The 72,089-nt window shown below is 39.4% G+C and overlaps 2 pseudogenes across 2 annotated transcripts; one reads left to right on the forward strand and one right to left on the reverse strand.

Annotated features, from left to right (window-relative positions):
• Positions 1 to 29,722: 29,722 nt before the first annotated feature.
• LOC112607179 lies at positions 29,723 to 30,393 on the reverse strand (annotated as a pseudogene). The gene has a single exon (XR_003115747.1). The product of XR_003115747.1 is annotated as a succinyl-CoA:3-ketoacid coenzyme A transferase 1, mitochondrial pseudogene (transcript).
• A 23-nt stretch (positions 30,394 to 30,416) lies between these two features.
• LOC112607180 lies at positions 30,417 to 33,096 on the forward strand (annotated as a pseudogene). Its single transcript, XR_003115748.1, has one exon. The product of XR_003115748.1 is annotated as a succinyl-CoA:3-ketoacid coenzyme A transferase 1, mitochondrial pseudogene (transcript).
• The last annotated feature ends 38,993 nt before the right edge of the window (positions 33,097 to 72,089 follow it).

A 72,089-nucleotide genomic window follows, 5' to 3' on the forward strand; every position in this document is an offset into this window, starting at 1 on the left:
TAGATTACCAGGCAACTAAATATTTAAGGAACTGATATTGCCAAATAATCCTGTGCCTAAACTGAAAAGGCTTTAACTATTCAAGCCTTTAAAGAATTCTTAGGCAGGCCCTGTTATTGGCACAGCAGAAAGCAAGATGAGAGTACCGTGCAACCCCTGAGGAGGGTACATTCCTGGTTCTCAATTCACGCAGGGTCATGGAGGATAATGGACAAGGAAGATGCACCTACAGCAGGGAACCAGGGTCATTCAGTAGACACGGGATTTCCTCCAGGATGGCAGAATCAGGATTTATTTCAGGAACTTTCCCTACCATCAGGAAAGGGGGACTTCACAAAGCTCAACCAGCTGGTTCTATCATTGCCATGAACCAGTGACTCTTCTCATTCCTGAATGGGAGTTTTTACTGTGGTTTTCTTGCTGCAGGTCCACCACTATTTTGTGTGTGTGTGTGTGTGTGTGTGTGTGTTGCCAGTGGAGGGATGAAAGGGGAGAGAGAATGCATCTTTTTAATATGCAGGTCACCAAACCACTAGAGACCACATCTGGATATGATTAAGAAGACTGTGCATTACCCAGGGACCCTTGCCTTTGAATTTTCTATGGAATTTAGATGAAACTTTTTGTTATCTTCCTTAAGAAAGATGGCAAGTGTGCTCTCTATGTAGATAGAAGGGAGCACTACAAAACCTGACTCTGGTAGAAACTTTTAGCTGTTCACCAAAACCTTTGTTGTCCTCTTCTTCCTGGGAATACAGCTAGATGCCATTTCCCAGCCTCTCTTACAATTAGATGTGGTCACATAACTGAGTTCTAGCAAATTGAATATGAGCAGAAGTGCCATTTTCAAGCCTGCCCTTTAGACACACACATACGGACACACACCCCCACACACAGAGACACACTTTCACCATGTACCACATACACCGTACCACATACCTCCAGTGAATAATCTTCTATGCTCATTTTTCTTCTGCCACCTTGGTGTCAACGCCCAGGGACTGAATGTGACATCAGTATCCAGGGCAGCTTGTAAGCTGCATGTTGAAGATTGATCTCTGAATGACTGTGTGTGAGGTAGAGCTTCTTTGTACCCTTCCTCAGTGTCTAGGAACTGCTTTGGGTTTGTTACACAAAGAAAAACTAAACCTCTATGTTCTTTGAGCCATCAGCCCTATTTGGGTATACTTGTTACAGCAGATAGCCTACCCTACTAATATAATTAAAATGCACATAAATTATGAAAATGAAAGCCCATGTCTTTACCTAATTATAGACCTTGGAATGACTGACTTCTAACACCATTGTGTACTCCTCTAAGATTTTTCTTCACTTGTATGTATGCATACATAATTACAATTGAGATCACACTATGGACATTATTCTGAGATACTTTTAAAGAGTTTGAGTATCAATTTTATATGATATACATTAATGTGGCTAGCTAGCACTCTATGCCTTGACTAAATAATAATTATACATTTGGGGCCAACAAAAGCCTTGCGATAAACCTATAAAGCTCTTCAGTCTTTTAAAAAAGCATTTTGCTTGAAACTCAGCAAATGAGATATACAGAAAAAAGAGTATTAAACACTACCCAGAAATATATAGAAATAACAACTTCTTTCCCAGTGACTGAAAGGAAAAGCAACAGCAAAACTTTACATGTGATTATTAAAAAGCAGACACCATCCATCTGGCCCTCTATCATTAATCTTGTGAGTATATTTTTTACCAATAAGCCTAGGATCTCACTATAGACAAAAGCCACCAGACTCGGCATTTAATGCTGTCTTAGAAGTACAGGTGCTGGTGAGCAATTGACATGTTACCAGGTGTTTTCCTTGGTTCTATATCCTTCTTATTTATAGATATTTTCAGACATTCCTCACAAAAAAAAAAAAAAAAAAAAAACCACACTGAACACAGAGCTAGTACATGGTAAACTATTTCAGTCAATTATTGTCTCAGAAGGTAGTACTTGCCTTGAAATTCATAGAATAATGCCACTTTCCTGATGACACGTCTAACGAAGCTTAAGAACACTTGTGCCATCTTCCAATTTTTTAAAGGTCAACTGGTTTTGCTCAATCACTATTCACATTTTCCTATAAGAGCACACAGCTCTGACTGCTCTGAGCCATCCTTCACATGCCACTTCACTGACTGGTCCCTCCCAACCTCCCTGCACATAGGTCTGAGCAGAATGACCCTCTTCCGTGTTCCCATAGCATTCTGCCCATGCCTCTATCCAATGAATCAGACTTATTTTTGTCATTATCATTACATGTATGGAGAACCTACGTGTCAAACACTATGCTAAGCATCTTATTTGCATTTTCTCATTCAAATCTAATAGCCTATGTTGTAATGTTCAGTAAATACCTAGTATCAGAACTAAGATTCAAAGTCAGGCAATCTAATCTAAGAGATCATATTCTTAAAACTCCGTGATACAAGGTCAGGAGATCGAGACCATCCTGGCTAACACGGTGAAACCCCGTCTCTACTAAAAATACAAAAAAAACTAGCCGGGTGAGGTGGCGGGCGCCTGTAGTCCCAGGTACTCGGGAGGCTGAGGCAGGAGAATGGCGTAACCCGGGAGGCGGAGCTTGCAGTGAGCTGAGATCCGGCCACTGCACTCCAGCCTGGGCCACAGAGCAAGACTCCGTCTCAAAAAAAAAAAACAAAAAAAAAACCTCCGTGATAATAGTTGGTTTTCTTGCCTCTCTTTCTTTCATCCACAAACATCTATTGATCAACTATTATGGATCAAGCTCACATTCACAATACATTATAAGCACCTTGAAATAAAAGACATTTTCTAAATCTTAGCATTTCTAGTGTTCAGTACCATACCTAAAAAATAATTGCTGCTCAATAAATTTGTGATACATCACTAAATGTAAAGGCACCTAGCCTGTTCTCTACCCCACCTCTACAGTCAAACAGGAAGACAAGAAAAACCTTGCTGAAACACAAAGGAATGGGCTGGCATCTTCTTGCCACTAGAAATACATTAAAAAGAGGCTGAACCTCTGCAGGTTAATGTTCTTGATCTTTTAAACATCGAAGTAGACATACAATTATAAAGACTGTAACTCATTTTGTTCTGGAGTCTTCAATATTACAATATGTTGGTCCTCTAAAACTCTATGCTCTATGTTTTTCAGTCTTTTAATGGTCCAGAGAATACAGAGATCATTCAGGGTTCAAGTTGAGACAGGAAAATCTATGAAACAGGAGGGACTTAAGATAGATTTTGAAGAATGGGTAGGCTTTGGATCAAAGCCAAAGATGTGGCACTTTCCAAGCCAGGGAAACAATTAAGTCTATGGGAATAGACATAGTTATGGTTAGTGTGGAACTAATCTAACTAAAATGAAGACTAGAAATCTATAATGATGGGAACCTAAGGAGATAATGAGGTGGAGGAAGATAGATGATGATTGATAGATAGATAGATAGATAGATAGATAGATAGATAGATAGATAGATAGATAGATAGATAGATAGATACATAGATACATAGATACATAGATACATAGATACATAGACAGACAAAGTGGGTTCTGACCTTAAAAGAGACTTACAATGCACAAGTTGGAATTAATGATCTATTTTTAGTTTATAAACAAAAAGTGACATAATAAAAGGAGTATTTTAAAAACATATTGGCTTGACAACCATTTGCAAGATGGATTTCCAAGAAGGGCTCCCTTTTTATCCTGTGTCTTTTTTCTCACTTGGGCTAAGGATAGGCAATCTCAAAATGATTGCAATTCAGGGGAAACAGCCAGTGAAGAAACTGGCCACAGAAGTTAGGTTTCAACTACAAAAACTGGAGCCTCCTTACTTTGAGCCTGCATATCCTGTTCCTTGGCAAAGAAACAATGTCATCTAGGGAGGAATGCCTTTACATTAGGCAGTCCCTCCATAGTGGGTAACCACTTTACTGGCTCTCTTTTGCCAGACAGTAGCATCCTCACTCCAAGGCCTGAAGGAGCATTTCCTAGGAATTTTTTCCAGAATTGTTCTCTACAATGAAGCATTCCACCCCTTGTTCCTAGTGAAGAACTGGAACAGCACTGCCCACAAACACCCATAATCAGACAGGTTCCAAAACCACAGTCACTATCTGGATAGCTATTGGTATTCTCCAGTAGTTCACACCTGCCTCCAGAAGGAAGCCAAATCCCTCCATATGGCTTTCAAGACCTTGGTAAAGCTGTCACCCACTCTCCAGCTCAGTATTAACTCACAATCAGGACTCTGCCTCACAGACTCTCTTCACCAGCCAAGCTCATTAGTTCATGGAGCAGTAGCCCCATGTCTGCTGCCTATCTTTTGTGATGTGGCCCTGCTCTGAAGTTAATCCTCATCTCCTGACCCCTCCTCCCTTACCCATCCTTAGCAATCGGTGTTCTTTCACTGCCCAGGCCCACAGGAATCTCCACTTCCTTTAAACTCCTAATGAAAGTATTGTGTCTACGAATTTCTTAGGCACTTTAAACTTATAATTCCTTAACTCTTCTTGTGAGTATCCTTTCCTATCAATTACATAGCATTTGGCAAAAACCTTGTTGAAAGCTTTCATATCCTTCACAGACCCAAGCACCAAATAGGTGCTCAATAAATACTCTGAAGTGAATTTATGATGACTAATTATTCATATATGTATTTGATGAAATGGCAATGGGATAGCAGATTTAAAATGGGTAATTCATCATTTCTTCTACTATGTTACATTACAGAATTCTAACTATAGTGACTCTTGGTATTATATATAGTTGTTCAGAAAATCAGAATGCAGTTTTAGCTCAAGGATTTAGTTTGCCTGAGACTGAATGTAAGTGATGATATTATTCTAAAGCAACCATACATTGTACCTCAAAATAACTATTTTTGCACCCTGCTCGTTAATGCTCAGCACAGCTAGCTGGGAAGACACATCAAATCAGTACAAATCTGACAGTCCATTTTTCACTACCATTCTCTTCATCTATTGCAAAACAAACAAGGATTTGCTAAGCTGAGTTTGCTTCTCAGTGAAAAAAGCCTGGTAATAGTAAAATTTCTCTAAAAACACCTATGCTTCTTCAAACCCTGAAGGATGTATCACATCCACACTCATTGCACCCAGGAAAGAGAAAAAAGAAAACAGATGCCATTTAAAAAAAAAAAAAAAACTGAAATGCAGTAAACTACCTAAGCCACAAAAAAATTAAAAGTTGGGGATTGTCTATTAAAATTACGGAAGGATCACTTGCCTTACAAAAGAATGTGCTGCAGGATTTTATAAATACATCAAATTCTTGGCATTCTGGATATAATAATCATTGTCTCAATCACTGCATTAACAATCAAACACAAATAATGTGCAGTACTTTGTCATGTTGTTGAGATACACATCTGAGTCATACATGCTGAAGTGCTTCTTACTTACCGCCTGATTTCATTCAATGTCAGAAACAACTCTGTCGGGGAGGCATTATCACATCCCCACTTTACAGACTTTCAAGAAAAACATGCAAAGTTTATGCTTTATTGGCTTTCATAAATTTGAGCATTCCTGAGGCTGCCTGCTCTGTTTCAGTGCCAGTCTGATTCCCCAAGAGTAAAGCATCTCAGACACAAGTTTTGTTTAATAATGTCGTCTTTTGTCGGCCTTTGGATCTGTAATAATTTACCAGGCTTTTTTCTCCTCTACCCACACTGAGATTGATTGCCTCATAGGAGGTGCTTCATTTTATTTTGTGCATTAACAAAATTCCCTCTATTTCTGTACAGCTGCCATCTGATTCTCTAAAATTCACAAACAAAATTGGCATGTGGTGATGGCAAGAGACTGGCAGAGAGGTATATGGAAGAATGCCAAGGGAACAAGTCCCACAGTTCCAGGTCAGGCCCCTGACAAAGATGGATGCTTTTCATCCCCTGCTTACTTTAGCTTCCGTAAAGTAACTTCAGTAACTTTGGCCAATTACTGAAAGTTACTGTGAAGAAATGCAACAGAGGTGGTACAGTCTTTTAATTGGCCAAAGTTTGGGCAAATAGTCTAAATGGGATCTTAACCAAAACTGAAAAACAGAAAAAAGAAGGGAAGAAAGTATTAAAATGAAAGAATTAATCTTTCTGGCTCCCCAAAAGTCTTTCCAAGAATGTAAAAGTCCAGTTTCTTATGTTGTTATGTTCTTAAAGACACTCGTATGTTAGGAGTATCTGGGGGCACCTAGATACATTAATAATATATAAACCCTTCACCAATCAAGGATCTAGAATTTTAGAAATACAAGAGTAAAGATGAAAGTCAAAATATCATTCATTAGTGGTGTATATGGATCAAAGGAGGCAGTTTGTGTGAGAGCCAAATGTGCCAAGTCATTCCCCATCCAAACCCATGGCCACACTTGAGACAGAACATCCAAGAGGAGTGTCAGTCCTTAAGGCTGACCAGCCATTGCGTCTCACTGAGAAGAATAGGAACCACACTCAGGACCTTGGATAGATTCTCCGCAAACAATCAAGAAACCTGTTGCCTTCTAACCAGGTACACACTCCCCCACTCTCAGGGGGAGACTGAGGAGTAAGGCAAGAGGCCACAGGAGTATGATTTGGAAAAAATCACTCTTCGTTAAAATCAAGGGGAGAGAAGGGCCATCTCTACCAGATGCGACCTGTCACACCTCAGCACATTTGCAACCCAGAGAGCAACTCTATTAGTCCCTCCACAGCTATCATCCTATGAAGGGGCAGATATAGCTGGATCCCAGGGCTTCACAACTATTACCTCCCCTTGGGGGCCATATAAATCACACTCACTATATACCCAGTAGCCTCTGGGAAAAGATGAAAATGGAGGAGATATGAAACTTACAAATATGAGAACCTCAGAATCTACTTTTACCTTAAGGAAGTATTCTATTTTCTGTATTGGGCTAAATAAATTTGCTTTAGCCCACCCAAAATGTAGGACTCCTATGGGATATTATTAGTCAATAAAGATAGAAAAAAATACATTTTCTCTGTATATCCAAGTGTGGAACAAGGAAATTTGCAACTACTAGATATAGCTTACAAAACCAAACACATTATAAAACAGAGCAATAAAAGTTAAAATAGACCAATGAAATTAAAATGAATAAAAAGTACATATAACTAGACTCCTGAGATAGTTAATTACCAAAATTGATCACAAAACTTTGCTTCAAGCTTGCTAGAAACTGAATCAAAATGAATTCTTAGCATCTGAAAAAAAAGTATGCAGTTCAGTCAGTCAAGTCATGGATGATTCCTCCTCCATCTATTAATTTGCAGTTTCATTTTGAAAGCTGTGATTTCTTAATCTAGAGGTTTAAAGGAAATAAAATTTGTAGACCAAGATTTAATAGTGTAGAACAAACTCCTCGACTTTAAGCTAGAAATCTCAGGAAGCTGAATTAACATTTAGGCCACTAGGGTGCAATTTAGAAAATTATTGCTTCATAGGCTCAAATATAGTAGTACCCCAATGGAATTAAAGATTACAACTAAGTCTCTGCTTTATTAAATTGCACCTTGGAGTCCTGTAGTATAGGAGTCCTGTACTATTGGGTAGTACCCTTCAGGTACTGAAATTTACCTGTTTGTTGTTACTCACCATGGAACTAAAGGTAATTATCTACTAGCATGAGCTTAGAAAACAAACAATTTTTAACCAATCCTGAAGGAGAAAAGAAAGAGACATGAATTCTATTAGAATGAACAAACATTTCTTCCCTAGTTTGGTCCTTACTGTATAATATTTTGTGAATCCAAGCATAGTAGATTATTTTCTAGAAGTGAGTTAACATTTTATGTACATTAAAATATTAATTGGTAAACTCAAATGGATTTTGTTTTTGTGTTTTGGGGTGCCATAGGATAATGAGATCAATTTATTTCCTGAATCTAGGATTCCTTAAAATAACCCTTGAACCCACGCATGAACTCTGAAAACTTCCCTAAGTACAAAATACCTTCACTGTCCAATATGGCAAGAATAAGCCAATATGCTTATTCAAATTTAAATCTAAATGAACTAAAATTTTAAAAGATTAAAAATCCAGTTCCTCAGTCACTCTAATCACATTTCAAATAGTCAATAGCCACATGTGACTAATGACATGGGTGTAATGGCCTGAATTGTAAGTAACCTTCTAAGTCCCTAACTAGAAGTACAATAATACAAGACAATGTTTTGCAGATTCGTCTTTGCTCATATTTCCTTCCCCCCCATCTCACCAAAAGGGCAAAATTGCTCCTCAAGTAACTGTCATAACTGTTCTCATTACCTTACCTTCAGATACAGGCTGCAAAAGAAAAAATTCACATAGACGACCTCTAAAGAGGACATCAGAGGTAACTAAGGCACCAGCGGAGGGGATATTCCAGGAACAAATAATTAAAATCCAATGAAATAGGAATTATAATAAAGTTACAGAAATAAGAACCCCTGGGGGATGGGAGTTCATGAGAAGGAGTGACAGTTTAACTAGGTCGCAAGTAGAATTAGTGCTTCCCAAAACCAGAAAGGACAGGATAGAGGTGTTCCAGATGAAAAAGACAGCTCATGTGAATGCATAGAGATATCAAAGAGTGAGATGTGTCTGGGGACTAAACGAAACTAAATCGTGGCATGAAATTACTGGGGGAAGGATAGATGGAAGGAGCTGAAATTAGAATCATGAGTGGGAGCCAAACTGAAAGCATGCCATCCTATGGGGGTGGGGCTTACTCTGCAGGGGCCAGGGAATTGGTGAAGGTTTTGGCATATTGCACATTTATGCTTTGAAAAAAAGGAAATGTTTGTTGACAAAATAAAAATGATCAAATACATATAGGATAATTTTTTTAAATGTTGGACATTTATACCACATGGCAACTTACTACCAGATGCCAAATAGAAGTAATGTTCCTATATACATATTCACACTTCTGTAAATATACATATAAACATATGTATAGATTATCAAAAATAAATATAACTATAAAATGCCAGTGAAGCTGTATGGGTGTATGGGTATGTAACCCAGACTTCCACACACACATGAACGTACATACAAACACACACACATACACAGACACACTGATTAAGTGCTTACTCTATGTCAAGGGCTGTGTTAACTGCTATTGCCATTTTATCTCATTTTAACACTTAGCAAGTACCTCAGCGTACAGGAGCTACTTTCCCTATTTTAAAATTAGAAAATTATGGCCCACATAGGTTGTTTATCTTACCCAAAAACAGACAACCAGGAGAAGGTAGAATCAGACATTGAAGTCAGATATTTATGATTTTTTAAATTGTACTTTAAGTTCTGGGATCCATTTGCAGAACACGCAGGTTTGTTACATAGGTATACATGTGCCATGGTGGTTTGCTCCACCAATCAACTGGTCATCTACATTAGGTATTTCTCCTAATGCTATCCCTCCCGTAGCCCCTCACCCCCGAACAGGCCCCAGTCTGTGATGTTCCCCTCCCTGTGTCCATGTGTTCTCATTGTTCAACTTCCACTTATGAGTGAGAAGATGCAGTGTTTGGTTTTCTGTTCCTGTGTTAGTTTGCTGAGAACGATGGTTTCCAGCTTCATCCATGTCTCTGCAAAGGACATGAACTCATCCTTTTTATGGCTGCATAATATTCCATGGTGTATATGTGCCACATTTTTAAGCCTGTGCTTTTATCTTGTAGTCAATATTACCTTCCTGTCTAATATAACATATTTGATTCACAAGGGCCCAGGCCCGGCATTCTTGAAATATGCTTAGTAGAATTACATAAAATACAAAAAAAAATAAAAATAAAGAAAAACTTTGATAAAGCTTGAGTTCTAATACACTCATCATATCTCAATAATGGCTAGGGATAATGAGATCAATTTACTTCCTGAATCTAGGATTCCTTAAAATAACCCTTAAACCCACACATGAACTCTGAGAACATTCCTATATACTACATATCTTCACTGTCCAATATGGCAAGAATAAGCCAATATGCTTATTCAAATTTAAATCTAAATGATGTAAAGTTTTAAAAGATTAAAAATCCAGTTCCTCAGTCACTCTAATCACATTTCAAATAATCAATAGTCACATGTCACTAACCACATGGGCACAATGACTTGAATTGTAAGTTCCCTTCTAAGTCCCCAACTAGAAGTACAGTAATATAAGGAAATATTTTGCAGATTCGTCTTTGCTCACAGTTTCTTCCCTCTCATCTCACCAAAAGGGCAAAATTGCCCCTCAAGTAACTGTCATAACTGTTCCCACTACCTTACCTTCAGATACAGGCTGCGAGAGAAAAAATTCACATAGACCTCTAAAGGGGTATCAGAGGTAACTAAGGAACAAGCTTTGTAGCCAGCTTATGAAGGGGAACACAAGAGGAAAGTAGTCAGCTGCTCCAGAGAATTATTAACATTAAATGGGCATGAGGGAATTGGAAGGGGAGGCACTGGTCAAAAAGGAAGCTTAGTAGGAGCACAAGATTGAAATAATCCCTGACATTTTGTTTCTCAGTTTGAGGAACCAAGGCAATCAACATTTTGTTTTCTTCTGTGAAACAACTTCTTCTGTGAAAAAACTACACTGATAAATATCTCCAAACCTTCACTCAGTTATTGGCAGCATGTTGATATTTATCTTAAATGGCAGCTCGCTTTCTTTGTTAGTTCAATGTTGAGGAAGAAGCTATTCCTTTTGAGATTTCCCACTGGTTAGAGTTAATTATACTTACCAGAGCCTGAATTCCTAGAAGACATCAAGGTCATCCCTGAAGTGAGTGGATTTCATAACCTCCAACAAGTCATGAAAACTTGCCTGCTTCTGTGTCAAGGTAACAACAGTGACATCAGATAGACTCAGAGCACAGCCATTTCAACTTATTGCATTTTAACTCCATGGTGCTACAAAGGGTGAACAAGGAGGAACAGGGGTCCATTCACAAGTGCAGCTTAAGGAAAACAGAAATTGCACAGATTCTGTTATAGATTTTTCTGTCTTAGTCACATAAGCATGGCCCTTCCTTCCTCAGGTTGTAATAATTTCAGATCTTCATGAAGCTCAAGGCAATTCATCAACATTAATCAATTTCAACACAAACTTTGGGTAGAAGGACAGGATACATAATAGAATTGCCATAGCTGAACCAAATGTAACCCTGAGAAGACAAACATCTTTGCCAGAGAAACTTAGTAGGGAGCAGCAAGAAAATAGGCTCTGGTTTAGACTAAATAATCTTCATTATTACTACTAACTATCACAGATACTCCTGCACCCACACACACACTAGAAGAAATAACAACTTCTATTTCAAAAATGACTTGGAATTGGAATTCGACCTCTTAGACCTAAAATGGACCTCAAAATATCATCTGTAAAAGCAGAAAAAAAATAAACCAAGAACAGTTTTCTGGCTTCCTCCTGTGGCACACTCTCCACTGCATCATATATCCTGGATCAATTAGAAAGCAATTATTTGCAAGAAACAGAAAATCCTACAACTGTAGCTACTAACAGAAGTTTAACCAGTTATCTCATTTAACAAAAATTCTAGAAGTAGGTGTTCATTCACCGACTCAACAATGTCAAAACTGATGTTGTAAGATTTCCTTTCCCTTCTCTTCATGATTGTTGCCTTGTGGTCACAATATGGTCACTGCTTCTCCAGTAAAGGAAAAGCAAAGGGCATTTATGCCTGTACGTCATTAGTCAGAACTATACTACATGGCCACCCAACCTGCAAATGAAGCTGGGAAATTGAGTGTTTTAAACTGCTCACACTGCTGCCTCAAACAAAATGAGGAATCTGTCAGACGGAAATAAGAAGAGAATTAGTACTGCGTGGCCTTTTAACAATCTTTCACACATACTGATTGTCCAAGGAACTGTTTCATCCTTACTAGAGCAGACACACAATTTAATCAAAAAGTCAGGTGTTTATTTTTGATGACCTGGGATGGTAGGGAAATGAGGAAGAAAACCTCACTCTTCTAGTTAGGCTGCACTGCCTCCCACTTACCCACTCAAACCCACCCATTCCTATCGCTCTGAGGCTATGGGTTCAAGGTTACAGTCTGAGATTCCTTGATGTCCACACATCACTCATATCCCAAAGGGAGAACAGACAAGTGGATGACAGTTTAAGAAGTTGTCCTCCAAAACAAATGGTGTATAGCTTTTGTTTCAAGTGAAAAGTATCAATAGAAGAGCTAATAAATGATAAAAGTTGAAAGAAAAGAAAATCCTACTACATAGTATTTGTTCTCCCTGCCCCCTTCCTTCCTTCCTTCCTTTCTTTCTTTCTTTCTTTCTCTCTCTCTCTCTCTGTCACACACACACACACACACACACACACATACATATTTAAAATAGTCCTTTTACCAACAAAAGCAAAAAAAGTCTTGGTACAAGATTAGGACATTTAAACGCCAAATAACTGTATATAATTGGAAGGGGAGTGAATTATTTGTCAAATAGACCTTTAAAAGCAACGATCAACTGTTAAGAATTCATAAATTCAACCACCTTTGTTTTAAAGTTAAGATAAAATAGGAATCTGCACAAGTACATGCTGGTTTATATGACTATAATTAGGTATTTAGCTTCTTGAGATGAGGATTTATTTGTCTGGAGAATAAGAGAATTGCAGCCAGTCAACCTCTAAAATTCATTAGAGATTGAACCACTTCATGCAGGGAAATGGCCATTCAACTTCTATGTGCTATCCTTTGTAGTAGGAAGTCATTACCTAATAAGAGAGCCACCCTGTGCCTAGGGCAACCAGTTGTCCAAGTTTTCCCAGAACACAGAGGTTTTCTGGGATACAAGATAAGAAGTGCTAAAACTGGGAAAGTCCTAGACAAACTGGGATGAGTTGATCACCCCACCTTTCCACATAGAGCATGTTGCCCCTAACCTGACCCCATTTCTACCTCTCTTGTTCTGCTTGGAAGGAGATGAATTAGGGAAGAGCCCTATAGTTATCATCAAACTCGATGACTAAAATAAATTTCTAATTTTTCAAAATGTCCTTCTACATGTTCAAAGTTTTTATTACGGTTTATTATGTGACATCTGTTTCTTAAGGGAAAATTTAGGAACATAGCTCATAAGATGTACTTTGCTTTAAATTTTCTTTAGATTTTACCACCTGCTTTATAGCAGCATGCCACATTTAGACAGGCTGAATCCCCCTTTTCACGGTTATATTCAATAGCTGGAAGACAGATGCATCCAGTGGGCTTGATTTGTTTTGGCATTTTGGGCACAAACTTAATCATGATAAACCAGTCCAGTCCTTTTTTCCTTACCCTCCTCCTCAGATTGGATCATACTGATAAAGTGTGATTTAAGTGTATTTTTCAGTAATTCTAATAATTGACCCAGGGAAATTAAAATAATATTTTCCTGTTCTACTTGTCATAACCTGTTGAGATATCTTTCAAAATGTGCTACTGTGGGGAAAAAAGAAATTCTATACACACATTATTGCTGAAATTGCCTGGCTCTTTGCCTCCCAGAAGAGCAATGCATGAAATATTTACTCAAAAATGGAAATATTAAGAAGTAAATGAGTTTAAACCAACCTAATTACTTTATGGGCATTTCTTCACTGCTTAAGGAAACTCCAAATTATCTTCAGCTCTGCATAGACTGTGTCAACTAGAACATATTGAAAAAAATGAAAAAGTCCTCTCAAACAGCCAACTTGACTGATTTAATTCTATTTAAATAATTGCTCTCAGGATGAAGAGACTGGTTTAGTGTTGAAGGAACAAGGTCAGAGGAGTTAACGAACTTTAAGTTACATGAAATCTAAGATCATTCACTCTTTCACTTAACAAATATTTATTGAGCACCTACCATGTGCTAACCACTTTTCTAAGTGCTGTGAACAAAAGAGCCAGAGTTTGCATCCTCATGAAGCTTACCTCCTGGCAGGAGAGACAGACACTACCCCCTCGATAGTGATGATAAATAATATGAAGAAACGTAGCAGGGTAAATTAATGTGACAAGGTTTTCTTCTGTCTTAAAGGAGGAGTGCTGTCTGAGAAAGTGACCTCTAAATTGTGACCTAAATTAAATCAAGAAAGGAAAGAGCTACCTCCCCTCCCACCATCATCTTTATGTGTATAGAACAGTGTTCCTCCAAGTGTGGTCTCCAGACCAGCAGCATCTTCATCACCCCTGAACTTACTTAAAATGCACATTCTTAGGCCCTACTTTAGACCTGTTAAATCTGAAACTCTGGAGGTAAGGCCTAGCAATCTGTGTTGTTAGAAGTTTCATAGGTGATGTTATACATGCTCAAATTTGAAATGGATTGCTCTGGACAATCATATCCTCTCTTCTCCATGAAAATTTCCCAGATCTTCACAGTTGACAGTGATCTCTTTTCTCCTCTAAAATCCTTCACCACATCACAAATAACCATCCAGAGGCACTTTGACTCAGCTCTTGGTATTACTGCTAGGCTCCTCATGTACCTGAAGAATCTCTGTTTGTTACCAGTCAGCTCCTTGAAGGAAGAGACTGTAACTATTTCATCTCCATATTCCCAACAGCTTGGTAAAGTCCCCGGCATAAAGCAAGCTTCCAAAAATACATGAAGAGGTGATGTAGCAATCTGAATAATGGTCCCCAAAAATATTAGGTTTTCATCCTTGGAAATTGGAAATGTTACCTGATATGGAAAATGTCTTTTCTAACATGATTACATTAAAGGTCTTGAGATGCAAGATTATTTGGATAGGTCCTAAATGTAATCACAAGTATCCTTATAAGAAAAAGGAAGAGGGAGATTTGACATACATAGTGAAGGAGAAAGCAATGTGACCAGAGAGGCAGAGATTGAAACAATGTAGCCACAAGCCAAGGAATGCTGGCTGTCACCAAAATCTGGAAGAGGCAAGAAACTGGTTCTCCCTTAGAGCTTCCAGAGGAGATGCCACTCTCCTGACACACTGATTTCAGCCCAGTGATTCTAGTTTCAGACTTCTGGCATCAAGAACTGTGAAAGAATACATTTCTGTTAAGCTACCGAGGTTGTAGTAATTTGTCACAGCAGACACAGGAAACTAAAATAAATGATCACAGCTAAAAGCTGGGTACGGCTTTTGGGGGCATCACCTTGGCTAGTTACAGGGTCTGGTTATTCAGCAAAACACACTAATCTAGGTACTTGGGTAAAGGGATTTGGCAGATGTAATTAAAGTCCCTAATCAGTTGACTTTAAGTAAGAGAGATGATCCTGGGCAATTCTAACTTTATCAGTTGGAAGACTTTAAAAGCAGGAATGAGGCTTTCCCAAACATCATGAACATAACCATGTAGTTCCAGCCTCCTTATGTCCTTCCCTTCCAGAAAACTCATGGACAATAGCTTCAGCTCATGCCTATGAGTTCAAGCTTCTTCATGACCCTGCCTGCCCCTGTTAAATCCAGGTGAAAACACAGGTATTGAGCATTTACTCTGCAGCAGCTAATATATGTACAGTTTATTATTTAATCCTGACATCAATCTTATGAGTTAGGTATGATTATAATCCCATTTTATATATAAAAACATTCACACTTAGAGGGATGAACTGAACTACACAAAGTCACATAGCAAACTCATTGGCATTCAAACTCAGGCAGTCTGATTCCAGAACCTTAATCACTATACCAAAGTGCTTCCCAACAAACTAGTGCCAAAAGTGTGTACAAGTCAGAGTGGGAGAATCATTGCAAGGAGACTTCCAATCCACTTAAATGTTTCAAGCTTATTAAGGGGAAACACAGAGGAATTTGCTTTAGGATGAGCATGAGTCCCATAAATTTGGAACATTCAAGGCAAACCTGGAAGGTATAGAAAAGAGTTGTTTCCCATGTAAGTTTGAGGACTTCAGCCAAGCTGAGCTCAAAGCCTCCTCTGCCCCTTCTCCACTAGTAGGGTCACTTGGATGACCTTCCTTGCTGCCCTTTCTCTCTGAGGCAGCAACTGGAACTGCACAGATGTGCAAGACAGCAGGGGATGGACAGCCCTGGTGATAAAATTGAGAAATTTAGGAGCCCTCCACTGGGTTTCCACATACTCTCCCATAATCATGAGAAATAGGACTTTAGCAGCATTTTCCCCAGGGTGCTAATTAAATATGCTAAGAGTAAGATTCTCATATCTGGCATCTTGTAGCTAAAAAGAAATCTGGTCACTGCAAAAGAGAGTACTCCGCTTAGTTGAGAAGCTATTACACAAAGAAAACTCATTCAAACATTCTTATTATAGAGAATTCAGCATAGGTTGGTTCTAAGGCAGTCAGAGGTGAGGATGGAAACTTCCCAAAGAATCAGAAAGACCTTAAAATGAGGGAATTTCTTCTTTAAGCCTGTCCTGCTGCTATGGTGGTTGGCAATTCATCAATGCAGGATTCCAGATTCAACTCATTAAATACATGATGTTGGTAAATTACTTACCTTCCCACAAGGAAAATAGGTACATTGGTTTTTTTTTTTATATTATGGCATAATACATGTTCACTTAATAAATTTAAACACTGTATAGAACATGGAAAAACAGTAAAGTTCACTTGGACTCTCACTACCCAAAGAGAACGGACATTAACATTTTGTTAGGCAAGTGAACTAACATGTTTTTGCCTGCCTATCTTCATCCATAAAATGGGAACAAGTAACAGTCTTCCTCAGAAGTGATAGAGGAAATGCTTGAGATAAATCAGGTAAAGCACTAAGCACAGGGCATACCTAATAAGGCTCTCCTATGCTAGCGTTACTACTGTCCCAGTTTGCCAGGGGCTCTCTTGGTTTTAGTACTGAGAGCCCTACATCCTGAGATACTGGGATGGTTGGCATAACCCCACAGGAAGGATAACAGTGAAGTATCATGTTCACCGGAGCACAGACAGTGCTGGGTAGTACATGAATGCTCTTTTAACAACAGGGAGTCATCATATGATTTGCCTCAGATTCATTGTCCTTGTCTGACACAGGCCTGCTTGGTCCAGCTTGCACTGAATGGGGAAGTCTCAGAGCCAGTGCTCCAGCCTCAGAAAGGCATTATCCTGTACAGAAGCATCATTCATCCAGAACAGTGTTCTGTTTCTAGCAAACTGCACTTCAGTTCTGCCCACCGATGTCTCCAAGTTGAAGGAAGGAGCAGGAGCACTGGACTCCTCTGAACTACTAGTCTCTCTTAAAAAACAGAAAAGAAATCAAGCACTTAGATGGAGCCCCCTGTGAACTGCAGGCTCCCAACTGCTTGCCCAGCCAAATAATATCGATCTTCTGGCTCCATTTCATTTTAGTCCTTTAACTGCTCACATCTCTGGATGGCATTGGCACAGCAAGGCACAAGTTCCATCATCATTGTGTCAATTCTGCCTTCAAAACTCAGCTTTGTTCCAACTCTGTCAGGGTTAGAAGCAGCACAGGCTGTAATGGTATTTTCTTAGCCACCCTCTCAGTCTGCTGATCTTTGTTCAGGTAGGGGAATGCTCATTTTTAGTGAGTCAGATGACTCCCTTTCTGCGCCCTTCGTTCAATGGATCCCTCGTTTTGGACATGCTGATAAATGTTCAAATGAAATTTCCTTTGGCTACAACTTGTCCCAACCTTTCTTGTTATCATCTCAGCCCTTCTATCATCTAAACAAGGACCTGCCAACTTATTGTGTGTTAATGCCCTTCATCTCCCTTTCTCCCCACATTATTTTTCACATGGCTTCTCTCAATTACTCTTCTCTGTGCTCTCCTGGAGATCCTTAATTATCTTGACTCTAGTGCATTTAAACCTTTGGACTAACAAGTGCTCTGAGCTGTTTTCTTTCTCCTGGGAAACCAACTGGAAAGTCATCCAGACATGTGACCCAGCCACATTTCAAATTAGCGCCAGAGAAGCTGTGAAGGAGCCTCCAATCTCTAAGGATCCCTAGAGATTCAACTGAGTATCCCTGAATTTGAGAAACACACACACACATCCACATCCACATGCACATACACACACACTTCCACAGCCTAAAGGTCCAGGTGACATAACATTAACAACAACCAAAAAAATATCTCTATCCTTGACACCATCTGATCACGTAAAACTTCAGCCTCTGACGAAGACCTCAACCCCCATAAGCATTTATGGGAGTTTATTTATATGTACACATGCAAATGTAGTCAAGAACTACATGTCTTTTCTGGGCACACTGCTACCACACTGCCTCTGCTGTCTTCTCTCAGGCTACTATAGTTTCCTACCTGATGCCATTACTCATTCTCTGGAACAGCCAAAACTGCAAAGTGGTCTGTGGCACCAAGGGGTGGAATAACCAGCACAGCACTGCCAGACCCCTCCAATTGAGTGTAATATAAAGTGGAGACAGTAGTAATGAAATAGATTGCAGGATGTTGTCTCTTCTACAGCTCAGCTACAATTCCATGGAATTGAGCTGGGCATAGATCAGAGGGACTGGTACCACATTACATGCAGAATCATACCTGCTCTTGCCCCACCTCCATCACCAAAGCCACGTAAATAGTCCGAGCCCTTCATGCACACATATTTCTCCCTTTAAGATACTTTCCTACCCAAAGTGGCTCCCCACACAAATAGACCTCCACAAACTGCTATCATGTTCCATTCACTCACCCCTACCTCACCCACCCAAGATCCCAGATCTCCAGGCATACCCAAATCCAAAAATGTGCAGACCATAAGTTCCACTGCATTTTCATACTTATATATTTTTAAGTGATTCATTTCAAAGTTGGAGCATAGTTCTAGACTCTGGGAATTCAAAAATGAAAGACATGCAGCATTAGTGCATTTCCTTGGATTGAATTTTTCTTCATCTGAGATTTGTGTCTCCAAAGTGCAGTATAGGTCCTATGAAGGTATAACAAGCCCAGGAGCTAGGATGTTATGCTACCCTGATCAATGTGGCTACTTTTGTGAGATTTCCCTGGCACAAGAGCTAATGTCCTGTCATAAGATCCAGGATCCCATAGGAAGAAATTGATCCTAATAGCATGCAGAATGAATACAATAAGGAAAATGGCTGAAACAAATGGATCTTGACACCATGTTAATAGCTTTTTTTGTAGAAGAAAATGAATTCAGGAGTAAAAAATAGAAATTAATGAAGGCACCCTAGGCAAAGTCCTCCACCTCCTCCTAAATGATGGTTTTAGTAGGGTCTATCCTCCCCTCAAAGATGACCAACGGTACTGCTAAGAACTCTGGAAGATAGTGTACAATTTGAATAGGAGAAGCAAATTCAGAAGGCTCCACAGGCTATGAGCAGAGTCACTTCTCAAGGGAAGTGGTAAATTTCCACAGCCACTAGAGATCATTTGGCTAATATTTCAACACTAACAGTCTATGTCTTCAAAGAGTATTTATAGCTTTAATGGCATTAAGGTGACTGAACTCCCTGGGACTCCTGAACTTTTATTTGTTAGTGAAAAGTATTAATCATCTTGATGCCAGATTAGCCTATGGGGATTTTTTCCTTAGAAACTAATACCTTATCCTCAGTTATCTTCAGCTGCAGAGTCTCGGCCCCAGCAAGGCTAAATCAGCCTAAGTAGAACCGAACACCTTTCAAGGGAGCAGCAAAGGTCACATGGGGATGGGAGGAATGTGTCATAAGCAGGATTTTTCTTCTTTTCCTTGTCTTGCATGTGCCCAAGGCAGAATCTGGGCCGCCCCCTTGAGATTTTCTAAGACTTGCAGATATCTAATACCATAAAATTAAAACAAGAGGGGGTCAAGATGGCAGACTAGAAGTAGCTGGTGTGTGCCACTCTCACAGACAGAGTGGTGACTAATCACTGATGCTACAAGTCAATTGTCTAAAAAGCCTCATAGGGATCCATCAAGGAAGTGAGGGGACACTAAGAACAGAGAACAGTGAAGCTTGGCAGCAGCACCTCTGGGATCAACATGGAGCCAGAAGGAGCTGGCTCCTTTTCATGGAGAAAAGGTGAATGAGTGAGAGCCCCTGGGGGATTCACACTTCCCACAGGGACCTGTACAATCCTGGAAATGAGAGAATCACCTCGGCCTCCTGGGTCCCTTGATTAATCCAAAGAGCCACCTGGAGTTTTGATAAAGGCAACACTCAAGTCCATAGGGGACCTCCCACAGGCCTTGGACCCTGGACCAGCCCAGTGCTAGCTGCCATAGCCATGATAGAGGCCACAGTCATGGTGTCTGGAAGCAGGAAGACTAGACCATTCCCCCTGTCAGACAAGGCTCAATGCCAGCTTCCAGCACAACAGCTCAGCTTCAGCCTGAACTCTGCCAGGGGACACAGCTCCATGTTCCCCCAGGAAGCACCTGAATGGTGGAACAGGAGACCTCACCCATCTTTGTTGCTCTTAGCTTGGTGGGACACACCAGCTGGGGTTTCCAGCACAAAGCCTTGCCTCTACCAAAATTCTGTGGGTGGGCACAGTCCCATGTTCCCCTGGGAAGCACTCAGAGGGTGGATCGGATGATTCCACCCACTCCTGCTACTCCTAGCTGAGTGGGACTTGCTGGCTTGGTTGGTGCCCAAGCAGGTGGGGGAGCCTTCACTCTTAGAATACTGTGAGGGCTGAGATGCCTGAGTTCTCACAGGCCAGCAGGGGACTAGGACATGCCTCCCTGCACCGGGTATGTCTGGGAAAGGTATGGCCTGTCTGCCAACCACATCCCCTTCCTGAGGGAGCATTGTGACCCAGAACACCTAACAAAGAAAATGCTGGCATGAAAACAGTAATTGGAGGGGGTTCCTCCAAGGCCTCCAAGGCCCAGGAGCAGCACAGGTAAGGGAGTCAACTCTCTCCCCCATACCCATAGAGCACTACCACTAAAATGCATCAAAATGTAAAAGATCCATGGGCTAAGAGTCTATCTGCTGGCCACAACTCTTAACTTCAACCTACTCAATAACAGCCCAAACCACAACACCAAAATACTTTGCCAATATACAGCACCTGTGAAAACTAAACGAGGGGCGGTTCCAAGACGGTCAAATAGGAACACCTCCAGTCTACAGCTCCCAGCATGAGTGATGCAAAAGACAGGTGATTTCTGCATTTCCAACTGAGGTACCGGGTTCATCTCACTGGAGCTTGTCAGACAATGGGGGCAGGGCGAGGCATCGCCTCACCTGGGAAGCACAAGGGGTCAGGGAATTCCCTTTCCTAGACGAGAAAAGCTGTGACAGACGGCACCTGGAAAATCGGGTCACTCCCACCCTAATACTGCGCTTTTCCAATGGTCTTAGTAAATGGCACACCAGGAGATTCTATCCCACGCCTGGCTCAGGGGGTCCCATGCCCACAGAGCCTCACTCATTGCTAGCGTAGCAGTCTGAGATCAAACTGCAAGGCGGCAGTGAAGCTAGGGGAGGGGTGCCTGCCATTGCTGAGGTTTGAGTAGGTAAACAAAGCACAGGGAAGCTCGAACTGGGGAGCCCACTGCAGCTCAAGGAGGTCTGCCTGCCTCTGTAGACTCCACCTCTGGGGGCAGGCCATAGCCAACCAAAAGGCAGCAGAAACCTCTGTAGACTTAATTGTCCCAGTCTGACAGCTTTGAAGAGAGTAGTGGTTCTCCCAGCACGGAGTTTGAGATCTGAGAAAGGACAGACCGCCTCCTCAGGTGGGTCCCTGACTCCCGAGTAGCCTAACTGGGAGGCACCCCCCAGTAGGGGCAGACTGACACCTCACACAGCTAGGTACCCTTCTGAGATGAAGCTTCCAGAGGAACGATCAGGCAGCAACATTTGCTGTTCAGCAATATTCGCTGCTCTGCAGCCTCTGCTGCTGATACCCAGGCAAACAGAGTCTGGAGTGGACCTCCAGCAAACTCCAACAGACCTGCAGCTGAGGGTCTTGACTTTTAGAAGGAAAACTAACAAACAGAAAGGACATCCACACCAAAACCTCATCTGTATGTCACCATAATCAAAGACCAAAGGTAGATAAAACCACAAAGATGGGGGAAAAAACAGAGCAGAAAAGCTGAAAATTCTAAAAATCAGAGCACCTCTCCCCCTCGAAAGGAGCGCAGCTCCTCGCCAGCAATGGAACAAAGCTGGATAGAGAATGACTTTGACAAGTTGAGAGAAGAAGGCTTCAGACAATCAAACTTCTCCAAGCTAAAGAAGGAAGTTCGAACCCGTCGCAAAGAAGATAAAAACCTTGAAAAAAGATTAGACGAATGGCTAACTAGAATAACCAGTATAGAGAAGTACGTAAATGACCTGATGGAGCTGAAAACCATGGCACGAGAACTACATGATGAATGCACAAGCTTCAGTAGCCGATTCAATCAAGTGGAATAAAGGGTATCAGTGATTGAAGATCAAATGAATGAAATGAAGTGGGAAGAGAAGTTCAGAGAAAAAAAAGTAAAAACAAATGAAGAAATATGGGACTATGTGAAAAGACCAAATCTATGTCTGATTGGTGTGCCTGAAAGTGACGGGGAAAACGGAACCAAGTTGGAAAACACTCTTCAGGATATTATCCAGGAGAACTTCCCCAACCTAGCAAGGCAGGCCAACATTCACATTCAGGAAATACAGGGAACGCCACAAAGATACTCCTCGAGAAGAGCAACTCCAAGACACATAATTGTCAGATTCACCAAAGCTGAAATGAAGGAAAAAATGTTAAGGGCAGCCAGAGAGAAAGGTCAGGTCACCCATAAAGGGAAGCCCATCAGACTAACAGCAGATCTCTCGGCAGAAACTCTACAAGCCAGAAGAGAGGGGGGCCAATAATCAACATTCTTAAAGAAAAGAATTTTCAACCCAGAATTTCATATCCAGCCAAACTAAACTTCATAAGTGAAGGGGAAATAAAATCCTTTACAGACAAGCAAATGCTGAGAGCTTTTGTCACCACCAGACCTGCCTTACAAGAGCTCCTGAAGGAAGCACTAAACATGGAAAGGAACAACGGGTACAAGCCACTGCAAAAACATGCCAAATTGTAAAGACCATCAATGCTAGGAAGAAACTGCCTCAACTAATGAGCAAAATAACCAGCTAACATCATAATGACAGGATCAAACTCACACATAACAATATTAACCTTAAATGTAAATGGGCTAAATTCTCCAACTAAAAGACACAGACTGGCAAAGTGGATAAAGAGTCAAGACCTATTAGTGTGCTGTATTCGGGAGACCCATCTTAGGTGCAGAGACACACATAGGCTCAAAATAAAGGGATGGGGGAAGATCTACCAAGCAAATGGAAAACAAAAAAATGCAGTAGTTGCAATCCTAGTCTCTGATAAAACAGACTTTAAACCAACAAAGATCAAAAGAGACAAAGAAGGCGATTACATAATGGTAAAGGGATCAATTCAACAAGAAGAGTTAACGATCCTAAATACATATGCAACCAATACAGGAGCACCCAGATTCATAAAGCAAGTTCTTAGAGACCTACAAAGAGACTTAGACTCCCATACAATAATAATGGGAGACTTTAACACCCCACTGTCAACATTAGACAGATCTATGAGAGGGAAAGTTAACAAGGATATCCAGGAATTGAACTCACCACTGCACCAAGTGGACCTAATAGACATCTACAGAGCTCTCCACTCCAAGTCAACAGAACACACATTCTTCTCAGCACCACATTGCACTTATTCCAAAATTGACCACATAGTTGGAAGTAAAGCACTCCTCAGCAAATATAAAAGAACAGAAATTATAACAAACTGTCTCTCAGACCACAGTGCAATCAAACTAGAACTCAGGATTAAGAAACTCACTCAAAACTGCTCAACTACCTGGAAACAGAACAACCTGCTCCTCAATGACTACTGGGTACATAATGAAATGAAGGCAGAAATTGGTTTCAATTGTTCTTTGAAACCAATGGGAACAAAGACATAACATACCAGAATCTCTGGCACACATTTAGAGCAGGATGTAGAGGGAAATTTATGGCACTAAATGTCCACAAGAGAAAGAAGGAAAGACCTAAAATTGACACCCTAACATCACAATTAAAAGAACTAGAGAAGCAAGAGCAAACACATTCAAAAGCTAGCAGAAGGCAAGAAATAACTAAGATCAGAGCAGAACTGAAGGAGATAGAGACACAAAAATCCCTTCAAAAAATCAATGAATCTGGGAGCTGGTTTTCTAAAAAGATCAACAAAATTAATAGACCACTAGCAAGACTAATACAGAAGAAAAGAGAGAAGAATCAAATAGACACAATAAAAAATGATAAAGGGGATATCACCACCAATCCCACAGAAATACAAACTACCATGAGAGAATGTTATAAATACCTCTGTGCAAATAAACTAGAAAATCTAGAAGAAATGGATAAATTCCTGGACACATACACCCTCCCAAGACTAAACCAGGAAGAAGTTGAATCCCTGAATAGACCAATAACAGGCTCTGAAATTGAGGCAATAATTAATAGCCTACCAAGCAAAAAAAGCCCAGGACCAGAGAGATTCACAGCCGAATTCTACCAGAGGTACAAGGAGGAGCTGGAACCCTTCCTTCTGAAACTATTTCAGTCAATAGAAAAAGAGGGAATGCTCCCTAACTCATTTTATGAGGCCAGCATCATCCTGATACCAAAGCCTGGCAGAGATATAACAAAAAAAGAGAATTTTCAACCAATATCCCTGATGAACATTGATGCAAAAATCCTCAATAAAATACTGGCAAACCGAATCCAGCAGCACATCAGAAAGCTTATCCACCATGATCAAGTGGGCTTCATCCCTGGGAGGCAAGGCTGGTTCAACATACGCAAATCAATAAACGTAATCCAGCATATAAACAGAACCAAAGACAAAAATCACATGATTGTCTCAATAGATGCAGAAAAGGCCTTTGACAAAATTCAACAGCCCTTCATGCTAAAAACTCTCAATAAATTAGGTATTGATGGGATGTATCTCAATATAATAAGAGCTATCTATGACAAACCCACAGCCAATATCATACTGAATGGGCAAAAACTGGAAGCATTCTCTTTGAGGACTGGCACAAGATAGGGATGCCCTCTCTCACCACTCTTATTAAACATAGAGTTGGAATTTCTGGCCAGGGCAATCAGGCAGGAGAAAGAAATAAAGGGTATTCAATTAGGAAAAGAGGAAGCCAAATTGTCCCTGTTAGCAGATGACATGATTTTACATTTAGAAAACCCCATCATCTCAGCCCAAAATCTCTTTAAGCTGATAAACAACTTCAGCGAAGTCTCAGGATACAAAATCAACGTGCAAAAATCACAAGCATTCTTATACACCAATAACAGACAAACAGAGAGCCAAATCATGAGTGAACTCCCATTCACAATTGCTTCAAAGAGAATAAAATACCTAGGAATCCAACTTACAAGGGATGTGAAGGACCTCTTCAAGGAGAACTACAAACCACAGCTCAATGAAATAAAAGAGGACACAAACAAATGGAAGAAGATTCCATGCTCATGGATAGGAAGAATCAATATCGTGAAAATGACCATACTGTCCAAGGTAATTTATAGATTCAATGCCATCCCCATCAAGCTACCAATGACTTTCATCAAGAATTGGAAAAAACTACTTTAAAGTTCATATGGAAGCAAAAAAGAGCCTGCATTGCCAAGTCAATCCTAAGTCAAAAGAACAAAGCTGAAGGCATCATGCTACCTTACTTCAAACTATACTACAAGGCTACAGTAACCATAACAGCATGGTACTGGTACCAAAACAGAGATATAGACCAATGGAACAGAACAGAGCTCTCAGAAATAATACCACACATCTACAACCATCTGATCTTTGACAAACATGACAAAAACAAGAAATGGGGAAAGGATTCCCTATTTAATAAATGGTGCTGGGAAAACTCACTAGTCATATGTAGAAAGCTGAAAGTGGATCCCTTCCTTACACCTTATATAAAAATTAATTCAAGATGGATTAAAGACTTAAATGTTAGACCTAAAACCATAAAAACCCTAGAAGAACACCTAGGCAATACCATTCAGGACATAGGCATGGGCAAGGACTTCATGCATAAAACACCAAAAGCAATGGCAACAAAAGTCAAAATTGACAAATGAGATCTAATTAAACTAAAGAGCTTCTGCACACCAAAAGAAACTACCACCAGAGTGAACATGCAACCTACAGAATGCGAGAAAATTTTTGCAATCTACTCATCTGACAAAGGGCTAATATCCAGAATCTACAAAGAACTCAAACAAATTTACAAGAAAAAAACAACCGCATCAAAAAGTGGGCAAAGGATATGAACAGACACTTCTCAAAAGAAGACATTTATGCAGCGAACAGACACGTGAAAAAACGCTCATCATCACTGGACATCAGAGAAATGCAAATCAAAATCACCATGAGATACCATCTCACACCAGTTAGAATGGCAATCATTAAAAAGTCAAGAAACAACAGGTGTTGGAAAGGATGTGGAGAAATAGGAACACGCTTACACTGTTGGTGGGACTGTAAACTAGTTCAACCATTGTGGAAGACAGTGTGGCAATTCCTCAAGGATCTAGAACTAGAAATACCATTTGACCCAACCATCCCATTACTGGGTATAAACCCAAAGGATTATAAATCATGCTATTATCAAGACACATGCACACATATGTTTATTGCAGCACTATTCACAATAGCAAAGATTTGGAACCAACCCAAATGTCCATCAATAATAGACTGGATTAAGAAAATATGGCACATATACACCATGGAATACTATGCAGCCATAAAAAGGATGAGTTCATGTCCTTTGTAGGGATATGGATGAAGCTGGAAACCATCATTCGCAGCAAACTATCACAAGAACAGAAAACCAAACACCGCATGTTCTCACTCATAGGTGGGAACTGAACAATGAGAACACTTGGACACAGGAAGGGGAACATCACACAGTGGGGCCTGTTGTGGAGTGGGGGAAGGAGGGAGGGATAGCATTAGGAGATATACCTAATGTAAATGACGAGTTAAGGGGTGCAGCACACCAACATGGCACATGTATACATACGCAACAAACCTGCACGTTGTGCACATGTACCCTAGAACTTAAAAGTATAATAATAATAAAAATAAAAAATAAAGCTAAAGGAAAAAATCAACTACAAAAAAAAGATCTGCACAGAGTCTTGGCCTTCTGAAAGCCTCCAGAAACAAAGCCAACTGACTGTACTCAACTTACATAACAGTTAAAGAAACACTAGCACTTGCACATGAGAAAGAATCAGTGCAAGAGCTCTGGCAACTCAAAATGCCACTGTGTGCCCTTACCTACAAATGAACACACTAGTACCCCAGAAATGGTTCTTAACCAGATTGAGATAACTGAAATGGCAGCAACAGAATTCAGAATATGGGTGGCAAGGAAGTTCATCAAGATCAAGGAGAAAGTTGAAACCCAATCCAAGGAATAAAAGGAAAGCAGTTAAACAACCTGGGAGCTGAAAAATGAAATAATAATTTTAAGAAAAAACCAGAATAAACTTCTAGAACTGAAGAATTTACTTCAAAACTTTTATAACATAATCAGAAGCATAAACAGCAGAATCGACCAAGCTGAGGGAAAAATCTCAGAGCTTAAAGATTGGTTCTTTGAAGCAACTCGATCCAACAAAAACAAAGAAAAAATAATTTTAAAAAATGAACAAAACCTCTGAGAAATATAAGATTGTGTCATGAGACCAAATCTATGACTCATGAATATTTCTGAAAGAAAAAGAGAGAGAGTAACTTGGAAAACACATCTGAGAACATAGTGCATGAAAATTTCCCTAATCTAGCTAGAGAGAAGGGCATACAAATTCAAGAAATACAGAGAACTGCTGCAAAATATTATACAAGCCAACCACTCCCAAGGAATATAATTATTAAATTTACCACGGTGAATACAAAAGAAAAAATATTGAAGGCAGCTAGAGGAAAAGGTCAGGTCAACTAAAAAGGGAACCTCATCAGGCAAGCAGCAGACCTCTCAACAGAAACCTTACAAACTAGGAGAGATTGGGGGCATGTTTAAGCATTCTTAGAAAAAAGAAATTCCAACCAAGAATCTCACATCCCACTAAGCTAAGTTTCTTGAGCAAAGGAGACATAAAATCCTTCTCAAACAAGCAAGCACTAAGGGAATTTGTTACCACCAGATCAGCCATACAAAAGGCCCTAAAAGGAATGGTAAACATGGACACAAAAAATTGAAACCTGCTACCACAAAAAAAAAAAAAAAAAAAAAACCACACTCAAACGCATCACTCACAGGCAATATGAAGCAATTTTACAAGCAAGTCTACAAAACAAACAGCCAGCAATATGACAACAGAATCAAAATCTTGTATATTAATACTAACTCTGAATGTAAATTATCTAAACATCCATCTTAAAAGGCATAGAGTGGCAAGCTGTATAAAAAGACAAGAGCCAACTGTCTGCTGTCTTCAAGAGACACATCTCACATGTAATGACACCCACGGGCTAGAAATAAAGGAATGGAGAAAGATCTAACATGCAAATAAACAACAACAAAAAAGCAAGAGTCACGATTCTAATATCAGATAAACAGAGTTTAAGCCAACAACAACCAAGAAAAACAAAGAAGGGCATTACATAATGATAAAGGGTTTATTTCAACAAGAAAACTTTACTATCCTAATATATATGCACCTGACACTGGAGCACCCAGATTTATAATAACAAGTTTTTGACCTACAAAAAGATTCAGACAGCCACAAAATAACATAGGGGACTTCATCACCCAACTGACAGTGCCAAACAAATCATTGAGGCAGAAAACTAACAAAGATATTCTGAACTTAAACTTGACACTTGCCCAATTGGGCCTAATAGGCATCTACAGAATATTCCATCCAACAACCATAGAAAATATATTATTTTCATCTACACATGGAACATATTCTAAGATTGACCATATGCTTGGTCATAAGGCAAGTCTCAATAAATTCAAAAAAATTAAGACATACTAAGCACACTCTTAGACCACAGTGCAAAAAAAAAAAAAACCAATAATATCTCTCAAAACTATATAAGAACATGGAAAACAAACAATTTGCTTCTAAATAACTATTGGGTGAACAACAAAATTAGGGAAGAAATTAAAAAGTTCCTTGAAATCAATGAAAATAGAGATACAACTCACCAAAATCTTTGGAATGCAGCTAAAACAGTGTTAAGAGGAAAGTTTATAGTGCTAAATGCCTTCATGAAGAGGTTAGAAAGAGCTCAAATTAATGATATAACATTGTACCTTAAAGATATAGGGGAAAAAAAAGAATGATCCAACCCCAAAGATAGCAGAAGAAAAGAAATAACTAAAATCAGAGAACTGAATGAAATAGAGACCAAAAAGTCCATACAAAAGATTAATGAAACCAATAATTGTTTCTTCAAAGGAATAAACAAGACTGATAGATCACTAGCTAGATTAACAAAGAAAAGAAAAAGGATCCAAATAAGCTCAATCAGAAATAACAAAGATGACATTACAAATGATCCCACAGACATACAAAACATCCTCAGAGACTACCATGAACACCTCTATGTACACAAATTAGAAAATCTAGAAGAAATAGATACATTTCCGGAAAGACACAACCTCCAAAGATTTAACCAGGAAGAAAGTAAAAACCTGAAGAGACAAATAACATGTTCCAAAACTGAATCAGCAATTTTAAAAACCTACCCACCTTCTTGTACCAAGGTCCCATACCCTGTGGGGGTGTAAAATGCAGGAACTCCAGCCCCGCCCGCACGGATCCTCTCCGCAAGTGTGCCCTGTGGTGTCAGCTCCACTTCTAATTCACCAGATAAGTACTGTCGTTCAAATTCTGCATTTTCTCCCACATATGAAGAGATCATGCGTTTTATCTGCTTGGACCGAAGCAAAAGCCCCAAACCAAAATTGTCAACCCCTGCGTTGTTGCTGACTGCAGTCAGTCCTTTTACTCCAGTTTTCAGTGAAGCACCTATAAGATTCTCTGGAATTCCACATAGCCCAAAACCACCAACCAAAACCGTTGCACCATCAGGAATGTCTTTTACAGCTTCTACTGGATCTGTATAAAACTTGGTATGGCGATGAGCACTGGTGGAAAAGGAACAAACACATCCCTTGTACCAGGCTCCCCTAGATCCGCGGGCAGAGGCGCAGAGCCGAAGGCCAGAGGAGAGGAGTTTGAGAGCCGCCATCTTCGGGCCTGAGGCAGGAGGAGGCTACCGGGTGGAGCGCGCGTTTGAGCGTCGGTGCGCGCTGTCCCGGGCGCAGCCGATTCACTGCGAAGAAAAGAGGGGCGGGCTGGAGCCTCCACAGCGCGGCTATGACGTCCTCCCGGCCTTTCGAGGAGCATCGCCCATCAAATACAACAAAGATGGCAGTGTTGCCATTACCAGTAAGCCAAGAGAGGCGAGGGAGTTCAATGGTCAGCACTTTATTTTGGAGGAAGCAATTACAGGGGATTTTGCTTTGGTGAAGACCTGGAAGGCGGACCGAGCAGGAAACGCGATTTTCAGGAAAAGTGCAAGGAATTTCAACTTGCCAATGTGCAAAGCTGCAGAAACCACAGTGGTAGAGGTTGAAGAAATTGTGGATATTGGAGCATTTGCTCCAGAAGACATCCATATTCGTCAGATTTATGTACATCGCCTTATAAAGGGAGAAAAATATGAGAAAAGAATTGAGCCTTTATCAATCCGGAAAGAGGGAGATGAGGAAGCCAAATCTGCTAAACCTGGAGATGACGTAAGGGAACGAATCATCAAGAGGGCCGCTCTTGAGTTTGAGGATGGCATGTATGTTAATTTGGGCATAGGAATCCCTCTCCTGGCCAGCAACTTTATCAGCCCAAATATGACTGTTCATCTTCAAAGTGAAAATGGAGTCCTGGGTTTGGGTCCACACCCACGACAACATGAAGCTGATGCAGATCTCATCAATACAGGCAAGGAAACAGTTACTATTCTTCCAGGAGCCTCCTTTTTCTCCAGCGATGAATCATTTGCAATGATTAGAGGGGGACATGTCGATCTGACAATGCTAGGAGCGATGCAGGTTTCCAAATATGGCTAACTGGATGATACCTGGGAAGATGGTGAAAGGAATGGGAGGTGCTATGGATGTAGTGTCCAGTGCCAAAACCAAAGTGGTGGTCACCATGGAGCATTCTGCAAAGGGAAATGCACATAAAATCATGGAGAACTGTACATTACCATTGACTGGAAAGCAATGTGTCAACCGCATTATTACTGAAAAGGCTGTGTTTGATGTGGACAAGAAAAAAGGGCTGACTCTGATCGAGCTCTGGGAAGGTCTGACAGTGGATGACACACAGAAGAGTACCAGGTGTGATTTTGCAGTTTCACCAAAACTCATGCCAATGCAGCAGATCGCAAATTGAAACATGAATATTTGTACCAGGCTGCGTGTTTTTCATTTTAAACACATAGGATTTAATTGAAAGGCCACCAGTAATCATAATTGTGTATTTAACAGGTGGTTTTTGATTAGTTTTCTTCTAGGGTTTCAGACTTTATGCATCCATATAAACTGTTCTCTAGGCATGCTGTGACATTTTAATAAAAAGCAAAAGGAGCATTTATAATTATCTCATTTGTTAAGTACCGAGAAGGTTGTCTTTATAATAGGTAATTATATTGAATGCATTTTCACTGAATATGGTATGTATGCTAAATTATATGAACCTTTCCCAAAGAAGGGCCCTATAAATTGATGTGGCTTTCCTCTTAACTATTAATTATTAATCCTGAAAGAAAGATAACATATTGGATTTTCTGCTTAGGAGGGTTGCTTTCATGTTTTTTTTTTTCAACCTCCTCTGACTTTTCTTTTGGGGCTTCAGATTTTATGATTACATCTTGTCCCCCTAGAGCATCCCCCTTCTTCCCATACTGCTTTTAAACAGATGCCCAAGAAGGCAAGCAGGAATGTCTCTTGTGGGGGAGAGCAGGGAGAAATAATTAGTTCAAACCAACTATCTATCTGTGCTTTTCAAAGACTAAGGCATATTATAGGAATAGGAACAGAAGAAACTGATTCTTCTGTTTTCTCATTTTAAAACAGCCCAGTATTCCTTTGTATTCTCAAGGGTCCTTGAGAATATTTCTGTTATTGAGACCCTGTGGGCTACTTGTGCTGTACCTCCTCTCAAACCAAGAAGGGCTGCAGGATAATTTACCATGAATCCTTAGTAGCAATGACAGCAGAGTTAAAACATAAAAGGTGCTTTACTTTCAGGCTCTCGTTTTGGTTCAGAAAAGATTTTAAATATTGAATGACACTTCTACAGAACAACGATTTTTCTTCTGCCAAGGCTACTTCCTTTAACAAAGTGTCTTTAATTCAGCCTTGTCCAACTAGGGAAAATAATGATGGACAAGTCTAGGATTTGAAGTCAGTGAACTTTTAGTGTCAGGGAATAAACATGGTCGGTAGATCAGATTTGAAAGAAACTTCCTTAGGGTATTCTCAATACTAGACAGGGGCCCATGGGAATGACTTCAGAAGCATGCCTGATAATAGATGGGTAAGAAGTCTAGGCACCCTGAAGAACAGGTGAGATAGCTGGCCTCTGGACAGAGGTAGGCATAGTACAGTACAATATATCATTCCTCTGGTCCTAAATATAGGAACTTATTCATGTTTTTAGGTGATGGTGGTCATTGAAACTCACTTCTCTTCAGGTGTAGCTACAATTGTGTAATATACAATATTAGAGAAAGGACAGGTTTTAATAAGTAACACACACCATATATAAAATAGCCTTTCTGGCTGGCCACATGGTTAAATGCATACCTTCCCAGTACTGGGGGAAAAAAAATGACCTTTCTTAGAATGTGCAAGTTTCATGAGAGTAATATATTGATATGACTTTGAAAAGAATTGTTGATAGTTACATCTTCAAACTTGCTTATCATTCCAGTATGCGTCTTTAAGATATTGTGATTCTAAGTAGATGACTTTATATTCTTGATTAAAGAGTGCTATACTTGCTAAGAAATGCATTAAGGAATATAATAAATATTCCAAAGTGAAAAAAAAAAAAAAACCTACCAACCTAAAAGAGCCCAAGAATAGATTAATTCTGACATGATCTGGCTCTGTGTGCCCACCCAAATCTCATCTTGAATTGTAATCTGAATTGTAATCCCCAGGTGTTGGGGGACGGACCTCATAGGAGGTGATTAGATTATTGTGACGGTCCCCCTATGCTGTTCTCATGATAGAGAGAGAGTTCTCATGAGATCTGATGATTGTATAAGGGGCTTTCCCCCCTTCACCCATTCTTCTCTCTCGTCACCATGTGAAGAAGCATCTGTTGCTGTCCCTTCTGCCGTGATTGTAACCTTCCTGAGGCCTCCCCAGCCATGTGGAACTGCAATTAAACCCTTTTGCTGTATTAATTACCCAATCTCAGGTATTTCTTTATAGAAGCATGAGAACAGACTAATACAGATTCACAACCAAATTCTACCAGTCATACAAAGAATTGATATGAATCCTACTGAAACTATTTCAAAACATTTAGGAAAGAGGGCTTCTCCCTAACTCGTTCTATGAAGTCAGCATCATTCTGATATCAAAATCTGTCAGAGACACAACAAAAAAAAGAAAACTTTAGGCCAATATCCATGATGAAGATAAACACAAAAATCCTCAGCAAAATACTAGCATACCAAATCCAGTAGCACATCAAAAAGTTAATTCACCATGATCAAGTAGGCTTTATTCCTGGGATGCAAGGTTAATTCAACACACACAAATCAATAAATGTGATTCACCACACAAGCAGAATCAAAAACAAAAATCATATGATTATCTCAGAGATGCAGAAAAATATTTCAATAAAATCCAACATTTCATCATGATAAAAATCCTCAACAGACTAGGCAGCAAAGGAACACACTTCAAAATAAGAAGCGCCATCTATGACAAATCCACAACCAACATTATACTGAACAGGCAAAAGCTGGTACCATTTCCCGGGAGAACTGGAACAAGACAAGGATGCCTACTCCCACCACTCCTATTCAACATAGTAGAGGGAGGCCTAGCCAGAGCAATCAGTCAGAGAAAGAAATAAAGTCATCCAAATAGGAAAATAAAAAGTCAAACTATCTCTCTTTGCTGATGATATATTTCTATACATAGAAAACCCTAAAGATTCTCCTAAAAGGCTCCTGGAACTGTAAACATATTCAGTAAAGTTTCAGGATACGAAATTATTGTATAAAAATTAGTAGCATTTCTATACATCAGTGACATTCTAGCTGAGAACAAAGTCAAGAACACAATCCCATATACAATAGCCACAAAAAATGAAGCATCTAGGAATGTATGTAACCAAGGATGTGAAAGATCTCTACAAGGAGAATGACAAAACACTGCTGAAATAAATCAGAGATGACACAAATCTATGGAAAAATATCCTATGCTCACTGATTTGAAAAATCACTATTGTTAAAATGGTCATACTGCCCAAAGCAATTTACAGATTCATTCCTATCCCTATCAAAATACTAATGTCATTTTTCACAGAATTGGAAAAATCTACTCTGAAATTCATATGGAACCAAAAAAGAATCCAAACAGTCAAAGCAATCCTAAACAAAAAGAACAAGCCAAAAGCATCATATGATCAGATTTTAAACTATACTCTAAGGCTAAGAAGCCAAGCCAGCATGGTACTGGTACAAAAACAGACATATAGAAAAATAGAACAGAATAAAGAGCATGGAAATAAAGTCACATACCTATAACCATTAGATCTTTGAGAAAACTGACCAAAATAAGCAATGGAGAAAGGACTACCTATTCAATGAATGATATTGAGATGACTAGCTAGCCATATGCAGAATAATGAAACTGGAACTCCTACCTCTCAACATGTACAAAAATTAACTCAAGATCGATTAAAGACTTAAATATAAAACCTTAAACTATAAAAATCCTAGAAGATAACCTAGGAATTTCCCTTCTCAACATGGGCTTTGGCAAAGAATTTAAGGCTATGTCTCTAGGAGCAATTACAACAAAAACAAAAAGGACCTAATTAAACTAAAGAACTTCTGCACGGCAAAAGAAATTACCAACAAAGTAAACAGCCTACAGAATGGGAGAAAATATTCACAAACTATACGTCTGACAAAAGTCTAATATCCAGCATCTACAAGGAATTTAAATCAACAAGCACAAAACAAACTAACGAATTAAAAAGTAGGCAAATGAAATGAACAGACACTTCTCAAAAGAAGATGTACAAGTGGCCAAGAAACATGAAAAAATGATTGACGTCATTAATCATCAGAGAAATGCAAACCAAACAACAACGAGGTACCGTCTCACATCAGTCAGAGTGGCTATTATTAAAAAGTCAAAAAATAACAGATGCTGGCCAGGTTGCAGAGAAAAGGGAGCACTTATACATTGCTGGTAGGAATGCAAACTAGGTCAGCCACTGTGGAAAGCAGTTTGGAGATTTCTCAAAGAACAGAAAACAGAACTACCATTCAACCTAGCAATCCCACTACTGGGTATATGCCCAAAGGAAAATAATTTATTATATCAAAAAGAAACATGCACCTGTGTGTTCATTGCAGTGCTAGTCATAATAGCAAAGACATGGAATCAGCATAGGTAGGTACCCTTCAACAGTGGCTTGGATAAAGAAAATGTGTTATATATATACCATGGAATACTGTGCAATAATCAAAAAGGATAAAATTATATACTTTGCAGCAACATGGATAGAGCTTGAGGCCATTATCCTAAGAGAATTAATGCAAAAACAGAAAAACAAATGCCACATATTCTCACATATAAGTGGGAGCTAAACATTGAATACCCATAGACACAAAGATGGGGAACACTGGGGACTACTAGACAGGAGAGGGAAGGAGGGAGGCAGGCATGGGCTAAAAAACCATATATTGGGTACTATGCTCATCACCTGTGTAATGAGATCAGTTGTACCATAAACCTCAACATCGTGCAATATGTAACATGTAACAAACCTGCACATGTACCCCTTAATCTATAGTAAAAGTTGAAATTATAAATAATTATATTTAAATGAAAACACCCAATTCTCCCAGAATTCCTATTCCCTACTACACTTTATTTACTTCCACAGCAGTACTATTATTTAATTTATGTGAATCTGCAGTGTCCATGTCTCTCCACTAGAATGTAAGCTCAATGGGGCAGGGGTTTGTATTTGTTTTATTCACCAATGTATTCCTAGTGCCTAAGTGCCTGGAACATACTGGAACATGGTAGGTGCTTGATAAACATTTGTTGAATGTGTGAATGATGACAGTGAATAAATGATGAGAATAATAGAATCTCAAGACTGAAAGGAAACTACCAAGTCACCTGATGACCCAATCTCTTTTCTTTCATTTACTGGCTCTGATAATGGTAACAGACAAAGTGGGTGACAGGGGAAATAATTCAGGAATCTAACTGGGAAATTACCTGAGAAAATTTGGATCTTCGTACCCAGGGGGAAGGGGAGAGGGCAACAGATGGGGCCAGAGAATGTAAACACTCAGCCTCGTGTTTTTGTTTTCCTGATGGGTCCAACTAGAGAAGAATGAGGAGGATTCTCAATGCAGTATGTAGTCTGCAGTTGATCAGTCAGTCTCAGGTATTTACTGGCCACTTACCATGTTCCCATAGATATTAGTGACCAGTTTCTATATGACAAGCACCCTATCAAGCACATAGGATAGCAAACAGGACAGACCCAGACTCTGCACTCTTGGAGCTTAAAGTCTATTAGGGAAAACAGCCATCCAGCAGTTCCTTACAATTGTGGAAGTGCCATTACATGGATGTGTAGAGTGCCCTAGGGGCATGTAAAAAGACTATCTAAGCATCCTGTAGAATCAGAGAAAGCCACCCAAGAAAGCACTGAAGCTCTTCTGTAACCCTTTCAATACATAGAATGCAAAAGTAAGTCTGAAGGTAAGACCCCAAAGGAACAGGGTCCTAATCCTGGAAGTGGATTTTGGACCCTCAGCTTATTCTGTGACCTCTAGGCAAGTCACTCTGCTTCTTGGAGTTTCAATTTCTTTTTCTTGTTTGTGTTTTCAGATTCTGATATTTTATCATTTCTGGAAGACATAAGAATCCAGTTAGCCAAAGTCCAGAATAGAAATTAGATGGGAGTATTGATTCTTCCCATAGGAAACATATGTGTTGAGGATGAATTACTTTGGTAGTTGATGAGAGAAGAAAACTGGAACAATATAAGAAGGGACTTGTGAATAGGGAGGAGGAGTGGGGCATGGGATGGGACTGAGGGTTTTGACTGGGACAACTTTTGAATTGAAAGACAACTAGAACAAATCATTTTAACAATAAATAATATTTGTTGGTATTTAGAACTTTGATACGTACACTATCTCATTTTATCCTCACCAAAAGTCTGTGAATTATGATTGCACCTGTCTTGCAATTTAAAAAACTGAGTTTGAAAGCATCAAATCAGAACATGGCAAAGCAGAAAGTAAACTTGTGCTCCCAGCTCTAGAATCCCACTAGGAAACTCAGCAAAGAAAATGCGGATAAGCTGCTGTATAGAGATGGCTCCGGAAGGTTCTGATTCTGATCCCAGATGCAGTGGAGGGCATCAGAGGAGGAAAAAGTCACAGCTGGATCCTTAACCAAAACAGACTAACAGAAAGCTTCCAAGTATGGGCAGCTGGGAGCTCTGGACAGGAGTAGAAACTTCAGAGAAGACCACTGCCTACTCATCAAGAGACATCCTTTTAAGGCAAGAAGGGTCCATCCTCCTTTACTCAGCATGATGGGGCTGGGATTGAGGAAAGCCATTATTGCATTTGTTCACTTATTCAGCAAACACTCCTTGAAATTCTACTATGTTCCAGCCCTAGCCTATGATTAAACAAAAGGGAACACTTGTACACTGCTGCTGGGAATGAAAGTATAGCCATATGGAAAACAGTATGGAGGCTCCTCAAAAAAATAAAAATTCATTGATACCACTTCTGGATATATATATAAAGAATATGATATCAGTATCTAAAAAAGATAGCTCTACTTTCATGTTCATTGCAGCATTATTCACAATAGCTAAGATATGGAAACAACCTAAATGTCTGTCAATGGATGAATGGGGAAAAAAAGCTTATCATCACTGGTCATAAAAGAAATGCAAATCAAAACAACAATGAGATTCCATCTCACACCAGTTAGAATGGTGATCATTAAAAAGTAAGGAAACAACAGATGCTGGAGAGGATGTAGAGAAATAGGAACACTTTTACACTGTTGGTGAGAGTGTAAAGTAGTTCAACTACTGTGGAAGAGAGTGTGGTGATTCCTCAAGGATCTAGAAGAAGAAACACCATTTAACCCAGCAATCCCATTACTGGGTATATACCCAAAGGATTATAGCTCATTCTACTATAAAGATACATGCACATGTATGTTTATTGCAGCACTATTCACAACAGCAAAGACTTGGAACCAACCCAAATGTCCATCAATGTTAGACTGGATAAAGAAAATGTGGCACATATACACCATGGAATACTATGCAGCCATAAAAAAGAATGAGTTCATGTCCTTTGCAGGGACATGGATGAAGCTGGAAACCATCATTCTCAGCAAACTAACACAGGAACAGAAAACCAAACACCACATGTTCTCACTCATAAGTGGGAGTTGAACAATGAGAACACATGGACACAGGGAGGGAAACATCACACACCAGGGCCTGTTGGGGGCTGGGGGGCTAGGGGAGGGATAACATTAGGAGAAATACCCAATATAGATGATGGGTTGATGGGTGCAGCAAACCACCATGACACATGTATACCTATGTAACAAACCTGCACATTCTGCACATGGATCCCAGAACTTAAAGTATCATTAAAAAAAAATGTGATACACATATAGATACTGATACAGATATAGACATATATATATACACATAGGTATATCTATACATTGATATACCTATATAGAGAGATATAGAGATATATTATATATTTATATGTAGATATATACCAATATATAAGATACAGATATATTGATATATAAACACATAGATCTATCAATATATGATATATAGATATATTGATATACAAATTGATAAATATATGTAGATTGATAAATGTATATGTAGGCATAGGTACATCTATAGAGATACATCTATATATTTATATTATATAATATCAATACTATATATAGATATATTTATGTCTACATATATTAATATATCTACATATTTATATATCAATATATAGATATACCTATGTCTACATATATATCAGTCTCCACATGTATATCGATTACATGTATATTTATATATCAATATACATATACATATGTATATACATATGATATATTCAGTATATAGATATAACCATATTTAACATAGATATAGATCTACATATTAATATATAACATATATATATATACCATATTTATATATCTATATAAATACACTGGTGTATACTTACATATAAATATATTGATATATTCTACATAGTGATATACTGATATATTCTATATAGTGATATATAGATCAGTACAGACATAAATAAGTATATAGATTGATATACATGCATATATATGTAAAATGAGATATTATTCAGACTCAAAAAAGGAAAAAATGTTTGCCATTTGAAAAAACATGATTACCCTGGAGGACATTATGCTAATTGAAATCAGCTAGACACAGAAAGACAAATACTGCATGATCTCAAGTTCTATGTGGAATGTGGAATCTAAAAGAGTCGAACTCGCAGAAGCTGGAGTAGAATAGTGGCTATCAGAGACTGAAGGGAGGGAATATGGGGAGATGCTGCTAAAGGATATAAACTTTTGGTTTTACAGATGAATATGTTCTGAAGTTTTCATGTACATCAATGTAACTATAGTTAACAATACTACATTGTATACTAGAAATTTGCTAAGCAGGTAAACATTAAGTGCTCTCACCAGAAAAAAAAAAAAGGAAAAGAAGATGGTAATTAAGTGAGATGCTGGATATAAATTAGCTTGATTGTGGTGATTCTTTCACAGGTATACATATATCAAAACATCAAGCAGTATAAGTTAAATATATATAATTTTTATTTATCAATTATACTTCAATAAAGCTGAAAAGAAAGTAAGGTCTCTAGTAATGGTTGAAATTAAAATAAATATGAAAAGGTCTTTTTAAAAGACCTTTTAAAAAGAAATGTAAGAAGTTCTTTCTCTCAAGAAATATACAGGGTGGTTTCATATAATGAATAAGGGTACAATTTACCTCCATGAGTCTGGGCTCCACTCTGTACCAATTTTGTGACTTTAAGCAAGTTTTTTAAACTCTCTGTACCCTATTTTCTCATCAGCAAAATGGAAATGATGATAATAGCTACCTCATAAACCCCTAGGGATTAAAAAAGCACGTTGCTACAGTCACAGTCCCTAGCACAGCAGAAGGGCCCAATAAATGTGAACTGTCATTGTGATGTAAGATGTGTCTTGAAGGAAAGATAGAAGTTTGTCAAGAAACTAAGGAAGGCAAGAGCAAGGCCAAAAACAAACAAACAAAAAAGATATTATTTATATATAAAGTCTCAGAGCATAGGAATGCTTGGGACATTTGAAGGATGCCAAAGTGGAGCTCAGGGTGCAAGTTGCCAGCAATGAGAGATGGAGGTGAAAAGATGAGGAAGGGTCAGTTCCTGAAGGACCTTTAAAGCCTGCTAAGGAGTTTGAACTTCCACCTAGAGACACTTTAAGCAAGAAAATAACATGATCCGATTTGCATTTCACAAATATATTATTGTCTTCTGTCACAGGTTTCCCAGAAGCAACTTTAAGCTGGAGATTGGCTTTGCAGGATGTTTATTAAAGAGTGCCCGTGGGACCAACCTCTGGGAAAGACGGAAGAAACAAACAGGATTGGGCAGAGGGAGAAGTCGGTGGCAATGCCATCCCTACAATGCATGGCTGACCGAGGAGTCATCAGGAGCCCTTCAGAGTTATCTTAAGCTGGGGTAGGAAGGCCACAACACTATCCCCTCCATCAATCATTCACTGGATGTGGACCACCCTGGGTAAAGCGATTGACATTGAAGGAGGTCCTGGTCCTCTGTAGCTGACGCTATCCCAACAACTGGGACAATAAGTCCTTCATCAAAGGAGGAATCTGGGCAGAACATCTCCAGGTTCACTCCATTTTTCCTATTAATGACAAACAATGACAATAACCTACCAGAAAACTGAGCTGGAGTCTTCAGGTGCCATGCCAGGAGTGTACAGCCAGGTAATGCAACATGCACTTGAGTGCATATACCACACACAAGCGCGCGCGCGTGCACACACACACACACACACACACACCAGTGTCTGAAAATAAAGAATTCCTAGGAGTGAGCCCCATCGTTTATTCTGATTAGGCATAGCCAGCAGTTTCCCCTTTCTCCCTAGGTCTTCAGAGCCTTTCCAGCAGAGACAATTTTATTTATGACACCGAACGATACCTAAAAAGAAAACAGGCCAGCCAGGAAAAAATGAGAAGCTCGGCTAGGAGTCTCCAAGGCTCCTCAATATATTTTGTGCTCTTTTTTTTTTTTTCGGGCAGAAATTTCCATTTACAAAATTCTTACAGCACAATTTGTCTTCTGTTAGTTTTTCGTTATTCCCATTTTTAAGCATACACATACTCGTGACAAATCATCATTTTCTCTGATTCATGTATTCAATTAGTGTAGATATTAACTTGAGCTGCCTGACCCATGGCAGTGAGTAAATGGGCACCTCCATCTGAAGTTACCTAAACTTTCCTGTATTAAATTAGCCTTTCACAAGCGTCAAATGGCTGGCATGGGGGATGGCTTCTTAACGTTTCTATTTGTGTGATATAGAAGCCTGAGACCTGCTGGTTCCTTTAAGCTCATAAACTTGCTGGAATGAGCTAAATCACAAGTGACAGTTCAGGAGAGTAGGATGCAGCATCAACATCAGAACTGAAATGCTAAAGACAAGAGTGGAGCAAGACCAAGGGTCTAAGGAACCTGGAATGGATATTTAAGGGCTAGAAAACATTGGGGACAACATATTCTATGCCCTCGTTTTTCAAAAGAGAAAATAATAAAGCTGAGAAAGTTCAGGTGAATTGACCAGATGGCTCAGTCCATTCATGGCAGAGCTGAGACAAATTTTTTGGCATCCAGCACTGGGTCTCTCCTCTGCTCCACCTACAGGAAAATCATAATGGAGTATCAGGACATTTACTAGAATTGGAAACATTTCAAGGCACATCTGGGCAGGAAGTTATCATAAATATATTATAAACATAGTTTTTCACTTACATTTTATGACTCACCAATGAAATGCTAGATTATTTTAAGGCTGTCATGGGAAGCCCCATGAAGGTTTATGTGGGGGTGGAAGAAATCAATCATCCTCCCCCATCAAAGAGGCCAATGGGAGGCCTGCTCCCCTCTGGGTCTTCAGAGAACACGTCCTTATATCTTATGAAGCTGAAATTAATTCCATTATGCTCCATCACTTCACTCAAGTTTATTTTTTTCAATTTCACAGCTGGTTGTGTTATTTTTGTTTATTTGTTTCCTTCTTTATTGTCTATTTTCCCTCATCCTCAGATTAACAGATCGAAAAGGGCAGAAAACGTGTTTATTTTATTCATCCTTCTATTCTTAGCACACAGTAAATGGAATAAAACAGCTGTTGAATGCATGAATGAATGACAAGTGAACGAACATGTTGGACATATGATGACAATTAGCTACTTTTGTTTTGTCAGTGAAGTTTTTAATCTTTATTGACAAAAATTGTATATATTTATGATGTACAACATGATGTTTTGATATACGCATACACTGTGGAATGGCAAAAATCAAGCTAATTAAAATGTCCATTTCTTCTCATCGTTATTTTGTGGTAAAAACCTTTAAAAATCTATTCTTAGCATGTATACAATACATTGTCATTAACTATAGTTACCATGCTGTGCAATAGATCTGAATTTATTGCTTCTGCATGACTACTTGATACTATGTTTCCTTTTCTAATCATCAAGTACCTTTTCTTGTTTTCTTCCCACCCCTGTTCCCCATTCTCCCCATCATTATCATCCTGTTTCATCATTAATTTTTAAATGGGGAAACAAAGATACACAATTGCCATGTTTCCATCCAGCATTGCACAGCAAATTAAAGACAACTAGAAGGAAATGGTGAAATTTATGAGCTTCTGTCTCTTTCCACTGGAGCACACTGCCTTACACAGTCTTTGATTTCTCTTCCCCCTTATACATAAAACGTGTCTAGATGGTATTTCTTTATATAAATAGGTACAAATATTCATTTCCGTAATGTAGAAATAAGAGCATTTCCAAAAATGTGTTTGTTCTGTGAGCCATTGAGTCTCATAAGCTTCTCCAGGAAAAAAATTGAAAAAGGCCATCAATAAGTTTGAGAAATGCTACCTACTTTATGTCCCTCTTGGACATTCACAATGTAGTTTAGAACCCTGAACACTGTGTCTTGAAACTAATTTCGTTTTGTTAGATACAATCTTTCCAAATTTATTTGATCAAAGGAACCTTATTTTGAACCTAACACCCATTCATATATCTTGTAAGTAATGTTCACAAGCATAATTTGGAAAAGCTAAGATAGATAACAATGTGGACTTACTGGTGGAGGTGCGACTCACATAAATACTAAGGTTGCACTAATCAGGAGTCTCAACGTCACGAACAAACCTACCTGCCCCTTTTAGGCACTCAGCCTCTCACTATCAATCTAATTTCAAAAATAAGTCTTGAAAAATCCATAACCTAGTAGATTGCCATCTTGAAGTTCAGACAACTTATAGAGTCTTTCATCTTATAACAAGCAAATTTTTTAAAATAAAATTTCTCCATCTCCAAACCATTGGTTCCCTTTCCTGGAACTGAAACCCAAGTGATTCTCCTTATGATTCACAATATACACTTACAGTTTTGTAGTATCTCAATCTCTACTCCTCAGTCTACTAGCTCTATATATGACCTTGGGCAAGTAAATCACTCTGTGCCTTCTCCTCCTCTGTAACATCAGTTGTGCAAGGGCTATATTAGTCTTACATGCAAAAAGTTTATGATAATATTCAACATGTATTTATCTCTCAATAAAATAGCTATCATTTTTGCACTTATTATCATCATTTTCACTATGCTGAATCTCCTTGGATGATTAATTTCTCATTTATTATTTCAACATTCTATTAGCTATCTAAGCAAAAGTTGAGTTATTACCATTCCCATTTTTAAGACTGGATTTCATGAATTTCAGAAACAAGGGTAAAATGAAAGAAATGTTGAACTTACATATACATTATTATTTAACAAACAATCAGGATACTAATTAATAAGAAAAGAGCCAAATGAGCAATTGCTTAAAATGACTATAGAAGTCTAATTAATAAATTAATAAACTAATTTACTTATCTTTTTTCAACCGCCAACTTCAACCCATAAGTAAATAAGCTTTCACCCTCATTATCAGCGTAGACATTTAAAAAGAGAATAATTATGACAACAAGATGGTCCTGATCATAAATTTTGTTTAAATTAATCAAGCATCATATGTCTGCAACTCTTCAGAAGTAGCAGTGACCAATAAAATTTAAGAATCTACTACGTACAATTCAATAACAATTACACTAATCCAGCGCACTCCTGAGAGTGCTGCCTCTGATAACACACTCCTGCATGTATTTTACATTTATATTTATCACCCACTACGAACCAGGACCAAGCTAAGCATGTAGAAGGACCACACTCCATCACCCTCATGAACCTCAGAGTCTAGTGAGGGATAAAGTCAATTAGGACAAGATAGGTCAACAAGGGCAATGAGTACCATAGGGGCATAGCAGTCATACTGAAATACATCTTTTTTTCTGACCATTCAGTTAATAAGAATAATTGCTCTATCTCTAAGGGCCATAGAAAGCAAATACAAAATGCTTTTGAGAGAAGAAGAATTAGATTTGCATGTCTTTAGAATGGCATAGCACTCTTAACTCAGCTTCATCCTCCCATCCAATCCCCCTGGTGTGGGGCAGGGAGCTCACTCAGCTCCAGAGGACTGATGTCCACATTTTATCTTCTCCTCCACTGAATATTCCATAGGATGTGCTGATCCTCAGTAATGAGTGTTCCAAGGAAGCATGAAAAAAATAAATTCTGATACATGTCTTATTTCATATAACGCAGTGCTTCAATGATGAAGGCTGCATAGGTTATACCTGCTCAAGGAGAAGCAAGTGGCAACTCACAAATTTCAAGACCTGAAAGAATAGTAGAATAAGGCTATGATGACCTTATCTTCCAAACCAAAAATCAGGACACAAAATCTAACAAATAACTTTTCTTCATTTCTGGGAATTAGGCTGTCTGAGAGAGATATAGTTTAAATGCCAAAATATTGGCAGTTCTGGGACATTGATAGTATATGGAGACAACGGGACAATAGTTGAAATCAAGACTGCCCTGGAAAACCAAGAAATATCAATCTAAAAGAACTTGCACAAAAGACAAAGCCTTAATATCTGTGAAGGTTAAAAACAGAGGGCAGGTGTGTGGATAGAGCAGTTTCCAAAAGTTTAGGGAGAAAGCCAATGAATATTTGAATCTTGGATGCCTTTAAGTACAAAATGAAAGATAGAAAAAAAAAACTTTTTACTTTGTAATACCATTAACCCAACTCAGTTGATTCATTTTATCTCTCTGGGGTGTGTGTGTGTGTGTGTGTGTGTGTGTGTGTGTGTGTGTGTGAGAGAGAGAGAGAGAGAGACAATCTCTCAAGGTAAAGATATCAGTATATCCCCATGATCAACTATCTAAATGGAAATGAATCCCCATTCATGTTTCCTTTTAGGTTATTTTAGTTACAAGCATCAGAGACCCTCTCAAGTTAACTTAAAAATGGAGGGTGTTTATTTATTGGAAGATAAATATACATGGATTATTAGGACTCTCCTTCCACTTCAGCTTCAATGATGGCAGAAACTGACTTAAACTAACAGATTTTCCAAGTTTCAAACTTAAATTCTCAGGACAGTTATCTGATCTCCCCTCTTGTTTTTTCACACCAGCTCATACCATAGGTGGCTGGCCCAACTATGTGTTCTCACCTACCCCTAGTCTTGGAAATCATGTCTTGAGCAGGACTCTGGGCTGACTGGTTTTACTAAGAGGGGACTGTAAAAGTATCCAGCATTGCTCCTAAGAGAAAATTATAGATACCTAAACTTCAAAGAAAATTTTGCAACTCTTGTTTTGTTCCAAGTACACATAGCTATTCCAGGTGTGCCTATAGGTGTCTGCATAGAGAACCATTTATTCAGAGTGTCACTGAAAAGACAGTAGCTGGTTATACTTCCTTCCATCCTCAGGGTGGGTGCTGAACTATTTTCTCTGTGCCTACAATAGATGAGCTATTGTACCTCCTCTCTTATTCCCTTTCAGATCACCAAGAGATGTTACCAGTATCAGAAATGGTGGGTGCCCTCCCCATAGCATCTCAGCCCCTCTGAGATGCTACCGGCACACAATTCGCATACTTTCCAATGGCACCCTATATCATCTTCTGGTTGTGGAGCCATGCTCAGCCCCATAGGGTAAGATAGGTTAAAAGTTTCAAGGAGGCAGTGCTTACAGAATTGACCCCACCAATGAGAGATGTAAAATGGTAGACAGATATTTCCATTTCTTCATCTCATTGGAACGACAATTCTGGAGTATATTTTACAATAATCTTTCAGGGATCCACAGTAGGATAAAGTTTCAATTGCCCATGGTGGTGATATGCTCATGAATTCATCATTTATTAGCTTTTTCCCTTCCCTATTGCCTTTCCTCACTTCTGCCACAGGCTCCCAATCATCTCCCAAAGAAAGTATTTACACCCAAATCCTTGTCTCTGAGTTAGCTTTTATGAAAACAAACCAAAGGTAATACTCAAGAGAACATTTCATCCAATATCCCCCAATCTGCTTCACCAACCCAGCTCTACTCCAGCAGCAACTACTCTTGCTCCTACATCTTGCTTTGATCCAAGCTCCAAAACTCATACCAAACCTATCTCTTCATCATTCTCCCAAAACCATTCCCTCTCCCCAAACCATGCATTCTCTAACTTGGGTTATCCAAGTGGCATCCATTCTCACTTAGTCTTAAAATGTCTAAGCCAGCCAAGTGTGGTGGCTCAAGCCTGTAATCCCAGCACTGTGGGAGGCCAAGGCAGGTGGATCACGAAGTCAGGAGTTCAAGACCAGCCTGGCCAAGATGGTGAAACTCCAACTCTACTAAAAATACAAAAATTAGCCGGGCACGGTGGCAGGTGCCTGTAATCCCAGCTACTCAGGAGGCTGAGGTAGGAGAATCACTTGAACCTGGGTGGCAGAGGTTGCAGTGAGCCAAGATCGTACCACTGCACTCCAGCCTAGGCAACAGAGTGAGACTCCGTCTCAAAATTTAAAAAAAAAAAAAAAAAAGTAAGTCTAACACTTCCTCTGAACAGATGCAATTGGCCTCCACATTCTACTCCCAGAAGCCTGCTAGTTTCCACTGGCTGGTGCTTCTTTCTATGAGCTCTTCCTCAATGTGTAATGATGTCTGTGGTACTAATTCTTGTCAACTCCCTACTGAGGACACATGGAAGACACACTGGTTTAGCCCCCTAACACCCATTGCCAGCACCCTTGACCCTGGCCCTTCTCCTACTGTAGAAATTTTAAAAGGCAGGCACTTACGTACATTTTCTAACTTCCTTACAGTTAACGGTTCCATAGAGCTCAGTTCCTGCTAATACAAATAAGGAGATTTCTGAGATGGCTTTTCCCTCACTGAGGAGGAGAGGAAAATGACCCTCAATGAGACCTCTCTCTCTTTCACTTTCTCTCTCTCTCTCTCTTTTCAGTATTTTCCTCCCTTGTCCTCTGAACACAACTGGATAAAGAATAGGGTTTTGGGGCTGCAGAAGAAATCTGGTAAGCATGAGAAATATAAGCCAGGAGAATTACAGAGATGCCAACCCAACGAAACACCTTAACATCACAGAGCTAAGAAATGAACACGAGCACTGCCTCCCTCCAGGCCTGTTCTTGGTTAAACAGGAACCCTTTGGTTTTTTAACTCTTTTTGTGTGAGGGTGGGAGGGGGAGGGTTGGTTTTTTAACCCTTTGGGTTAAGTCACATTTTCTTTTACTTGCAGCCAAAATTATTCCCAACAGACACAGGGAAAAACATTGCAGAGTATGTATAAGATTCTCCCTTAAGGAACAACTGTTTATTAATGACCTATTCATTGAAAATGGTGGTGAGAATACAGAATATATATAAAGCCAAATTGCTTCACAGGATTGGAGGAAAATGAGAAGTTGTGATAAGGAGGCTGCTACATGGGGGCACCCCCTGAATGTGCTGACCAGGGCTACTGCAGAAACTCCCAGAAGGGACAAGCTGCTGCGGACCATGGTGGGAGCGACAGGCTTCCTGAGACAGCCTCATGGCCACATAAGATTTTAGTACAGTAGATGGAGAAGACAGGGATAGGAATTCCAAGCAAAGGAATGTGTGAGATATGGATCTTGGTATGATTTTATCAAACATACCGGGAAAAGCAAGTCAACCGATGTGGCTGCAAAAAGGGGTTGGTGTCCTGAGTATCATTGAGTCTTGGACACTATCGTTTTGAATGCAAAACCCATAGTTGTTAATATATGCCAAGAAGGAAAGAGAGGGCCATCGTCTCAGAAGCCAGACATCACAGGCATGACAAATCTAAGGAAATAAAAATAATAGCCATTTGTTGAATACTGGAAGTGTTCACGATTATAAACGTACTGTGCAAATCATTCCACGTAATTCTCAATACAATCTCACAAATAACAATTACATCTCCTATTACTGTGGATAAGAAAACTAAAGTTGAAATGTTTTTTTAAAAAAGATCACACCATTAGTAAGGGACAGAATGAGATTTCAAACTCAGGTCTCTCTGATTCTGATGCTTAGTGGAGAATGGATGAGCTGCCCTGCCTGCGGGCCTCTCTGACCCTCTGTGTTTCCCTCTATCACAGCACCCATTGCAATGACTGCCGATCTATCACCTCCCCTAGAATTCAGACAAACTGAGGTCAGCAAATATGACTCATTCACCCTGTGACTCCCATCTCAACCCTAGTGCCTAGCAGCTTTCATGACCCATCACCTCATTGATAAATGTTTACTAAATGAATGAAAGTTTTTACTCTCAAGTGTTGGTTTGGCTGATAAATCAAGATAATCCCTTTATGTTTAAGGCATAACATCCAAGAAGGGGGCATGTGAAACTAAAGGTTGGATGGCTGGCTTGGACCAGCTCACCCACGAAAGCTCCTTTATCACCACACAGACTCTACTCTTGCCACCTAATCAATCCAAGACTGGAAATGAGTCAGGAAATAGACATTTTACACAAGTGGCAAACAGTAGGATGCATCAGCACTAGCAGGACTCATCCCAGAGCACTGGGTACCACTGCAAAATCCACAAGGGAGCAATTGAGAAGATGAGAAGCGAAAGAGGGAGCCCAAGGGAGTCAGTGGGGAGATGGTCATTATTGAAGAGCTGCTCTTCATCGCCAGAGGCCAGCCTCAAACACAGTCTGCTTAAATTGTAGCTGAGTGGGTTGAAGTCAGAGGAAAGATATTTTCGTCACAATACTCACCCAAAAGAAACTCATAGCATCCAGATTGGTATTGAGCAGTTCTATGTACCAGAAAACAGGGAAGCAAAGGCAGAGAAGACATGCCCTCTCCACTCCTGTGTCCCAGTCTCATCAGACAGACCACCAAACCAACAACTATGATTCAGGGGGATGGTTAATTTACTAAAAGCCCACTACAGGGATGCCAAGAATGGGCATCTCATCTATGCTTTTCTGCCAAGCTTTACTGAGCACTTCCTCTGTACAAAGTACTGGGCTAGGCACAGGAGTACAAAAAGAAAATGAGTTACAGTCCCACCATCTAAAACTTCCTGGCCGGGAGAGGTGGCTCACTCCTATAATCCCAGCACTTTGGGAAGCCAAGGCGGGTGGATCATCTGAGGTCAGGAGTTTGAGACCCGCCTGGCCAACATGGAAAAACCATGTCTCTACTAAAAATACAAAAATTAGCTGGGTATGGTGGTGGGTGCCTGTAATCCCAGCTATTCGGAAGGCTGAGGCAGGGAGAATTGCTTGAAACTGGGAGGCAGAGATTGCAGTGAGCGGAAATTGCATCATTGCACTCCAGCCTAGGTGACAGAGTAAGACTCTTGTCTAAAAAAGAAAAAAAAAAAAAAACCTTCCTAATAGAGGAGGTCAATACGTGAAGTACTATTTCCATATAATGTGGTATATGTGCGCTGGTGCTGTAGTAACAGAGAATAGGCTCAATAAGCTCAATGCAGTCCGATAGGTATCAGCCACATACAGAATTGTAAATATTCTAGCAGCCATGTTAAGAAAGAGAAAAAGAAACAAACAAGATTAATTTCAATAATATTATTTTCTAAATTAGTATCTAACATAGTATCATTTCTACATGAACTCAAGATTTTAAAAAATTTATAGTGCTTCAGCTTTTAAATTTAAACTAAAAGTGAATGCAATTTTAAAGTCAGCTCCTTCATGTACAAGCCACATTTCGAGTATTCAACAGTCACCTGTGACTAGTGGCTACCACATAGACAGGGTGGATCTAGAGAAAATGACACTCGAGTTGGGTTTCCAAGAAGGACCAAGAGTTATCAATGCAATGAAGGGTGGGAATGGCATTCCAAGCAGAAGGATCAGTGTAGGGGGAGACAAAGATTAAGAGTTAATAGAAAAATGAATGTGGCAAACGAAGAGACTGGAGATACAGGCAAGGATAAGATGAGCTAAATGGTGCTTTGTATGCTGAGTTAAGGAGTTAGAATTTATTCTGTAGTGGTTATGGGGAGATGTATTAGTTTTCTAGGTCTGCCATAACAAATCACCACAAACTTGATGGCTTAAAACAATAGAAATTTATTATCTCACAGTTCTGGAGGCCAGAAGTCTAAAATCCAGCAGTTGGCAAGGCCATGCTCCCTCTGAAGGCTCCAGGGGAGACTCCTTCCTTGCTTTTTCCAGCTTCCGAGGGCTCCCGGTGTTCCTTGACTTCTGGCGGCATCATTCCAATTGCTGTTCACCTTCACATGAGCTGTGTCTCTGAGCCTTATCTCCCTTCTCTGTCTTCTTATAAGGACACTGGACATTGGATTTATGGACCACCCCAAATCCAGGATGATTTCATCTCAGGATCCTTAATTACTTTGCAAAGACCCTGTTTTCAAATATGTCACATTCACAGGTATCAGGGATTTGAAGTTGGATAACTTTTCTTGGTGATGGAGACAATTCAACCCACCACAGTAGGGCAATTAGCAAGGGAGAAAGGCAATCAGATTTGTCTTGCAGAAATATGAGAATAATGAATTAATTTTATAAAGCACATAACTCAGGGTTTATGGTAAAACTTTATATTTAGTCCTCACTTTATATATATATACATATAAATATATATATATATATATATATAAATAATTATTTTTTTTTTCAGCATTCAGATGCATAAACTGAGGCCGAAGATCAGGCTAGTAAATATCTGAGGCAGTCCTGGGACTAGGCCCTCCTGAGTCCAAAGTTCACACTCTGGACCATCAGCTCTATGCCACTTCTGTCTGAATTCTCCCTGTTATCTAGCCCATGAAGGAGCTGCCTCTTCTACCTCCATATCACACATACATATCATGGATTGACTGTTATTCTGCAAACACCTTGCAGAGGTATAAAATGAGAAGGAAATTAAACAGCAGATGAGAGGTAGTCCTGGCCTTCAAGGTACTCACTTTGGTTTAGTGGGGGAAACAAACTGTAAATGAATATACCCCATGTAATGTCATCATACTACAAAACTCAGACACACTTAACATGGGAGAGTCTTCACAGCAGAAATCATCTGTGCCCAGAAACACCCATCCATTTTGATATTTTCTCAGATTATACCTAATAACTTTGCCAACATGGATAAAAACATAATTGAGAATAATCAAAATAGAAGTGACCTCTCCTTTAGCTAGTGATTGGGATTGTCTTGTCCAAGTCTACCTTCATGAGACTGGGGTCACTTTCTCCAACTCCACCTGCTTGAGCCATGATTAGAGTGTTACTGGTTTACACAGGGTAGATACTCCAATAAGAGAAAAAAAAATTAGTCAGTTCCTTTCTGACATTCAAAATTCTAAGTAACTTTAGGAAGAGGCAACCAAGAGCTCCATATGGACCAGATACCAAACTCCCTAACAGCAAAATCACTTTTAAAGATTGAGTGAGGAGATCACGAAACGTATTGTAAAGACATAGATCATTGAGAGGTAATTTGACATACAGAAAAGAGCCCAGTCTTTAAAGTCAGCTCTACTGAGGGTGCATCCTTTGACCTTAGGCAAATAACTTAATTTCTATCACTCATTCAACAAAAAATTATTAATGGTTCACTATACACGAGGTACTCTTTTAGGAGAGCTTGGGATACTTGTGAATGAAACTGGCAAGGAAAAAAAAATTCCTACTCTCATGTAGCTTACATTTGGAAGGCGGGAAGGGGAGTGAAGGAATAAATAATAAGTTATATATCATTTTATATTAAAATTAAAACCACAGTGAGATACCACCTTACTCCTGCAAGAATGGCCATAAATAAATAATAATAATAATAATAGATGTTGGCATGGAGGTGGTGAAAAAGGAACACTTTTACACTGCTGGTGGGAACATAAACTAGTACAACCACTATGAAAAAAGTACGGAGATTCCTTACAGAACTAAAAGTAGAACTACCATTTGATAAAGCAATCCCACTCCTGAGTATCTACCCAAAGGAAAAGAAGCCTTTATATGAAAAAAGACACTTGCAGCGCAAGTGTCTTATATGTCTTATATGAAAAAAGACAATAGCAGCGCAATTTGCAATTGCAAAAATATGAAAGCAGCCTAAATGCACATCAACTAACAAGTGGACAAAGAAAATGTGGTATATATGCACTACGGGAAACTACTCAGCCATAAAAAGGAAAAAAATAATTGCATTTGCAACAACCTGGATGGAGTTGGAGACCATTATTCTAAATGAAGTAACTCAGGAATGGAAACCAAATATCACATATTCTCACTTGTAAGTGGGAGCTAAGCTATGAGGACGCAAAGGCAAAAGAATGATATAGTGGACTTTGGGGAGTCAGGGGGAGGGTGGGAGGAGGGTGAGGGATAAAAGACTGCACATTGGGTACAGTGTACACTGCTCAGGTGATGGGTGCACCGAAATCTCAGAAATCACCACTAAAGAACTTACCCTTGTAACCAAAAACCACCTGCTCCCCAAAAACTATTGAAATAAAAATAGAAAAATAATAACAACATAGGAATAAAAATACAGTAGTCAGAGTGGGCCTTATTGAGGAAGTGATATTTAAGCTAAGACCTGAAGGAGATAAAGAAGTGAGCCATGCAGTTATCCACTGAGATGACATTATATGCAGAAGGAACAGCCAGTGCAAAACCCTAAGGTGCATTTCTAGCAGCAAGGAGGCTGATGTAGCTAGAGTAGAGTATAAGAAAAAAGACGAAAAGAAGTTAAATAAGGACAAGAGGCCATATCGTGCAGGGCCTTGTAGGCCATTGTGAGGACAATAAAGAACGCTTCTAAGGTCTCGTGTGGAGAAATGGCATGATACGACTTATGTCAAACAGGTTAATCTGACTACTGAGAATCAACCACAGGAAAAAAATGGAAACAGGGAAACCAGTCAAACTCCACTGTAGCAATAAGTGACACATAATGGTGGCTAAGACCACAGTGAAGGCAGTAGAAGGCATGCTGAAAAACAATCTGACCCTTAGTATACGTTAAGGGTATTATAACTAGATTTTCTGACAGATTAAATAATGGGTGAGAGAGAAAGAGTGGAGTTCAAGATCCCTCCAACGTCTCTTGACTGAACAGCAGGAAAAACAAAGTTGCCTTCCACTGAGATGGGGAAGGCTGAGAAAAGCAAGCTTGAAAGGGAAGATAGCAGTGTAATTTTGCACAGACTGAGCTTGGTACGTCTACTAGATGCCAGCAGCTGGAGCTCAAGAGAGAAGTCTGCACTGGAGATAAACATTTATTAGACATTGACATATACCTGGTATTATCGATCATGAGGCTGGATAAGGCTACCAAGGGAGTGAGAGTACAGAAAGAAAGAAAACAAAACAGGACCAATCCTTAAGACATTCCAATCTTTATAGGCCTGAGAGAAGAGGCAAGACCAGCAAAGGAGACTGAGCTGGAGCAATCTGTGAAGCAGGAGATAATCTAGCCTGCCTCTGAAAGGCAGGTGAAGAAAAGTGTGCCAAAGAGGGGGAAATCAACTGAATCTAAGGCCGCTGATAGTTCAGTGAGATGAGGGCTGCGAATTGAACTTTGGGTTTAACATGGAAGTCGTTGATAACTTTGACAAGAAGTTAAATAGAGTTTAAGAGAGAATGAGAGAAGAGGTATTGGAGACAAAGAAAAATTTTGATTTAACATTCAAGGAAACTGAGAAACTGGGTAACAGCTGGAAAGAACAGTGGGATTAAGATGGAAGAAATAAAGTATGTTTTTACACCCACAGGAATAACCCAGTAAAGAGGAGATATTTAATAATGTACAAGAGAAATGGGAATTGCTATAGTGGTGTTCCTGAGTGGGCAAAAGAGAATAGGACATTACTATACACATAAAAGAATTTGTTTTAGAAAGAAACATAGATATTCAATTAATAGTAATAGTATGAAGGTAGAATATATGGGAAAATGCTGTTAGGGGCTAAATGAGGTTGTAATTATCTGACTTTCTATTTCCTCATTTGTAAAATGGCAGCATTAGTAGGGCTGTTGAAAGGTTTAAATGACATAATTTTGTAAAATGATTACAATAAGTTATATAGTAGGTGCTCAGTAAATGAGTGTGGGTATGTGTAAATAATCAACATCATGTCAGGAAAACTGAGGCTCTTATTCAATGAGAGGTTTTACACATGGGATTCAGAGGCTTACCCAGTTGCTGAAAGAGCTTGGAGTGTGAGGGTCGAGCAGTACCACTGATGGACTCAGCTTGGGCACCAGTGTGGTGAAAGCTGCTTCAAACCTCACATGTGACCATCTGTCGTGGCTGCAACTGCCTCAGGAGAACACTAGCCTTCCTCCTTGTGCCTTCCAGATCTGACATGGTGTGCCACTCACTAGCTAGTACACTGGTTCTATTGGCAGAGTCACATGGGAAAAGGTGCCTGGAAATGTCGCTCTTGGATTCTCCAAAATGCAGCAGATTGTAGAAGGAGGTAGCAGAGATGCTGAACTGGCATCAAGCCACCCAACACAGTATTTATATCCACATGTACAATGAGCACACCATTCAAGACTCCAGTCTATGCAGAGTAGACAAAAGATGTCTTACAGCTTCTCAAACATTAAGCATGCCTCTAACCTCCAACCTGGAGCTGATACACATTTAAAAATATTTACGCCACTTAACTATAAACATCTCTCAGTTTAACCCTCTTAAGTAATGAATAAGCCCAAGTGTTATTCTCAGACTATGACACTTCAGCAGTAGTTCAGATCAAGCAAATATTTTTATTCCCATACTGTGCCGAAATGAGTGCAAAGCAAAGCTAGCAACAGATGTTAATTATTATGAGCCTCAAATACTCACTTTGGATTCATCTTACCTTTATAAAAATTCAAAGAGGAAAAGAATTAAACTTTTTGTGCCTATAAACTTTTCACTATTATTTTAAATAAATACTTTGGCTTTTCCTATGTTCTCCTAAATTGGTATCTCACCTGCAGGGGAATTTTCTGGTTCGGATGACCCCTGTGTGCTGTGGGGTTTTGACTAGCAGTTATTGAGCAGGTACTCTGTAGCATGCACTGCCTTAGGTACTTTAAATGAGTTTTCTAATTTAAACTTCTCAGCTACCTTTAGGATGAGGTATTGCTGTTTGCATTTTTCTGATGTAGACACGGAGACTCAAGGAGTTGAAATCACTAACCCAAGGATCCACACTTATAATTGAGGGAGCTAGAACTCAAAGTCACTTCTACTGAATCCTAAGCTCACAGTTTTAACTACCACTACACAACCTTGATTTCAGTGCCAGGAAACGTTTGCCTGCATGCTTTTATTGCAGAGAAAGACAACCTTCTCCCTTTTTTGACTTGACAGCCAGGAAACTCATGCACAGATTTATTGCACAGTGTCATTAACTCTGGCTTATTTTGACATGGTTTCTAACTTCTTTTTTATTTCTATAATCTTTTCCATGTATGTGTGTTTACATTTGTGCTGCAATTATTACCTATCATTAAATAACACTATAGATGTATATATACATGTCTTCATTTATCTTATCACTGATCTATTAGAAATCATCCAGAACAATAAGAGAGCATCCCAAATGATGAGAAAGATGAGAGTTTCTTTTAATTTCAAGGCTAATTTAATATTTTATTTATAAATTATTAAGTTTCTGATTATTATGCATATTTTCCATATGCATACCTAGAGTATTGCCTTCTTAAAAGTCTTTTAAGAAAAAAAATATGCACACAGGCAATTCTGTGATAAATAATGCACATTGATCATAAGTACCCATTCTGAAAACCCGTTAGATACATTGATTTGCTTTTAAAAGAGAATCTGCTGCTGAAAGGCGGAGCAAAGTGATTCACTACTGGCAAGAATAATGAAAACAGATGCAAACTAAATTAGTCTCCAGGCATCCCAAGGAACAATGGAAAAGATTAAAGAGTGAGTGGTATAGTGAGAATCAGATTATATCTGCTTATATTACTGAGTTGGTGACTTGATAACCATTAGATGAACCATTCCACCAGAACTAGCTGATTGTTAGGACATCCTGCAATCATTCATTAATAGCAAGCATACCTACAGAAATTTAGTTCAAAGAGTGCCTGAGGATGGAAGAAGTGGACTCCCATTTGATCTTGGAAGTGATTACATCTCCAACGTTCAACCACAGTTTCCTAACAGAATTCAGACTTGTATTCTAGAGCAGCGTCCTTATGTCTAAATCTTGCATGTTCTCCAAGATATCTACTAAAATTGGAGCTCTGTGTTGCTCTTGCTTGTCCTCTCTGACATACTGGAGTCTGTCTGTGAGGCCTAGCCCTGTGACAGGGGCCCTGAATAGCTTTCTATGACATAACTGCCTTTCTAGTAACACCTAACCTTAAATTCACCATCTCTGAGACCCACCATCAATTTAATGCCTCAGTAATTTTCCTTAGACCCCCCTGTAATCTCTTCATGCCAGTGTTTACTAGTTGCCTAGACTGTAAACTTTAGTTATTGTGCTCCCTCTGGACATGTCACTTTGTCCCCAGCTGGAACCTCTGCAGTTAGCAGCTGCAACCAGGCCAGTTCCTCAAGCCCTGATTCTGCCTGAGACTCAGTTCCAGTGACAGTCCACACCCTTCCCTGTCTCCTTTGGTCAACCATGACCACAGATTCCTTAAATATGACTCTTAGGGGTTTTATAACCGAACATTTGCATTTCATTTTAGGTATGTCTATGATGTATTTCTGCATCTTTTTGTGCAAATTGTATCATGTTCAGTTTCTAGATGAACATTTAACTTTTTAAATAATATACAGTTCTCCTATGAGTCTTTTCACTCTCAATGAGAATGTGTCTTTCCTACAACTGAAATATCCATCTGTGCTCCTGCCTAATAGGCTGTATGAGTCACAGTGCATAGATTTGAATGGAGTTTTCAAACTCTATGGATATCGAGCATCTCTCTCTCTGAGAGATGTGGGGATAATTCAAGTTTGCTCAGGTCTTCTACACTTGGAAGTTGACTGTATTCTTTTCTCTTCACAAACCTCTCTTGTAAATATTTCTCTCAAACCTGATCCCAGTTAGGTCCAAAGTTAAATATTTCAAAATAACCATGTTCTATATCCTCTCTAAAATGTACTGATTTGTGTCTCTGTGCATCTGTTTCACCAAAAATTTAAAGTAGGCAACATTTCAATTTAGAGCAAAATTGGAAAGAAAAGAAAGCCCTAAGTGTTTACGAGATATTACACTAATCCCTCTTTTGTTAAGGATGACTTAATCTATAATTGTAGTTACACATTTGCTTCCTCCGTCACATACTTCAGCCTACCACACAGAGCTCATCATTCACCAGATGAAGTTATTTCCATCTGACTTTTAACACTATCCTTGATGTTTTACAGATTAATCAGTGTTTTCAATACCTTCATTAATTACATTCTGGTAGGGGTCCATAGAATAATTGTCTTTTGATGTCTGGACTCCCAAGAAAATCCCACTGTAAATAAAACTTTATCACAATAAACCCTACACTGCCTCCTAACTTAGTTACAGCTGTGGATCTTAAATTAAAAATCTGGATGATATAATTTGATTATGATGCAGGAACTTGAATTCAGGCACAGGTGCCATGATGAAAATATCAGAGTGCAACTAACTTCTAGCAATATGAGAAAACATTATTGAGCTACTTATGCATGGACAGAATCTGCCCTGAAAACCTGGCAAATCTTCACAAAAGCCAGGAGTGCAATCAAGTTAGCACCATTAAAAGCAGAGCCCGTGGCTTGTACTCCAAAGCATGCACTGTGGGCAATGCCATTACTGGTACACCTGCTCCAACCAGCTGGCAAAACTGAAGTGTGTCTTTTGACTCAGCAAAGTCAACCCAATGCCCCCAGACATCTGAAAGCTACCAAAACATTGATGTTTATTAAGGAAGATTTTGCTAATGGATCTGCATTTTCTCATAATCATAATAGTATATTTCAAACACGACTCTCCCACAGCAGTGTTAAAATAGAATAAGAGTCTTAACGAGTCACATCAGACCATGACGCAACAGCACTACTGTCTTCGGCATCATTCTGATGGACATTTCTGCCTCAGGAGCTCTGAGCATACATTAACACTATAAAATCTGGCACAGACTCAAAGATTCACTGTGAAGGGTACAAAATGGAACTTTACTGTCTATGGGCTGATTAATTGGAATATATAATTCCATAATTAAAATGCCAAGTCAAATTGGTCTTCGGAATGGCAATTCTTTTGTGGAAATCCAACCACTATGAAACTAAAGTACAGCTCTCCTCTCTCTGAAGAAGGGGTCCTCTCTGGTGGAAAATGTGGCATTTGTAGAACACTCATGGAACAGTGAGGGAGGAAAGAAGACTATCTGTAACCAATCTAGTTATCCAAATCAATCCTAAAGATTAAAATAGTGACCTTTGTGAGAACCACATCACCCTAAATCTAGGGTCCCATTGAGTCAGCTTTTCAAGTGCAATTGTTCATCTCAATAAACACTTATTGAGCATTCCGGATAATGCAACAGTGTGTAGAAAGGTTTATAAAAAATAACTCTTGACCCCAAATGTTGCAGGTGAGATTTCTTTGGAAACAGACTACAAGACAGAGATTTGCATGCAGGAAGTTTGTTAAAGTAGACAAACTGGGATTGATACACAAGAGGGAGTGAGGAAAGCAAGACTATGCAGGGGGGAAAGTTAAGCAGCAATGTAGTCACAACAAAGGCTTCAGACGATCCCACAGAGGGCAAAGGTGAATGGTTTGACCCCCTTAAAGTTTCTCAAATTGAGGCAAAGCAGCCAGGTCTTTATAAACCATATTGACCAGCCACTGGGTATGGACAAGGTGACTCTCTTCGGCCAGTGGAAAATTTGAAAGAGAAAGTCAAAGGAATCTGTCAATTACCAATATTTCCAATAATTGGGAAATAGGCATGTCCATCTTGGAAGCAGGCAGGGTGATCTGGGTGCCACACCACAGCATGAACTACATCAAATAAGAGTGCAGGCCAGCTTTTGTTTCTGAATCAAGTGGAGGGTCTAGTGATTTTTACGTCACCCAATCTAACACTACAGGAGCTATGAGAACCTAAAATAAGTCACCTAATTTACAACAGAGCAGTAAAAGTTTTGCTGTAATTGTGACGAATTCTTTTTTCCTGGAGAACAGTTTCTCAAAATCATCCTCTAAAGGAGGAAGAAGCAGACTCCTAATCTAAGCAAAATAAACTAAGTGTAAAATCAGCAGTGCTATAGGGTAGAGTTTGCCTAATTCTCCACTTCAAATTCAGGATTTCCCTGGCAGGGCATCATCCTGCACATGAGGCGCAAATGACTGCACAGCATCCTGAAATCAGAACCCCTGCTACCTGTCCTGCTGAAGACCAAAGAACCAGGAAAATCAAAGCCACTAACATTTTCTGAGCACTTACTGTGCGCCTGGTACTGCTATGAGTGTGCTACATGTATTATTACCCATAATCCCCAAAGCAACTAAATGAGGTAGGTACTGTTTTTTATATTGCCATAATTCAGAAGAGGAAACTAATTTACAGAAAAATTAAAAGCTGTTCAAGCTCGAGTGCATGGCAGAGCCCAAACTCTAAGTTAGCAGACCCAAAGAACATCTAAAAACATTGTTGTTTTGGATATTCTCATTTCGTCCCTAAAGACACCCTCTGCAGCCTTCTCCTGCATCCCAGATGCTGATTTCTATGAATTCCATCCACAGAGCTCGCTTGTCTCCTAGTTTCCAGTTCAGTTGACCAAAAAGAGTTACCAGCCAGAGATCAAAGGGTATAAAGAGACTGAGATCGAGATATTTCCTGACTGATTATTTTTCCCTGCTGGGTCACAGATTGGCAGTGACTCTTTTCCTCTACCAAAGGTTATTTCTACAGCTAAAGATGTCTCTGGGTTCCAATAACACCACTTCCTCTTTCTCCTTCAGACTACCATTACTGGTTTTGAGACACTTCTTCATTTATTGTTCATGTCCCTTAACCCTGTCCACAGCTTTTCAAATAGGCCCTTTATTAAGCATGCCACAAATTCCCCATTTAAGAGTGTCATATGTTTCCTTCTGGGGCCCTGGTGTATTCAGGAATGTAGCTGGATCTACTATGCAGTGACATATACTTCGTTAGAGAGGACCTGGGTCTCATGGACATACAAGACACTGATAAATTTCTCCATTAAGACAAGGTGATCTTAATACACAGACAGCTCCTTTGTCACTGAGGATATCCACAGACATGGAAGAAGAAAAAACAGAGCAAAGGCAGGTAAGCAGCCAACGTGGCAACTGGTGTTTGTTCAAAGGTGAGATGCTCCATCATAGAGAGAATGTGGCTGAAGAAATGATGAATGTGGACAAGGGTGTCGAAAAAGAAACTAGTACTAGATACTGGGGTCGTATGGACACAGAATAAGAATGTAGTGAGGTTAAATGTAAGTGGGAGGAAGTTAACTGTATTTCTCATTTTCCCTTCAGCATTCATTACTGCTGACAGTAAAATGTACTTGCCAATTACAAGCTTCTGGTCTCTTCTAGTTTAATACATAATCTCTTTCAGGTAATTGGCCCTTCTGGATTCCTTTCTCCTTCAGTTCTCTTTCTCTTCTCCAGACATTGGATAGAAGGTGATGCTTGTGTTATGTCATGGGGTGGGGTGAGATGATGTAGGCGGTTGTGGTGCTCTACTTCTTGTAATGGGCTTCAGGTCTCATAACAGCTGCTGCAGAATGTGTGAGCTGGTGTCACTCCTATGTAGTCAAGGTCCATTGGTCTGCCTACAGGGATGGCTGGTGTCTGGATCTGAGCACTCAGCAAGGGTGGTCTGCCCTGCAGCTCTCCACTTCAGAGTCTTTTCACTCCTTGACTCAGAGACACCCCTGAGGAACTCTTCAACCAGTACCTACAGCAGCCCTCTATGGCACACAGTAATCTCCTGGCCTCCTCCATGCTAGTGTGGACTCTGGAGAGCCAAGGGCGCTATCTCAGTCTTCCTGGCCTGAGCATCTTCCTCCACCACTTCTACTAACGACTTGGGTTTGGGTCCATAGTACCTAAGACACCAGCTGAATTTGGATTCTCTCTGAGGAGCATGAAGTCTTCTAAACTAGGCCAAAGGCCAAGAGGTCAAAACATGCAGATCCGGCTCTAGGATTTTACCAAACTCCAAACTGATGTGGGTAGTTTGCTATCTGTTGCATTCCTGTTCCTTCCAAGGTATGGCCCAGTGGAGGTAGAAGTCTCACAGGGTAATGTCAACTCTCACCTCTCACCCTTCTCAGACTCTTTCCCCAGATTTCTCCTCTCAGTACTAAAGTAGTTTCCCATTGTCCTTCTCTATAATTGAGAGGTAACTTATCATATCTTCTTTTCTCTTCCAAATATTCTCTGGTCTCTTCTTTCTTTCTCTTTGCTGGAAAGAATCAGCCCAGACAGGATTTTTCACACTTAGCACTATTGACATTTTGGACCAGAAAATCCTTTGTTGTGGGCATAGGCAGGGATATCCTATGCTTGTAGTATATTTGGCAGCATCCCTGGTCTCTATCCACTAGATACAACTGAAAATGTCTCCAGATATCACTAAATGTGCCCTGCAGGACAAAAATTACTTCCGGTTTAAAATTACAAGGTAGAATTAATAGAAGAAGAGCTCAAGGGGTAAATACAAGAGTAACAAAAGGTAAGGAAAGAAGGAAAAGAGGTAGGAAGAGAAGAAAGGAGGAAGGAAAATAAATCAAGATGTATTTCAAACAATATTCTGCCACTGGGATTCATATTTTCCACTAAGGTCACTTAATCTCACCTGTTTGTCACTCCCTTCCAGAAAGATAGAAGCTATACTCTAATGGAGAATCTGCTTGTCCATCAACTTCCTCTTTACTCACCCTCATATCCTACTGAGGCAACTCACTACCACTTTCTAAACCACATTGCCTTGCCTGCAAATAAAGGGCATGGGACAAGATCGTTTCTAAACCTTTCTCCCAACTCTGCTAATCTACAATTCTGGTGCAACACTTTCTCTGTTGAAAAACAATAACCTAAATGGTCATTCTCTTCTTGTGTTTATGGGAGCTTTAAGAAGCAAACACGTAAGATTAAGGTGACTTTCTTATACACACAACCATTATCATTTTATTTTCACAGTCAACCTTTTTTTTTTTTTGCCTTTTCTCAAAGCTTCCAGGATAAGTGTCTAGAAAAAAATATATCTTTGTCATCCTGAAATAAACGGAGGCCTAACTTCAGTTGATGGGTAAGACTATACCAAGAAATCTGAATGGTGTATGCCTGACAATGATTATTTGGGCCATGTTCAAGGGACCGCAGTAGAAATCCTTCATTAGCACCATGACATTTTCATTATTGCTGGTGTCAGGAAGGAAAGTGTTGCAAGTATTTGGGGGATAGGGTTTCAACATTTGTCAAATGCAATTACCCAGACGTTTTAGCTCCACAGTTGATTGGAATGCTATCTTCCACTTCCCGTAACACCCAGTAAGTAGAAAAGGAAGCAGAAGGGTAGTTCATAAAATAGATACAGGAATAACAACATCGTGTTTAAATTAGAATGACATGAATGAGTTTGTAATACTTTGAAACCACATAACCCTGAGAGAGCTAAAAGGTCTATTAGAGATAATGAGGCCCGTAGATGTGGTGTTCCAATGAAAAGGAATGAGGCAACATATACATGAATCACAAAACAGAATGCAATCCAAATACAGTTTTAAAACCACAAATGAAATGTTGGCTTAAAGCACTGCATCTCTCTGCATGAAACATAGAGAATTACGTGCTGAATCTCACTGCTTCAAGGACTAAAGCTAACCAGCTCTTGAGGGGAAGGATGAAATAGGTGAGTTTCCCCTGAACATTATCCCAGACACCTGCCACTCTGGAAACGGGCCAACAGTCCTCCTAATGATCACTCTTCCAATGCAATTTTCAGACACATCACTTGCCACAGAACTTTCATTTCTACTATATCCCAGGACTGAAAAATGTTAGCTGGGCTTCCGGTTTTGTGGCTGCTTTAAAAGCTGTTACAAGTCAGGAACTGTTTGGGACATTAAAAGATACTTAGAACACAGGGTTTTCCTGGGAGTCTATTCTCTGTGATAAAGGAATGAGGATTTGCTGAAAAAGAGTGTTGCTGCTATCAGCCAGCAGCATCCAGCATCCATAATCCAGGATTATTCCTTTCTCTTTACTTGGGATCATGATTGCCCTCACCATAAGGTAAATCAGTACAAGAGAATTTCTTAGGAACCCCAGGGCATCCACAGAGTCACAACCATGTTGCTAAAATGGCAAAATATTTAGGTGGAAAATGCCAACTTCATTTTTAAAAAAGGCAAGCAAGAAATTCCCTAAATTCGGCCGGGCGCGGTGGCTCAAGCCTGTAATCCCAGCACTTTGGGAGGCCGAGACGGGTGGATCACGAGGTCAGGAGATCGAGACCATCCTGGCTAACACGGTGAAACCCCGTCTCCACTAAAAAATACAAAAAACTAGCCGGGCGAAGTGGCGGGCGCCTGTAGTCCCAGCTACTCGGGAGGCTGAGGCGGGAGAATGGCGTGAACCTGGGAGGCGGAGCTTGCAGTGAGCTGAGATCCGGCCGGCACTCCAGCCTGGGCGACAGAGCGAGACTCCGTCTCAAAAAAAAAAAAAAAAAAAAAAGAAATTCCCTAAATTCAAATTTAAAAAAAAAAACTCTATTAAATAAATGTCAGTGTCAAATGTCACAAACTGGGAGCCCCATAAGCTAAATTTAGAGCGCAGATGTTACCAAGTTAGTTGTGATGAAAAGAATGTTTTAGAAAAGTTGAATTTGAATACCATTAGAGGGGCATATACATCCCTCCTCCCCTCTGACTCACTGTTCCCTGGCTCTTATACTGACCCACATCAGTCTTTTTTGTTATTTGACTAGCCCCTGAAGGTACGTGTGCTTGTAAGCCTGTGTTTCTCAGGTTTCTTAGTTGCATACAATAAAATCCAAGCAGACAAAAAGCTTTTGTTACAGGATACTAGGTGACTCATAGAATCACTGAGAGGGCCAGAGGTGCAAACTAAGGAGTTACCCAAGCAAGAACAATACTGACCACAGAATCAGAACTGGACACAGCAGGCTCCATCATGTTTTCCTCCAAAGATGGCCACTCCCACCGCTGCTCTGTGCAAAAGGTTGACCCCCTCCTGCTGCAGCCTCACTTGGCTTACTTCCAGGTTCAGTTTTGCTTGGCAAAGCCAGGATCTCATGCCTTCCACTGTGAGATTTTACTTAATAATGTGGATTTTAAAAATAAGATGTATCTACCTATTAAGTTATAAAATTCTAAAAGAAATGTTTTCAATCCTCTGTGAAAAGGGTTTTACTATTAAAGTAAAAAAAAAAAAGAAGAAAGATTTCTTGTTTAACTTAGTGAGACCTTTTTTCAAATGTTAAAGGGGCAGCATTTCACCACCTAACTCCCTAAAATGTGATAGTTTGAACTATAAAGGCACCAAAACAATATAAAAGCCAAATAAATAGAAAGAAAATTAATTAAACAAGTACTAAAATATGGAGCCAAAAAGAGATATAGTAACAAACTTAGGCTGAGAGTAGCTACTATAACTGCTCAGAAAATAAACATATTTCCCGGCAGCCAAAGCAAAATGAGAAAGTTAGTATGTTACATCATTCTTATTGTTCAGTAAAAGAACATGTACCGATTTACCAGAGAAATATGCCTATTTCATAGTGTTGAACTGAAAAAAAAAATTTATCATAATGTACGTATAGTGAACAACAAACTGATGGTGTCTTTGAAAATGATTCTACAAAAGCTTATCACTATAGCTCTATTTATGGGCATTATTTCAAAGTTTAAGGAGTAAATTTAAATTGCAGTTTTCTCAAGGCACTTATATAGAGAATCAGAGTAATAAATTCCAGTAGGTGGCTAGCTCATGGTGTGCTTCAATGTCATGATAAAGCCTTAAAAATCTGATAAAAATAAAGGGTTCAACTTCTCTGATACTGACATACCAATTTTCTCAGCAGAACTTTTAATGAACGATGTATAACAGTCAAATTCAGACTGGAGTCCTTCCATGCAAGTGCCCTGTGCTGCTGATTGCAAGGAGATGCTTAAGTTCTTAAATGAAGACACCATCACTAGTATTTTCCTAAGGAAATTAAAAATGGTAAGTTGTTGTCTGACTCGTATACAGGCAGTACACTGCAAAAGGAGAAAGTGTTGTTGCTGTTCTTCTTGTTGTCGTTGTCATCTTCCCAAGCAGTAGTTTTGAATTCATTTGAATGCTTGAACAAGGGTTTGATGGAACTACTGCAGTTCTGCATGTAAATCACAGGATACATAACCAGGCCTGGATCTAGGATTTAAAAGAACAAGTTATAGTCTTAGTTCTCTGAAGTCTGTGTGATGTTTGTGACTTGTTCATTCCCCTGAGGCCAAAGGAAAATGGGGTAAGGCTGAGGTTGAAATTGACCTTTCAAATGAGACACTGTGTCAGTTATCTGTTGCTGTATCACAAATTTCTCCAAAATTTAGTGGCTTAAAACATTTATTGTCTCGTAGTCGCTTTGGGTCAAGACTGTGGGAACAGCATAGGTGGATCCTCTGGTTCTGGGCTTCTTACAAGGCTGAAGTCATCTCAAGGCTTACCTGGGGATAGGTTCACTTCTGAGCTCACTCAGCTTGTTGGCAGGATTCAGTTCTTCAAGGGCTGTTGGACTGAGGGTCTCAATTCCTCATGAGTTGTTGGTCTGAGGCTTCTCTTTCTTCCTTTCCATGAGGTTTCCTTTGTAGGGTAGCTCACAATATAGGAACTGGCTTCATCAGAGCAAGGGAGAAGAAAAGAGAGTGCTAGCAAGACTCAAGTAACTCAAGCTTTTGCACCTTAATCTTGGAAGTAACACCCTATCACCTTTGCTATAGTATTCTATCTGTTAAAATCAAACAACTAGGTCCATCCCACACTCACAAAGAGGGAATACACAAGATTGTAAATATCAGAAGCAGGGATCATTGGAAGCTATTTCAGAAGCTGCCCACCACAGGTATAGACACAGTAACCTGGGAGCTAAAACAAAGGAAAGTCAGTTACTATGGGAAAAGCTAGAGTCATGGTTTTTAAGCAAATTTAATGGTTAAAGTCTTTTCGAACAAAATACTTAAAACAGGTAAAAGCAGGGTTATCCTCCCTAAAGCATTGAGTAAGGCTCTGGGCATGATGGACACTCATCACAGTGCAGTTGCAGCATAGGCCCAAGGCTGGGTTCCTTGCCTCCTGACACCCAGGGGCTTGGGCACAGGCTGGCAGCATTGGAAATGGGTGCCCACAATGGCCTGATATGAATCACTGCCAGAGGAAGAAGGGAGAGCTGCTCTAATGGAAGATGGGAGCAAGCTATCTTCCCACACAGTTTTTCTCATCCCCTGTGTCAGCCAAAATAATTATGGGTAAACAATATATCTTTAAAAACTTAAAGGAAAATCAAACATTTGTTGAACCTTTGAAACCTAGAATGCCACCAAAAATAGTGTGAAAATCACTGGAGTCACAAATCATATAACAAATGGAAGAGTTAAGTCACATGCAGCCAAAAAGTAGAGATTTAAGAAAGTCAAATATGTCTTTCCAATGGGAAAGGCTAGGCAAATGGGAAGCTGTGAGAGTGGAATTTGGTGAAATGAAGCATCAGGACCAGAATGGAATGGGAAGAGATACAAAACCAGATCAGAAGCATGTCTGACACTCTCAGCGCAACTGTTGGGCACATGGCTTATCTAGGAGAACATTCTTGAAGCAATGAAACTACACTGGACAGAGGTGAGCTTTTTTTGGGTAACCATATGTCCTGATTTTGCAAAGGCAGTCCTGGTTTGTGCTTGTGCTTTTATTAGTAGTCCTCTTTTCCATTCTCAAAAATGTCTCAGTTTGGAAAAATAAATTATCTCTAACTTTTCTGAATATCAAGCTTAAACAACATACACCTTTAAGGACTGGGTTTTTTTTTAACTTGCCTTACTCATCATTTTCGCCCTTTAATTTCCTTTTGAGCAGTCCCTTTTTAATGATTAATTCTGTACTCAATAACATCTTTCATTCTCTTCTACTAAAACATTTTACAACTTTCCATTTAGGATTGGGGTGTAGTTGGATAGTCAGAGTTAGAATCTTTCAACTTGAAGTAACCTCAAGGTTACCTACTAGTTAACATCAGCAGAATTTTTATCCAGATCAAAACATTTAAGTGCTAATTGGCTACATATCACAAGGATTCAAGCCCCCATAACAAGAGAAGATGAGCACTGGATGAGACTTTAAAGAGAAACATCAAGACATAGCCTCAGTTAAGACCTGTGACGGCTATTGTGGGGTATAGACAGAAGGATGCTTACTTGATAAGTCAGGAAAAGGCTTATTCACTAGGCCTTAGCCTATGTTCATTTTTGGAATCTGAGCTGGGGTGGAAACATTCCAGTACGCATTTTCATTATGTTAATTTTTATCTCTTGTTCAATAGCTATATTCTCCTATGAATTTGTGAGTCAGATGCTCTTGAATTTGGGTATCCCAGGGAGGGAAGCTTAGGACAAGACACAGTGGGGTGAATTATAGTTTCCAGGGTTAGTAATAGATACTGGGCAAAGTCATAAAATCATCTGGGACTCAGTTTCTTCATGTATAAAATGGAAGTTTTAAGCCAGGCAGTCTAGATACTTTTTTCAAATCCAGTTGAAAACCCCCAAGTTTACAACAGTGCATTTGACCAAACATTTTGAACTACTTCCCCATGCTGCAAAATGTACAGGTTCTGGAACAAACATAGATTCAGTCTTTTTCTTCTAGGAGGTTACAGGTTAGTGGAAGAGATATATTGTGGGATTTTAAAATGTTGGTAGTAAACTTAGATTTCTAAGAAAGTCATAGAAGTAACTGGGTTGGCCTGGGGTAATCAGGTAAAGCTCCCTAAAGAAAGGAGCAACAAAACTAACTCTTTAAAAAACATATAGAAGTTGGTCAGGCATGGTGGCTCATGCCTGTAATCCCAGCACTTTGGGAGGCCGAGGCGAGCCGATCACGAGGTCAGAAGATCGAGACCATCCTGGCTAACACAGTGAAACCCCGTCTCTACTAAAAATAGAAAAAAATTAGCCAGGCACGGTGGCAGGCACCAGTAGTCCCAGCTACTCAGGAGACTGAGGCAGGAGAATGGCATGAACCCAGGAGGTGGAGCTTGCAGTGAGCCGACATCACATCACTGCACTCCAGTCTGAGTGACAGAGCGAGACTCCATCTCCAAAAATATATACATATATATATGTGTGTGTGTATATATATGTGTGTGTGTGTGTGTGTGTGTTAACCAGCAAAAAACAGATGAAGAACAACATTCTAGACAGAGCAAGCAGCATGCATGAAGTCTCAGAAGTACAAACAACACCTTGGAATAAGGATAATCAAGTCAGTTCAGTAATAGAAGTTTATACAGTCAGGCTGAAATACTCTGTAGACGCTGGATTATGCAAAAACTTAGATGCATACTAAGGAAGGTGCATGATGCCCTGTACCGAAGGCTGAGCTCTTGAAAGACCTTAAGCAAGGGAGTAACATGCTCTTATATAGATCTAAACCAAACGCAACTCAACCTGGGTCTCTCTTCCAGACAAGTGTCTCTTGAATGATTAACAAGAGACCAGGATGAACTCAAATAAATATTCCAGGGCCAATACAATGTTCACAAAAGTATACCTGAGAGAAGTACAGTGGACTGAAAAGTCATCTAACAGGTAACATAATAGGAAAGGTCTTTACTTGGGCCAACTTGGTATCAAGAAATACAAAATATTAGAATTAGAAAGAACTTTCAGGTTGATTACGTCCAACCCTTTCATTTCAGAGAAAAGGAAACCGAGACCTTGGGAAGAGAAGTCACTTGGTCCTCAACAACTTACCTCTCTTTTCGTCACGTTCAACTTTCAGTTTCATGAGGTTTGTGATCAGAGCAAAAGCCCTCTTGTCTGGCTTAGTTGATACCTTCAGACAGTCAATTATTTGAAAATAATAAAGCAGACCCTCCAAAATACACATATACACCTTGATATTTTAACTTAAAATGTATAGGTGTACATTCACTCTCCAATCTTTCTATGCAGATTCAAGGTGTTCCTTTGAATAGATAGATACACAGTAGATGCACAGGTAGAGTACTCTATCTTCTTTCTGCAACAAAACATAACCTTAACACATCATGTAATATTTACAATTTTGGCTTAAAGTAAAGCAAGAGATTGAAGATACTTGCAAAGGAAGTAAAGCAAGCATCCTTCCAATTTTTTTTTCTAATCCTCTAAAGTGGTCTTACCTCTAATTCAAAAGCAATTTTATTTTTATCAAATCATCTTTATCAATGATTTTTAAATCATTCAACTTATTTTTTAAAGAAATTATATTCCCTTTCCGAAAAAATCATTATCTTAAATTACAGAATATAGTATAATGAATACAATGACATAGAAAGGTTTGGAACTAAGCACTACTGCGTCTTGGTAAGCACGTCACTCAATTTCTGAGAGGAGAGGTGTGAGAGAGGACCAGGTAATGGCCCAGAACCTAGTAGTGGGCAGCACATGGTCATCTATGTTTTAGAGAGAAAGGATTGAGTTGATGTGCTAAGTAGGATAAGCACAGATCAGTTAAGAGAGCTTCTGATGAATTTATTTTGATAGATGCGTTCAATATTCTGAGTTGTGATTCTGGAAAGATCAGGGGTGAGTGTTTTCTTGTTTACCTGATGTCACTGTTCACATCTTAAAAACTTGATTCTCCAATATAATTATTCTGATGTTTGATGCAACTCCCTTGTATCATTCAACTGAAAAGAGAAGCTATCTTTCCACATGGGCTCTGAATATAAAGAAAAAGAATTCTATGCATAATATTGACCCAACATTGACTGATAAACAGAAGGAGGTTTTAAAAAATAATGGGATTTGTATTACAAAGCATTCACTATTGATTCATTTAAGTTTCCTGTTCTTTTTGTATTTTTTAGATGAACATCTTAGATAGCAAAGTCAAACTTTATCCAAACAAGATTAGATACATATCAATGTCTCTGTTTTATTCAAGCACAATACTAAAACTGATAACTTGAAAAATGCAGTGTCTTTATCTGGGTGAACAGCATAGGTCTGTGATATGGTAAGTTCATTACTTGTGAAAGGCTCCCCAGTCACTTCCCTTATTCCCAAACAATATCTGGTTTGAAGTTTGGGTGACTGGGTATTTATAATCAGCAAAAAGAAAACATGCTGGGCTTCACCTTCAGCAGCAACAAACTCAGAAGAAGGTAGCACGTGGCACGTATTCTCCTGGTTCCTAAAACCCGTGTGTACCTTTGAATTTCTCAATTTAAAGGCAATATTGAAAAATGATATGTTTCCATCAACAAGGGAAACAAGATAACAGAACATTCCAGAACTAAAAGATAGGTGCTCTGGAGAGAGACTAATGGTGGGTAATTTGACCTGAGGAGAAAAGACCAGCTTTTAGGAGGAGTGTCATCAAATTCTATAAATTAGAATTTGGCGATTCAAAATCTAAGCAGAAAGCAGAGGTTGTCTCAACAAAACACATTTTCTTATTAACAATAATTTATGCTGAAAGAACCTATATATTTGAAAAATCTGTCAAATAACTGTAGGGTAGGAAGTGGGTTTGGTTAGGCAAGGTATAACAAATGTTAGAGGGAAACAACAGGTACAATTCTCAATTCCTCTTTAACTTTAAGGAAATTGATGAGAGGGATAAGCCTACTAAAGTCTGTCAAAGATCCAGTCGATAATATGGCCCCTGGATTCATTTAATTAACATTTTTATATGTTTGCTATATGCTAGCTTCTGTGCTTAGGTATTAGAAGTACAAAGATGGAAAATAATAATAGTTAACTATTTTTTAATACTCAGTATATA

This window comes from Theropithecus gelada, chromosome 14 (genome assembly GCF_003255815.1).
Source record: "Theropithecus gelada isolate Dixy chromosome 14, Tgel_1.0, whole genome shotgun sequence".
Taxonomy (NCBI): Eukaryota; Metazoa; Chordata; class Mammalia; order Primates; family Cercopithecidae; genus Theropithecus; species Theropithecus gelada.